This window comes from Microcebus murinus, chromosome 1, assembly GCF_040939455.1.
Source record: "Microcebus murinus isolate Inina chromosome 1, M.murinus_Inina_mat1.0, whole genome shotgun sequence".
NCBI classification, from domain to species: Eukaryota; Metazoa; Chordata; class Mammalia; order Primates; family Cheirogaleidae; genus Microcebus; species Microcebus murinus.
The window spans coordinates 111,207,750-111,268,697 of NC_134104.1; the positions used below are offsets into that span (position 1 = coordinate 111,207,750).

The 60,948-nt window shown below is 33.6% G+C and overlaps 1 protein-coding gene across 2 annotated transcripts; it reads left to right on the forward strand.

Annotated features, from left to right (window-relative positions):
• Window positions 1-30,910: 30,910 nt before the first annotated feature.
• PLSCR5 (phospholipid scramblase family member 5) lies at window positions 30,911-56,922 on the forward strand. Of its 2 annotated transcripts, none has more exons than XM_012762419.2 (8): window positions 30,911-31,066; window positions 35,555-35,697; window positions 39,989-40,031; window positions 41,295-41,515; window positions 43,498-43,659; window positions 45,541-45,702; window positions 48,532-48,614; window positions 56,761-56,922. In XM_012762419.2, the coding sequence occupies exons 1-7, from the start codon at window positions 31,054-31,056 to the stop codon at window positions 48,568-48,570; spliced, it is 783 nt and encodes a 260-aa protein (XP_012617873.1). In that variant the 5' UTR covers window positions 30,911-31,053; the 3' UTR covers window positions 48,571-48,614; window positions 56,761-56,922. The 2 variants fall into 2 exon arrangements, with proteins under 2 accessions (XP_012617873.1, XP_075866532.1); XM_076010417.1 differs by lacking the exon at window positions 56,761-56,922 and adding an exon at window positions 48,702-48,806 and having other exon boundaries at window positions 35,555-35,733.
• Window positions 56,923-60,948: the final 4,026 nt, after the last annotated feature.

Genomic DNA, 60,948 nt, shown 5'->3' on the forward strand with positions numbered 1-60,948 from the left:
TTTAGCACTTTACAAAAGGAAAAAAACTGTTCAAATTATTTAAAAGAATACAAAAAATCTATCCTACAATTTACTTGCTTTTTTCACTGTATTATCAAAGAATTTCCATTTTCTAATTCCCAGTGAGAATCATCTTTAATTTTTACCTCTTTTTTTATAATTTATTTTGAGCTTTAATTTATACGCTTTTTTACATCCACTTCTTGACTTTGTTTTAAGTTATAGACATTTATTTTCCACAATAGTGAAATTAAGAACCAGGCATTTTCTATCTCTTACTATTCTCTTGACTCCAGGATGTGTGCTTCACATGCAGTAGGAAAGTCCTCATGTCACTCTGCTCAAATATATGTTCACTTTTCATTGGTACTTCACAAAGAGAATATATGGCGTTATCCCCATTCAGCATGAAGTACTCTTTTGGATGCTTATTTTTAAAAGTGGCTGGGTTGCCTAATATTGGCAGTCCAGTAGTTTGCAAAAAAGTCTGTGTTTTTGCTGGGTTTTTTTGCCACTGCTGCCTGTCCTGCTTAGCAGCTGACTCATCCCGGGCCCACAGTGTGCCTGTGTGGAATGTGCGCTGCACTCTCCAACGGCCCTCCAACGGTCTAAGGGACAGTGAACTGGCCCCTTGTTTAAAAACTTTGAGGACCCCTGGTCCAGGACCATTAAACCATTAGGTCTATAGTTTTGGGACTTTTACTTTTAGTTGAAGCTCAAAACCAGAGAACAAAAGAGGATAATTCTTCTTATCTTTAAAAGAGAGATCAGAGAATCTACACTGATCGTATTGAGTGATGACTCAAAAATAGATGTCTTAGCCCATTACGCACTACAAGGGTATATGAGAGGAAGTGGGGAGAGTGATTCAAGGATGACTTTGAGAGAACAGTTTGGGGAGAGAATTGTCACAGGGCCACATTATCCTCCAGCTCTGTGGGGAGGGAAAAATTGTGCTTTCCACTCATCTCAAAACAAGTGGGAGGGCTTCAACCCAACCACTTGGAAAATTTGATCTGGGATTTCTGGAGTACATGAGTTGCTAGAGTTGGTGCCAGATTCTAATTGGAGATGTGTGAAACTTAAAAATGAAGCAGGAGGCATCATTACATATGAAAGATGGGTGAGGGCAAGCATGTGTGTGATCCCTGTAGGCTACATTGACCCAGGGAAGTCCCCAAGTGGCAGAACATGAACTGTTTGCAAGACGAATCTGGGAAAAAGCAGAATAAAGAAGTTTTAATTATTCTAATGTATACAAGCTCAAGGGGAGTCTAAATTATTAGGAATAAAATAATCTTTCCACCTACTGTGTGGTTAGTCCACCAATAAATACCCAGTTGGATTTATTGGATTTTGAGTTTGGCTTTCTGGGATTGAATTTTTCAAATTTAAATATGTAGGTAGTTGAAAAGTTAAATCTACAAAACAAAGTGAAGTCTAGCTGCCATTCTAATCTTTCTGCCCTGCCCGTCCTCTTGCTCCTACTTCTGTAATAAGTAACTATTATTCTTGTGGTTGCATTTGAACACACACACACACACACATATATATATTTTTTTCAATCATATGTAACATAGATACATGTGATATATATGACATATACATAATACACACATATATGTATATATGTATACAGAGAAAGCTGTGCAGTACTCCATAGTGCCCCATTGGGACGGCATGCTATGGTTTATGCAACCAACAGCTTTATGACAGATATTTGGTTATTTCTGGGGTTTTTTGCGATTATAAATAGTGGCTGGATTTTATAGAGAGAGGTTCAGAGCAGGGAGGAAGATGTCTGGGAGGTAGGCAGGTAACAGAATTTGTAAGGTTTTAAAGGCCATAGTAAGAAGTATTTTCTAAGGGTACCCATAAGTCACTGAAGAATTTCAGGCACAAGAATGACATAACATAATTTTGGTATTGTCTAGGTCTGTGCAAATTGAAGAAGAAAGGCTCAGGAAGGTGGCTATTGCATGAATTGCAAAAGTAGTTCTCTGTTAGGAAGATAATTTTATTTATGATATATGCCCTGTGCTTACCCTAAAGCCTACAATTTGAAATAATTTCCTAGGAGAGCAGATCAATATACCCAACTAGAGTTTGCATGATACTTCAAAATAGGTTTCTAAGAATAAAAGCTCAAAATGGATTCTAATATTATATTGCCTGGTCTAAGTGCATATTTTTATTCAACTTATTTAGAGTATATCAAAATTTTATAAGTTATAAGTTATTTAAGAAAAATGCACAGTAATTTCTATATGTGTACAAAGGTAGAAATCTGTAGTTTTGTGGTCAATGAGAACACTGAAAATTAGTTAGTTTTTCAGAATCCGCAAAGCCTTTTCAAAACCATGTCATTAGTTCATCTGAGGTTTAAATCTACTACACATTAGAGTTAAAAATTCAATCATGGCTTATGTAGTTAAACAGCGATATTTTTAGGTTTCCTTTTTAGATTTAAGAAGTCGTCCTCATTGTGCAATTGTACTGATTTACTTTTCAATATCCAAAGTAAAAGTATGAATAAATACAAGTCCTCTGTCATTAGTAAATGCCAGGTTTATTATCAATTAGCCAAATTCTAAATTTCACAAAAGCTCTTAAGTCATTTAAAAAAAAAATGTGGTGTTTCCAAGCAAAGATTCAGGTTCTTCATTATTATTAAAGAAGATTTTGCATGTATTTATTTTTATTCTTTTCTTGTTTGTTTTGCCTATTTTTGCCCTGGGAAAAATGTATAAATTCTCTTTCTGCAAAACCTGAAACAGTTACATTTTACTTATCTTTCTATAAATAATAAATCTTACTGGGATTCTTGGTACCTGACATAAAAATTGATACTATCACTACTATCTATTATTTTGAGGCCTTACCACACACCAGGTACAGTGTCAAGTCATTGTACTAAGAGCTTTTCATGATCAGATTTTATCCTTAAAACAACTCTGTGAAGGATCTATAATTACTACCATTTTAAAGGCATGGGAATAAAGGTGTTAACAGGTTAAAGACTTGCCCAAGAATCACATAGGTGCATATCAATCAAGATTGAATTAAGATTTGACTAATTCTAAAGGGGAAGCTAAAACTAGCAGCCTATGGGAGTATGTAGTACACAGGTGTAATTTCTTTTGTTGCAAACCATATAAATAAAATTAAATTACTTTCCACTATTTAAAAATTGGGATTATTATTTTTAAAATATATTTCTACCTTCTCTTAAAGATCAGAAGATTGGCAACTTTGGGCTGTGTTCCCCCATTGACAATTTTGGGCTGTGTTCCTACAAATGGTTGGAATGACACCCCTCGACATAGAGAATGTGCTCCTTACTGCTCCTACTGTTCTCTGTGACATGGAAGCTGAGGGTCCATTGCTTTTGCTCATCCGATAGCACTATTGTTTATTTTCCCTGCCATGTCGCTGAATATATTATTATATGTGGCTCTTGCTTTAATGTTTGTGTTCCCAGCCAATTCATTATGCTGCCAATGCTTTCATCCATTCCTCCTTCTTTAAAGATGATAACACAATAATGCCAATATCCGGATGTACATATGGATCTGGAAAAAAAATACAATGTTAAGGCAAGCTGTTCTTTATGTTACACATACTTATGAATGGTATATACAACATATGGCTAGACTTAACAATTCCTTTTTATCCTTTAGCTTCACTTCTCTGAGTTACTACAACATGTACTTCTCTGAGTACTGCAGTATCTGTCATTTGACAGATTGCAAGGGTTCAATTCACAAAGTACATCAGGGCCAAAGGACACAAGCCTTGGCTGTTTTTTCTTTCTTTTTTTTTAAATTGAATTCTGAAGGAGAAAGCACTATGTTGGAGCACATGGGAAGACAGACAGGCCTGAGATAATCTATGTCTTGTCCTACTTGCTGAATGTCCAAGTTGCCTTCTTATCTTCTAAGACTCAATTAAGGCTTTATTTCCAGTAGCCACTGTGGCTAGTTTCATTGTCCACAACACCCACATTTACCTTCATAAGTGTGCTATAGCTATATAGAGGGGCCCCATGTGGCCAGCTGAAGGAGGAGGAAAAATCCAGACCTTGGTTTATTAATGGATTAGCTCAGTATGTCAGCTGAAAATGGACAGTGACTACATTACAGCCATATTCTTGGGTGGCCTTGAAAGATATTACAGAAAGAAAATATTCCCAGTGAGGTGAGTTGCAAAGCTGTGAACCTGTTTATCTACTTGGTGAGAGAGAAGTGGCCTAAGCTATAATTATGCAAAAAGGTTTTGGCAGTAGCCAATCACGTTATCTTCTGTTCAAGGGACTAGAAGGGAAAGTATTGAAAGATCAGAGATAAAAAGATATGGGGTAAAGTCACATGTCTGGATATATGGAGTAAACAGAAAGTGTGTATATTTTTGTATCCTCTTTAATGCCCACCAGAAAGTATGCACCATGGAAAAGAGACTAGACAAATAAGTAGACAAAATTATTTGGTTAACTGACATTACAAATGTCATCATCAACAACTCCAGACCTGACAGAGAGGGTACATTAAAGAAATAGTCACAGCAGTAGAGACAGAGATTGCATAAGGACCAATAAGCATGGGCTCCCACTTACCAAGTTCTGTATAGCTACTCTTGCTTCTGAATGTTTAAAGTGTTCAACAACAGAGACCAACTGTGCACTTGATATGTCTGCATGTTTTATTAGTGGAGGTACTGGCTACTCTTTCTCAGAACTATTTTCTCAAGAGTGTTTTTACAACAAACATCCTTGAAAGATAGATCATGTCTTTCATTGAGGGAAAGGGCAGATTTATTCACTATCCAGTATAATAACAGCAATTCCTCCCTCTGGGGAAAAGATACATGTTATTTCCCATTATAAAATATCTGGGTTCTCTAAGCTTGTCCTGTAGTTCAACTTACTGCATGTATATTCTTCTTTACAAACCTCTTTGGGGATTGGAGCTGTGGAAACCAGAACAAAAACAATGATATTTTTAGAAGTAGAGACTAAAATGAATGCCATCAGAGGCTGGGGGTCAGGAGGTAAGGGAATAGGGAGCTGCTGGTCAAAGGATACAAAGTTTCTGCTACACTGGAGGAATAAGTTTTAATATCTGTTGCACAGCAGGGCAACTATAGTCAGTAATAATGTGTTGTATATTCCAAAATAACTAAGAGTAAATTTCAAATATTTCACCACAAAAAAATTTTAAGTGAGGTGATGAATATGTTAATCAGCTTGATTTAATCATTCTACATAGTATACATATATGAAAATATCACACTGTACTCCATAAGGGGAATATAATTATGATTTGTCAATCATAAATAATATTAATTTAAAAACATGATACTCTACTGCTATTGCATTAAGTAATAAACTGCCCATTGTCTCTGATTCAAGTCTCATTTTCTCCAAAATCTGTGAAATTATGGCAAGCAAATTTATTAGCTTAAAAATAGGATAAAATGTCAGTTCCTTCACAGTTCTTGACATCAATATGGCACTATTATTTGGGAAGATCAACTGACCACTTAGCCTCATTCCATACTGGTAAGGCCATAAGTACATCTGTCTTAGGATAGATGCTTATTCTGAATATGAGTTTGCCATTCTTACCTGCACCATTGCAGTTTATAAGCTTTTATGGAATTCTTGGTTCAAAGGCAAGATGTCACATGGCATAGCATCTAAACAAGGGTTCTACTTTGCAGTGAAGGAGATAAGAGAATGGGTCTATGACCATCGAATCTACTGGTTAAGTGTATACCAACCATGTAGAAGCAGCTGGCTTTATGGAATGCTGGAACAGCTTTTTAAAGGCACAGCTTCAGCACCAGCAGAAAGGCAATTCTCTGAAAGGATGGGGTGCCATCCTTTGGTATGTTTTAATTGGACTAAATCAGAGGCTTCAGTAGGGTATTGTGTACCAATAATAAAAATACGTGGATTCAAGAATCAAAGGGTAGAAATAAGAGTGACTCTACTTAACATCACTGCCAATGGTCCACAGGAGACTTTTGTGCTTCTCACCTCTACAACTCTAAGCTGTGCAGGAATGGAGGTCCTGACATCTAAAAAGGCTATATTCTTACGAATTATAAGCTACAGTTGTCACCAGAGCACAATGTCCTCCAGTCCTCCTTGTGTCCAGGGACCAGTCAACAAGAATAGGTATCACCATACTAATAAGAGTAATTGACCCAACAAGAGAAGGTAGGGCTGCTTTTACACAGGGAGTGTAGGAAGCAACACACGGAACTCAAATTATCCACTTGGGCACCTTTTGGTACCCCCTTGCCCCATTGAAAAGTTTCATGCAGCAACTCAGGCCTGAATGGGGTATGATCATCACGCATTCAGATGCTCAGGAATGAAGATTTGTGTCACACAAACAGGGAGGCAGTCAAGATTTGCAAAAGTGACAGCTGAACACAGGAGGATTTAGAGTGGCTTGTGTAGAAAGAAAAGGATGAGTACCAGTTGCAGCCTGAGATCACCTGCAGTGCCTGGGGCTATAGTTCATCCCACAAATTTCTCTCTTTTGAGTTTCCCCACAGTAAGAGAGCCCCATGGGAATTGTGGCAGCCATGAAAATGCACCATTCAGATGTCTTGACGGAATTATAATTTATTGATGGCCATAGTTGCTGCACTCAAATTTACAAACATGATTATACTGAGGCCATACTTGAGCACAACAGAGACAACTCGGGCAGGTGACTTTGAGTTAAGGACTCCTCATTGGCTTGACCAAAACTTTCTTCAAACTGCATTGCAAAAACTTCCTTCCTTCTCTCTTTCACATAGGTCAGAACTGCATTCTCACCTCCTCCAGCTCCTTCTCATCTATCCCTTGCAAATGTTTTCTCCAATACATCTTTTTGCATGTCTAATTCCATCTTGGTGTGTGCCTCTTATAGGACCTGAACTAACTCAGTGAATTATTGTCAATAAATGCAACAAGAATAAAATAGTTTATGTTAAGTAAGCCACTACCAATAGTGTCAACAGTGATCTTCATTGGCTCTGTGGATGCAGTCAGCATCAATTTTGTGAATTTGTATCAGAAATAGAAGCTGAATACCCTGATAGAAACTTGATATCTTAGCAGTGACAATGATGCATAACGATTTTTTTGAAGTCAGGGCCAAGATTGAAATTTTGTGATTAAGATGATTACATTTTGAACCCTGTTTTGAATGCCAAATAGCTTTGGAAATTACCTTTTGCTGTAGACTTGGTGATGTTTCTTAATTAATTTAACCTAAAATTATGAGAGAAAACATCATTTATATACAAAACTTATACTGCAGGAAATAATTTTGATGACAACTAACATTGTTTGAATTACAAGTAATGTCAAGCTGCTTTTTACACTTCCTAGGCTGTGAAAATTTAAGAAAAAAAGGAATACCTCTATTCCCACACAATTTTTCAGGAGATATACTTTTCTAGCTCAAAATATTGTTCTAGTACTTCCAAGTTCAAAGGAAATTTCCATATTTTAAAATCTATTCAACTGTGTAAGTGAAAAGCTTCCACTTCACCTTCAATTGGAAGTGAATAATCTGAAATGTAATGACATGCTAATAGGTAAATACGTAAAGAAGAATTTAACAAAATTCTACAAGTGACTTATATATGCTCATGAGTTAATATCAGTATTTGGTAGTACCTACGTGTGTGAAAGGCATTTTCAAAGACAAAATATATAAAATCTCTTATCAGATAAGCATTGACAGATGAACAATTATAATTGATTTTGATCATATGAAACACTAACTTTGAACCCAAATTAAGCAAAATATTGTTTCTAAAAGAGAACTCCATTATCCTCTTTCATAGACCTGTATTACCAAAATTATCTTCAATTTTTATGCTTTTGAATTTCGTAAATAAGATTCATAGAAATCTGTTTCCTCATTTGTTATATAATCAACTTCATAATAATCTCAATTTTGCCTTTTGGCCCACAACCTAAAATACTTGCTATCTGACTCTTTATGATAACATACAATATAGGTTGTCAGTGTGACAGGTGCAAAAACAGAAACTATATACAAAATCTTGATTTTTATTGTGTTGTATATTATTTAATTTTCAGAATTTTATTTCAGAACAATTCTGTGATGCCTTTAGATAAAAACACGCTGGCAAAAAAGCAGATATATAACTAGAAATGTTCTATGAGGAGTTTTAGAATGATGCCATTTAGGTTTTCATATCCGGTTTCTCTAATATTATACCTCCTGAAGCCATTATTTGTGGCTTAATGTAAGACAAAATTATTTGAAATTGTTCAACACTTTTTATTATATTGGAACTTTCGGTATGATACAAGATGCACTATTAATCTGTTAATTATTCTATTGTCTAAAATGTTGTAGCTTTAAGATAAGCTTCAAAATACAAGGGTTTACCAAAAATAGCAATCTAGGTTAAAATATATGACTATGCAAAAATTGTATGTTTGGGTGAAATAGGGAGCTGTTTACTGATTCTTCCAACTTGTTTCCTGTCATGCTCAGCAGCACATCAAAAACAAACAAACTGGGAGTGAAATAAATATGTAGTTTATACCTAAGAGAAAATGTAACAATATAACATATTAAATGAACTTGTGCTCACATTAATAAACTTTAAAAGATACAATGTTAAAACTATTGTGCCACTGATAATGAGGCTTTGGAAAGATATGCACACTGAAAATAAAGCTTCAAATAAAAATAATGAATATTAATTATATTATTCTTCTGGATGGAATTCAGGACTGTTATTAAAAGAATAAAACAAATTAGATTGAGATTGTTAATGTTCTTTTTATTATTATAGAAGATAAATACTTTGTTAGAATTAAATTCATCTCAAACTTATTATTTGAAATGCTAATTAACAGAATAGTATCATGGATTTGTTAATTAAAATAAGATACCTGAGGGAATTGAAATTAATTTTGATGTCCTAATAGATACCCTTATATCAATAAATCTCCCAGGTGTTTTGTCAGCATTATATAAAAGTGGCTAAAAGCGTTTTTAGCTCGACTTTGGCTAAAGTGAGAAGAAATTATCCATTTTAGGCTAATCACAATGCATGAAGTAGATTAATGTAGTTTTTCATTAAGACTAATCTCCACGGATATGTTAGAAAATTTAGAGTAAGCTCTTAAACACTATATATCTAAGTCATTTGTTCAAATGTGATCCAGTTTTATAGTTACTGAAAACTATAACCATCTGGCAGATGTTTTCTGGCCTATGCAAAATGAGTTGAGAGGCTCATTTCTGTTTCTATTGAACACATGCCCAGGTCACCAGATATATACCACCACAATTTGTACCCTAATTAGCAATCGCAAGCATTATGTGGGCTGCATGGTAATGGAACATGGGCTATTTTCCAAATCTAGAAATAAATCTATTCAGATACAAATAGAAATGCCCTTGTAGGGTCAGCATCAAGAGAGCTTGCATTTCTGTGTAGAAAAAAAAAAATTGGCCTCAGGTATTCACTTTGCATTTACTCTGAATATTCTTCTTTCTCAATAATAATTGTAAAATATAACACAAATTAAAGAATATTATCACTATGGTTCTTAACATTTGGGGAAAAACAGATCCTCCCGAGAATTTGAGAAAAGCAACAGAGCTTCTTTTATAAAATAAACTTTTATACAGACAACAATAGTTGTATATAATCTCAGGGACTTCACAGAATACGCTTATCTCTCACACAAGTAAAAATCTTGGAAATATGATCAATATTTTTACTGTGAGGCACAGGCTAATATCAATATGAAAGGTTTTTGCCCAACAAAAATATATAAGAACATTTAAATGGGAAGATTCAACAAAATCTCTAACATTTTTTCATATCTTAGCTATAATGTCACATGCACACACAATTCCACATGCTTTTATAAGTTGGTAGTTCTTTAATGTCTGAGGTTGTATTTATACATGTTTGGCCAAATAAGCCATAGGTTTACCAAAAGTTACCTGCATTTTATATGATTCCTTCTATTTAGTTCATAAATTTCTAAAACATACTGCGAATGGCTAAATAGAATGTTCTTGACCTGCTGGGAGATTAATTACAGAAGTATGAAAATGAAACTCAGGGGAGAAAATAATAATTTTCTTTTTATACCAAATTTATATAGTATTTAGGTGGGAGCTGTGGTCTAAATGTTTGTGTTCCTCTCCAAATTCATATGTTGAAATCTTAACCCTGAAGGTCATGATATTAGGAGGCAGGGCCTTTGGGAACTGATTAGGTCATGAGGATGGAGCTCTCATGAATGGGATTAGTGCCCTTATAAGAAAGGCCCAAAAGAGTCCCCTTGTTTCTTCCACCATGTGAGGACAAGCACTGTCTATGAACCAGAATAGGGACCTCACCAAAAATTCAATCTCTTCCAATGCCTTGATCTTGGATTTCTCAGCCTTCAGAACTGTGAGAAATAAATTCTGTTGTTTAAAAGCTACCCAGTTTATGGTATTTTGTTATGGCAACCCAAAACAGACTGACAGTGTACTCACTGTGGCACTTGGGAAAAATCCATTCAAGTCAACAAATCTATATTGAGTTAGAATGAGACATAAATAAGCTAGAGGAAGTTCCTGCCCTTTTGACACTATGTGGGAGAGATGTACATAAGAAAATGGGCAGTTATGGCACAGAATAGTGTTGGTCCTATGATCGAGAACGACAAGATGGTATGGTAGTCCCTAATATGTAGATCTAAGAGAAAGAACAGTGTCTCTGGACCCACAGATCTCAGAAGGTCATGTGTGTATTTCATTTGATTCTAAGTCCTACATCAGCACCATAACTGGTCCATAGAAAGGCATACAACAGAGATTTGTGCTGTTAAAAATCCGATATATCATAGAGTTGTTGATGGTGATGGTCATGGTCATGGTGGGGGAGATGTGTGTGTGTATACATAAGAGCTTTTTGAGTAATCAGTATGGATAATTATTTATACATTTTCATAACAATGTGTATAGAAATCTGAAGACCAGAAGAGCAGTATGAACTATTATGGATTTTGAAATTCATAGGGATTAGAGCCAGCATGTAGATAAGATTGCTCAGGGAGAGAGTACACAATGAGAATGTAAAAGAGTATCAGGGATGCAGCATAGGTAATACCAGAAATAAAAGTTGGGTAAACATAAGAAAGTCCTCAGAGTCATAAAAGCAAAACCCAGAGGAAATACTATCAAATAAGCCAAAGAAGGAAAGTGTTTTGAAACAAGAGAGTTATCAACAGTTAAGTGCCAAGAAAGGTCAGGTGAACAAAGATTTCAAAGCTTATTTATGTTTGGCAACCAGAGGGCCACATGTTACCTTGGAAACAATAGTTTCAGACAACAGATAGGCCTTTGAGTTAGGGAGCAGATTTTAGTTAGAAGCAGATTGCACTTGTCTAAGTATACTAGCAAATGGTGGGTGAGTATAGGAAGTTGAGAAGGCAAATATTGACACATATTTTAAGAAGCTTCTATTCAAATAAAAGAGACAAAGGATCTGACATTGCAAGTGGCAGAGATGCAAACGAGAAAAACGTTGCTTCTTTTTTTTTCACATGATTCATTCCTGCACAAAGCATTTCACACAGATTTCAGTACTTTCTGCCAGTAAGGGGAGGTCAAAAAATCATTACAATGAATTACTAGAAATGGTTCGTGGAATCACCTTTCCTCTAGGTTAATCTGTCCAAATTACTTGTAAAATGTGCCTGAGGGTAAGGAGATGAAGTAGGTAAACCCTGGAGCTCACTTACAACTCTGCAGCACTGTTCTTTGATCCTTTACTTCTACTTTAATTAGCCTTCTGAGGAGCACCTTACAAAGGCTAATGTAACATTTCTCAGATTCTTCCTGCTAATAAGAAGATAAAATATGAGTGGAAAGATTAAACACAGATGACATGGCCCCTACCTCAATTTCCTTATGTACAAAAATACTTGAAGCCAAAGTCAACTACAATTTTCACATTCTTTCCTTGCCAGTGTTTTATTTGTTTCTACCTGAGTAAACAATTGGTTTTCTTCTGTGAATTCTCTTGCACACTAATATGCACAAATATAAAGTCAAAAATGAATTAGATGAAAAGTCATGTTTCCTTTTCTTTTTTTTTTTTTTTGGCTGTATATAACAATTTTTAAGACAGAAAACTCTCAGATATCGTTGTTTTTTATCTTTGTCTAATTTAACCTGTAAACTATTTAATTTTTCCCTTTCCTCTAGCACACTAACAATAGAAAGGGATATAGTGAGCTTCTGTGTGATCCCTAGAGTCTCCTACTTTGATAATCTCATTTCATTTATAAACAAAAGATAAAAGTTTTGCATTATTTTACCTTCACTTTTTTCAAGATATCTTGGTGGCAGAGTCACTTAAGACCTTCTATGTAGCTTGACAGGCAGGTTTCACACCTTCACTTTCCTGCACAAAACTACAGATCACTTCAAGACTCAGCATTGGCACCAAAATGCAATATTCATAGTAAATAGATTGTTTATTAATTCAATAAATTATTTAAAGTTAGTCTCTTGATAAATGTAAGAGAATAATCAAAAAGAGAGTGCCCTTCTGCCTCCCTACCCACCCCCTAAAATAAATGCCAGATCTTAAGAAGTAACATGAAAGTTATCTTTTGCCTGGGAGGTCACATTCTACTGTTTTAGCTTTCTGGAAAAAAAACTTCTTGTATGGGGTCACATGTTTGTTTAATGAGCTATCTGGCCTTAAATGAGTTAAGGCCATTTTTTTTGTGGAACAAAATAGGCAAATTGTGTTTTATGTGAATACCAAGCTGATTATTGCTTAATTTCTACTTAACTGTAATGTTTGAAAGCGTTATGCCACTGATACATTAGAGGTAATTTTGAATGACTATGAAGCAAGTGATCATAAAACTTTTAGACTTTCTAGGCCATTTGTTTTTAAGAAAATCTTGAAATAAAACCAAAGCTTCTCTGCTTAAAAAAAGGAAAGTGGGGGTCCACATTCTCACCTGCTCAACCTGTCTGGGGCCCCCAGTCTTGCCCTCATACAGAAGTTCCAGAGGTCTCCTCTGGGAACATGAGGTTTTCCCAAGACACATTTTGAAATTCATTGATCTAGTCTATTACTTTCTCACATTTCTTTCCTCTCCATATTTGGGGTTTTATGGCTCATAATCACCTTCAACTGAAGAACAATCAACGAACATGGTTGGAACCAAATTTTGTAGAAAACATGCACAGTGTTTGTGGGGACAGAAATTTACTCACCTTATCAATTTGTTGTAATTAAATTAATTTAATTAAGTTAAATGTATTAAATGTAATTAAATTAAATGTATACATATTACATTTAATCCCCTAGTGCAGCATCTGATACAAAAGATGTTAAGTGCATGCTTTCTTCTTTCCCTTTTTCTTCCTTCAACCCCTCCCTTTCTCAAGTCCCCTTGAGAGATGCCATCTCCCTTTTGAGATGCCCTCAAGCTTTTAATAAGGAAAAAAATATTTAAAGTTATTGTTCCTCTAGTAAGAATCATTTTGTTGTGTTTCCCGAAATGTGGGTGTATATGTTTTAATTAGGGCTATAGAAAATAGAATTCAAAGGAATTCTCCAATGGTGGAGTTTTAGGATCTGCAGCATCTTAATGGGATTAGTTCCCCCAACTTCTGAATTCCATCAGTGTGATCCTGGTGATGCAATGAAATTTAAATTCATAGTAGCTCCACTTTACTTGTTAGCGGGGCATTTTAAATAAAAACACCATGAACGGAATCAGGCTAGGTTTCTCATTCTAAATTTTTGCTCACCCATCAGGCATGGCTTTGCAAGTTGTACAAGGACACAATGTTGTTCTATGTATGAGGAGGCCACTCACATGGTAGACATGGAAAATTTGTATATTAATTACAACAATTTTTCCGACAGATAAAAGTAAAATTTCAAAAAAAAAAAAAAAAAAAGTAAAATTTCAGTTCTAACAATATCAGAAATGAGTCTCAATGTAGAGGTTCCATGACAGACATTCTTTCTTTTGCCCCTAGACATCCATTCTCTGCCCATCTCCACCTACCTCTACCCTGCTGTCTCCCTGGAGAAGCTGAATTTGACCTTCTACAAAATAGAGCCTTCACGTCTTCAGGCTTCTTATTGGAATTTAGTCAATGAGGAGCTAGGAGATAGGAATGTGAGAGGAGAGTGAGAACAGAGAATCTACTTCCCTGTCTCAATCTCTTCATGACTCCCTCTCTCCATCTGGGTTACTGACGCAAATCACACACTTGTCCCTTGGGGACTAACTAATAGCCTGAGGGATATTCATTCTGGGTCCTACACTCACAAATGTGTAAATAATCCCTTTGTAAATAAACACACCTGATCTTCTTCTATTTTGAAGGTGTTATTGGGTTCCTGTTGGTACTCTGACTCCTGCAATTCCCTTCCTCATCACACTCAGGCACTGCATAAGCTAGCCTTTCCTTTTGCTCTTGCTCCACATTTGGGCCCTCAGTGGCACTGATACATGCCTCTGTATCTCTCTAACAGAAAAAAAAAAAAAATGAAACAAAAGGACAATTTGAAAAGAAGTATTTATGGAGAATAAGATCTTCCTAGAAAAGCACATGTACTATGGGTCATTTTCAATTAGGAAAGCAATGAAATGTCTTAGATATTCTTATTTACTGTGAAAAACACCACTCCACACTGCAAAACAATAAAAACCTTGATCTGAACCCAACATCTAACCCCTGGTTCCACTGTCTTTTAAAAATTTTATTAGAAGATAGTCTTAAAATAGTCTGAAAATATTCAACTATCTAAATATCATAAATATCAGAAAATACTTATAATATTATCCTAAAATATGCTTAAGATTCTGGATTTATCAATTTAAACAATACCTATTGATTCTCAACAATATTAGCCATTTAATAACATTACTCTTCCTTTCACCTCACTTCAATATATGCAAAAATATACAATTGTTTTTCATATATTTTCAAGGTTTGTATAATTTATCTTCTATTGTTTATCTATAACAAGGATCTCTATGTTTTATTCATAGGTTTACTACAAAAATTAAAGACTAATAATAGCACTTATAATATGGCATACAATATTACAGAATGAAGTTGGGTGAAAGAAAAAAGAAAATGACAAATAACTTTAAGATACTAAAAATGTGCCACTAAAGGGAAAATATTCTCGGCCTCAAGGTCAAATTAATTCTTTTTAGACATTCAATTGCTCAAAATATTGCCAAGTGAGTGTGCTTGTTCCTCTATTTTAAACTATAAATCTAATCGTGTATAATTTTAAATTGGTAAGAATTAAAAATAAACATATAATAACCTATAAATTATACACAAATATAGCATTATTTGTGTTAAACTTTCAATGCATTCATTAATCCTAGGAAAAACTGACAATTAGAATAAAATCATGGATTCAGGAAGGTAACCTTGGTAACAGTTTGGCTTGGTTTCCATGGTTACAAAGAGTACAGCTGAGAGGCTCAAAGAATCACAATTTCCTTTGATTGGTAGATTCTCAAAAATGATGATTTGGAAGGTGACAGGGGATTTAAAAATAGAAAAAGATTTTCTTCATGAGGAACAAGACATTAGTGTAATAATAGCACATTGATGGTCAGACACAAGATAGGCCTTTGAAATTTAATGAAGCCTCCCTTTGCTCCTTCATAAAAAATTGGGTAGAATATCTCAATGCATAACAGCATGAATCTGCAAACTAAAATCCCTGCTCATGATTAACTACCCAAAGTATATTAGATTGTTTATAATATACTTTAAAAAATTACTAATAGTTAGAAGTCTGTTAGTTGACTTAAATTATGAATGAACCCAAAGACTGTACAAAATATTTTTGATGCTCCTGTATTGTTTTATGGAGTTCAGTAACCAAAAGAGCAAAAAACAAACAAACAGTGTAATAGAAACTACAGTGAGAAAGGCATTAAGAAATCTAGAATTAGGAGATATCTACATGGCTAGTTGCATCAATTAGTTGCACACCATCTTATTTGAAACTGGCTTTTCATCTCTCTGAATAATGTTCAGTACTTACTATCAGAAATATTAATACAACAGAAACTGAATAACTACTTAAGCTACTTATTAGGAAACATTATAATGCATCATTTTAAGAATCATTTTTATGCCATGACTCCTATGCTTTTAAAATATTTCTTTTCAATTTGAAAAGTAAACTTGAAGAGATGTGTAGACAGGCTAGGAAAAATGAGCTCTAAATACTTAACCGTTCCCTATATCAGAGACTCAGAAGATGTAGGAAAAACATCCAAGGTTCTTCATTTAGATTTTTCCAGAAGTAAGGATGCTTAAAGGAAAGAAAGCTTGAATAATCTTTCCCAGAGTTAGCTGGGAAAGGGAAAACAGAAAGGCAAAATAGTTGAAGGCGAAAGTTTGAGAAAACAACATAAATCCTCTGAGAGAAGGGAAGGACATGAAATGAGTACACTAAAGTCCATGGGTCTAGTAGCCACCTTAATAGCAGTCTCAGTCCCTTTTACCATACAGTGTCCCAAACCCTTAAATTCTAACCCCCACAGTTTAATAGACTAGTCATTCTAGAAAGCAGCAGTTTCCACTTGTATTTTTGTTCCAGTGCTTGGGGAGAGTGTGGAAATGGCTACTGGAAGAAGTGACAAGAGAATTACTTAGGCTAACCACCATAGAAGCAAAGGAGGCTCTAGAAGCCCACTTTATTTGGATGCAAGGATACTCACCACAGAACAGAAGCAGGTCACACAGCCAACACAGAATATTGAAACCTGATTCAAAATATTTTACAAAAAACAAAAAAGGAGGAGCACAGAGACCAAATTCACTAAATAAGATATCACAGAGCCTGGATTGAATTATTCTCTTGACCTTCATGGTCTCAGGCTACATAAAAGTAGTAGATTGTGAAATACTAAAATCTTAAACTGAAGCTCTTTGAATTTTAAGTTAAGTTGGACAATGTACCCATACCGCATCAGAAGAATTAAAATAGAGATGGATTAATCTCGATAGAGATGGATTAAAGAAAGGAGGAGGGGATGGGCAAACCTACCAATTGGGTACAATGAACACTATTCAGGTGATTGGCACACTTACAGCTGTGACTCAAAGCACTGCAAAAGCAATCCATGTAACCAAAAACATTTGTACCCCCTTAATATTTTGAATTAAAAAAAATTAAAAAGAAAGCAGCATGTTAACACTACAAAAAATACTATTGAAAGAAGAAGGATTGAATGAAAAAGATAAAAGGAAGAGTATAAAGAAAGAAGATAGCTGAGAGGAAGATAAGAAGGAATGCTAGCATATGAAAGTGATATAAAAAATCAGCTCTGAAAGAAAAAAATTGCCTAAGAAAATAAAGAAAAAAATTTACTGTTTCTTGCCAAAGAAAAATTAAAGAAAACACAAATCCAAGGTGCCAATATACTAAGTTTACAATAATAATATAACAGAATAAAATTCAAATACAGGGCTAAGAACACAACTGAAGGGGCAAAAAGAGTATTAAAGAACTAAGAAATAATTTGAAAATAACAAGCAAAGTAAGTAATCAAGGTTATATTAAATAACATAAGTAGAAACAAGCTAGATAATATAGAGACCCTTGAGATAAAAATGTGAATGCAGAAAAATAAGACAAAGTTATTAAAGCAACAAAAAAAACCATAGAGAACAAGTAAGAAAAGTAAAACCTAGGATAACTCTTGTATCTGATGTAAAGAACACAATTAATGGAATAGAAAAATTTTAAGAAAAATATTTTATGTAAAAGAATAAATGGATGCATGGATCAAAAGGTTATATGCTTTAAAAAGAAGTGCTGTAAAACAACTGTCTCACATGTAGTAGTGAATGTCTTAAGAGTCAAGAATAAAGAAAAACTTCAGTTATCTAGGCAAGAAAAACAAGACATTTCTGAGGTGAAGAATGTCTATTGTCTTCAGACGTCCACATAAATATTCAAAGGCAATAGGAGCAGAGTGTACAATGATCTAAAAAGAAATGAAGTGTAAACTAGGAATGTTATACTCAGCCAATCTGTCAAGTTAAGTATAAAAACAACAGGAATTTTCAGATATGCCTGAATTAAGGAAACATGGACCAATGAGCCCTTCTTGAAAACATAGCACTATGACAAATCTAACCACCCATGATATGGTGATGTTATGATTAAATGGCTAATGGTAAGCATTGAAATTCTATATATAAGACTTAGACCACATATTGTTAAGATATATGATTATAGAAAATAACTTCTGACTCTATTAACTATACATGCCTAATTGGTAAGCTAAGTCTCTAAAAGAATAGAAATAAAACTGATAACTTCCAAGCTGAGAGAAGAAAAAAAAATGAGGAAGCATCAAGAAAATTTTATGAATCAAAATGGAGACAAAAATAACTTTTAAAAAAGAAGCAGGAAAATTGCACATAATACATGGAATAAGATGATAGAAATAAGCCCAAATAACTCAGAAATTGAAATGAATATAAAAAATATAAACTTACTTAGTGAAATATAGATATTATCAGATTGGATGGTTTTTAAAAATCAGCTATATTCATTTTGCTCTTTAAATTTTTTGAAACCTATGCTCTTGAAATTGAATTAATCACAAATTTGTTTAATTCAATACTATCAAAACCATCTCTTTTTTTTTGGTGAATGTCTTTGAATTTGTTTGTACATCGAAAAATCTCTAGGGTTGTTTTGTGTTATGTGTTTTAAGTTAAGATTTTTGCCGTCACCTTGGCAATTAACTATAGGGGGTAGAGTTGGAAACAAGGAGTCCATTTAAGAGACTACTGCCTGAGAGTGTCATGAATGGACTAGGAAAGAAGCAGGCGAGCAGTGAGAACTGGTTCGATTCTTGATATATTTTGAAGGGAGAGACAAAGGGTTTCCTCTGTGAAATACAAGGCATGAGAGAAAGAGAGGAGACAAGAATGATTACAAGATTTGGCCTAACTAGAGAGATGGTGTTGGCATGGACAAAGTGGATAAAGCACATTAGGAGTTCAGTTTTGAGCCTGTTGAGTTTGAAATGTTATTATACAAATAGAGAATATAAAACAGAAGCCTGTGGTAGAGATGTATGTTGCAGCAGTCGACACATACAGAGTGATTTATCCTGTATAGACCGTTGGACTAAGTGACGTATCACAAAAACGGAAAAACAAGTAACACATGTACTCACCATCAAGTTGGTATTAACTGATCAACACTTAAGTGCACATATAGTAGTAACAACCATCAGGTGATAGGAAGGTGGAAGGAGGGAGGAGGGCATGGGAATATTCACACCTAATGGGTGTGGTGAACATGCTTGAAGCTCTGACTCAGGTGGGGCAAAGGCAATATATGTAACCTAAATATTTGTACCTTGTAATATGCTGGAAAAATAAACCCCACATATAAAGAGTGAGGCTCTACAAGATTACTCAGGAAGTGAATGTATAGATAAAGGGATTAAGGAGTGAGACATGGGCACCACAAAATATACATCTGAAAGATGAGATGTTACCAGTAAAACAGATCTACAAAGAATGATCAGTAAAAACCAACAAAATGTGGTATGCTAAAAGCCTATCAAGGAAACTGACAGGAGGAAGACAAGATCAACTGTGTCAAGTGTGTCAGTAGGTCAAATGAGGGAATCACCAAGAATTGACCATTGGATTTAAGAAGAGGGAGATTATGGGTAACATTTAAGAAAAGTAGTTTTTGTGAATGGTGAAGGCAAAAGCTCAAGTGGAGTTGGTTGAGAGAACATGAGTAGAAAAACAATCAGAAGTTGGAAGTACAAAAATATACTTTGAGGAATTTTGCTACAAAGAAGAGCAAAGAAAAGGGGCAACAGATAGGGGGAGTCAGTCAAAAAACGTGTAACAGAGAAGCTGTAAAAGCAGTGTGTGTGCTGATGGACATGATCCTGTGGAGGATGAAAACTTGAAGCAGGAGAGAAGAGAGAAATGCTGGTGCCATGTCCTTGTGTGTGCAAGAGAGGGTGAGCTCCAGAGCACACATGAAGGGAGCACCTGGCTGTATCACCTGGAGAGGTGAAAGGGAAGGCAGATTAGGTGCAGATGTACTTGGGGAAGGTGGCAAGATGTGGTAGTGGGGAGAGTTTTTAAAAGTCATCTTCTGATTGCTTCCATCTTCTCAATGCAATAGGATACAAAGTCATAAGCTGAGAATGAGGATAGAATAGGAGGTGTTGGTGCTTGTTTAGAGAGAAGGTGTCATCTAGGAGAGTGGGTGAAATGGAGACCTCCAGCAGTGAAGGCCCATTTGATTTTCAGGTCATGAATATACAAGTGAGACCTATAAGCATGATTTTGTGTTTTTCATACGTGTTTAGGCTCAGGCTTGGAATAAGATAAAAGTCAGAATTAACCATGGTTTTTTGTTTTGTTTTGTTTTTTGGCCAAGTAAGTACTTTGTAACAGGATATGCTTATACGCAAGAGTACAATTATGAAAATGTTCCATGGCATTTAGGCTGGATAAAAAAGAGAATGAAGACATGAAGGGGTAAAGGATAGGTAGTATAGGAGGCCTTTGTGCATCAGAAGCTTGTTTCAGTGGAGTTACCAGATGGAGTAAGCCAGAAATAGAGGAAGGAAATAGGGGAATAGGATACATGAATTTGATATTATGGAAGGACTGCATTTACTAGTCAAAACAATATCTAAGATATTGCTTTAAAAGTTATATCTTTTTTAAAGCAGGCTGAGGTAGAATAAGAGACAAGATGGTTGGAAAGAGTGAGAGGATATGGAAATTCTGGGATTATTTTTGTGTACATTGGGTTTTCCAACAGTTAAGAAAAGGGTAGTGCAGGCCTACTTTGGAGATATCACAGGTTCAGTTCCAGACCACTACAGTAAAGTGAGTATCACAATAAAGCAAGTCATACAAATGTTGTGGTTACTTTGTGCATATATTTTACATTTTATTGTAATCTATTAAGTGTGCAATAAATAGCACTATGTCTAAAATAAAAACAATGTACAAACCTTAATTTTTAAATACTTTTTTTTGCTAATAAATGCTAACAATCATCTGAGCATTCAGCAAGTCCCAAGCTTTTTGCTGGTGGAGGGTCTTACCTTGATGTTGATAGCTACCAGTGCTGGTGTCTGTGGCAGTTTTTAAAAATAAGACAACAATGAAGTTTGCCACATTGATTGACTCTTCCCTTTTTGAAAGATTTCTCTGTAGTATGGGATGCTGTTTGATACCATTTTATCCACATTAAAAATTGGAGTCAGTCTTCTCAAACCCTGCTATTGTTTTATCAGCTGAATTTATGTAATATTCTAAACTTTTTGATGTCATTTCAATAATGTTCACAGAATCCTCACCAGGAGTAGGTTCCAACTCAAGAAACTACTTTCTTTGCCCTTCTGTAAGGAGCAACTCTTCATTCATTAAAGTTTTATGAGATTGTAGCGATTCAGTCATATCTTCAGGCTCCACATCTACTACTAATTCTCTTACTATTTGTACCACATCTGCAATTATTTCCTCCACTGAAGTCTTGAAACCCTTAAAATCATCCATGAGGGTTGGAGTCAACTTCTTCCAAACTCCTGTTAACGTCAATATTTTGACCTCCTCCCATGAATAAGGATGTTCTTAATGGCATCTAGAATGGTGAATCATTTCTGAAAAATTTTCGATTTACTTCTCCCAGATCAGAAACAAGATATTGACTTCATTAGTTATGAAAATTCTAGATGGCATTTTCTTCCAATAGAAGACTGCTTTGTTTATATTAAAAATCTGTTTTGTGTAGCTACGTTCATCAATTATTTTAGTTAAGTTGTCTAGATAACTTGCTGCAGCTTCTATGTCAGCACTTGCTGCTTCCCCTTGCACTGCTATGTTATGAAAATGGCTTCTTTCTTTAAACCTGATGAACCAGCCTCCGATAGCTTCGAACATTTTCTTCTACAGCTTCCCCCCCTCTCAGACTTCATAGACTTAAGAATTAAAGACTTGCTCTGGATTAGGCTTGGGTTTAAGGGAATGTTGTGACTGGTTTGGTCTTCTAAAGTTTCAGACCACTGAAATTTTTCCATTTCAGCAATACGGCTGTTTTGCCTTTTAATCATTCATGTGCTCACTGGAGTAGCACTTTTAATTTCCTTCAAGAACTTTTCCTTCACATTCACAACTTGGTTAACTGTTTGGTGCAAGAGGCCTACCTTTCAGCCTATGTTGGCTTTTGACATGCCTTCCTCACTAACCTTAATCATTTCTGGCTTTTGATCTGAAGTGTGAGACATGATAGTCTTGCTTGTACTTCAAAACCTAAAGGTAGTGTTATTAATTAGCCTAATTTCAGTATTGTGTCTCAGGGAATAGGGATGCTGGAGAAAAGAGAGAGAGAGAGAGAGAGAGAGAGATTGGAATGGTCTATCAGCAGAACAGCAGAACACACATTTATTAATTAAATTTGCTATCTTACATATTCATGATCTGTGGCACCCCAAGAGAATTACAATAGTAACATCAAAGACCACTGATCACATATCACCATAACAGATAGAATAATAATTAAAAATCTCACAATATTGGGAGAATTTCAAAAATGTGAAACAGAGACATGAATGAGCACATGCTGTTGGAAAAAGGGCACTATGGACTTGCTTGATGCAGAGTTGCCCAAACCTTCAATTTTTAAAAAGCACGGTGTCTGCAAAGCACAATAAAGCAAAGCTCAATAAAATGAAGGTGCTGCATTGAAAAAGGTTACAGAAAGCCAGGGTCCAAAATTATTAAGAAGTAAAAAGGAATTTCAGTAGATACCTCCAACTGCATAAACTTTGTTTTGTTCTTACTTTCTTAGTAAATATTTGTGCCACTATCTATCCAGGTTATTGTGTGTGCATCTAGTTCATTACTTCAAATATTTGTATGCTACTCTAGAGTGAGTATCTACCACATTTTACTCTTATCCATTTTCTTAGTTATTAGCACCTAAGTTGCCCACAACTTCGTACTATGTCTATTGTTAGTCTTATCTACAAATCCATGGAAGAATTTCATTGAGTTTTCTAACCTTAGTATGTACTCAAATATTGCCAGATTACCCTCAAGCATGGCAGCACCAATCTACAAACTATGCCAGTTAAGAATTATAATATTGCCATGAACTAAGAATCTAATTGTAGGTACCTATCCATTCACATATATTTCTCTCCCCACTAAAGGTAACTAAATAGCAATCTGACAGTTGTAATAATATATGCTTGCTTTATTTTAAAAAATGTATTTTTAGTGTCCAGATATGCCATTGATTTAGCCCATTTCAATGGAACCATGTGTTTTCTGTGAATTGTTTCTTTCACTCACCATCATGACTATAAGAAATGCCTATATTGCATGCATGTAGCTGTAGTCCATTTATTTTTATTTATGTGTAGGATATCATTATATAGGCATGCAATTATTCATCAAATTTTTTGCAAATGGATAGTTTGGCTGTTCCCTGATTGAGGTTATAATGATCAATCTTCTATAAATACTCTTACATAGTGTTCATGGTAGAAATTTGCAAGTATTTTTTAGGTTATATACCCAGATGTGGAATTTCTGGGGCAAAGAGTATGTGTCTGTGTCTCTTCAAATATATTAAATAATGTCAAACTGTTTTCAACAGTATTGTAGAAATACACACACCTACAAGCAGTGTATAAAAGCTAATACTGTTCCATGTTCTGTCAACACTTGGTATTATCAGTCCTTTAAATTTTTGCCATTCCAGTAGCATTTAATGCTATCTCATTGCATTTATCTCTGTTTTCTGTTGAAGCTGAATACTGTATACATCAGTTTGTGTGAGACTTCATATAGATAGAAATTTTAACATATATATAGATATTCCATATATAATTATAAGCATATTTTTGACCCCAAAATAAATATATATACATATATATACAGTAACTATTTGGGGGAAAAACTGGTATGGGGAAAAGGTAATCTTTTAATTTTCATTTCTTATTTTGCAATATAATTAAAATTAATGTTTCATATATCATTGGGTTAATTTTATTTTTAAAATATAAATTTAAAATTGAAGTTAAAAATTATTTTCAAATATCTATATTTAAACAAACACATATGGTTATCAAATAACTTTTTATTTGTCACAGCCAAGTAATTTGCTAGATCAACACACTAATATTTTCATGTCCAGTATGGTAGCCAATAGTCACATGTGGCTATTGAGGACTTCAAATGTGCCTCATGACACATGTAGAAATTATAATATTTTTTAATTTGTTGGTTAAATAAAATATATTATTTAAACAATTTTACCTGTTTCTTTTTATTTTTAATGTGGTTTCTAGAAAATTTTAAATTACCTATGTAATATATTTCTACTGACAGTATTGCACTAGAATCTATTTAGTAAATTGAGAAAAACATGACTAAGACAGTTTCACAAGAAAAAAAAATACACAAAACATAAACATATTTCACTAGAACCAAAACAGAATTTGAACACAGAGTTCACAGAAACTAGAAATTTATGAATCATTTTTTTAAAGCAGGCAATAGTGATTTGTTTGAGTAATTAGCACATTTTAAATTGATTTTCATGCATCTTTTTATGAATTCACTTGTTTCATACAAAAGCAGACTGTAGTTTCATGTCTATGTTTCTCAGCAATGCCATTCATTCAGCCGAAAGTGTTGTTCGTTTTTCACCCTACTTTGCAAACACACTGTTATTATTCAGAAACAAGGTAAGACATCTCATTCTTTAAGGAGTCTGCCCCAACACCAGAGAGAGTTATTAATGTCCTCTTTTTTATATTATACATACTTTAATTATAGGACTTTTTACATGCTATGTTTTGCATCATAATTATGTGTTTACATAGCTATTTCTCAACTGGACTGCTCTTTGCATTTCTTATTTATCTTCTTAGCCCCAGAACATAGTATAGTACTTGGTACTTCCAAAAGACTTAATGAATGTTTTTGAATTGATATTTCATGGATACCTCTTAAGTGCTATGTGTCAATGTGACATGTTAGAAAATTCACCTGAGTTGTATTGATAAGGTGCAATAGAAATATGAGTCTGAGGTTAGCTGAAAATCTCAGAGACTAATTTTTTTCATAACCATTTGATCATTTTTTTAATTTTGCAAAGAACATCTTAATAATATGTTTTCCAAAAATTGTAGCAGTCTATATTTCTAAGCATGTCAAAAATGCAGTAGCTTGCTTGTATATATCTTGTTTGAATCGTGACTGACTATAATTTGAAGTCAGGTGCGAGACCAATGTTCTTATCCATTTTTCATAGTTCACACATTTGCTTGTAGCAAAATATCAAGGGAAGAAGACCCAAAGTAGAAACAATGCTTGGGGTGACATCTATTACATCATTTTTTCAGTGAACATTTCAGGAAAGCAGATAATGGGTCAGGACCTGCATTAGCAGCTTCTCTACATTAGGCAACAGCAACAAGGAAAAAATGCACAGATAACACAGACTTTGCTTTTTCACCAAAATCAACCTTCCATTCAGTGAAGCAACATTCCACATGGCATACAGGGCACATCCCACTCTTAGCCACTGCTCAGCAAAGCATGCCTTCAAATTCAATAATATTTTCTCAATGATATAGCCTATAAATAGCACTAGAAGTAAACATGAAATATGCACTATTAAGCATAGATTAACTCTAAAATGTGTTTTGCCTATATATTTAATGTATATTTATTATAATAATTATCTTAATTTCTTGGGAACTTTGCTCTTGGGGGAATCCATGCTCAGGGAAAATTATTTTCATTGCTGGAAATGGAAAGAAAATGAGCTGCAGAAAACAATTGGTGTACTCTGGCTGGTACCGAATTGCAGCTGCACTGGCCGTGCATGACATGGCTGCTGTCAATGAAGGCAGTTGTATGCAGAGCACTGCTGGGCTGTCGGCTGCAGATACCGAAGGGCTTATTGCAGTATTTCAGTGATATCTGAAAATACAGAGAGATGTTGGGAAAACAAAGTAACTACACTGAGCAAGGCACAAGAACAAAGGCACAAGGTAAATATGATTTAAATACTGGTAGAAATAAAGAGAAATACTGTTTGTAAAATAGTAAAACAGTTTTGGGTGGGGAGTATTAGGGTCTCTGATTGTTTATGTCTTCTTAATTCTTCCCTCTCCATCTACTTAGTAGCTCCAGATTCTTCTCTCTCCTCCATCTTTTACTCCTTTCCTCCCTCCCTTCATCCCTCTCTCAGACACATGTATAACATACACTCGGAAGGAGAGCTAAATAAATAGTTGTTGATATGTCATATGTCTGTAGAGTACAGTTTTCTGCTTGTAATTTCCATCTCTTTTTCTTGTGATACAGCCTGGAATATTTACATGAGCCAGAACCTCTCTGAATATTTGTTCAGCTTTTAGACTCTTTACAGGAAAATACCATTATGGACTATTAAAATTTGTATTGTGCATAACAAATCAGGCAAATGCCAAAAGACTAAGGTACTTAGTCTTACCCCAAGAAAATGTATAAAACTGAAAATTTAAAAAGAACTTCTACACACAAATTAAACGTTGCTTCTGTCTTGGACTTCATAATTTACTGATAATGGAGTGTCATTTGTCCCATGATGTGTCTGTGACAGAACTCCAAATTAGGAGTCTTTTCCATGCCATCTTGTTGAATGGGGACCCTTCTAGATATATTTGTTCCAGAACCATCTTTCTCTTAGTTTCAGACAGATTCTACCATGTATCCAGGATTCTTTTTCTTTCGTCCTAGTCCTTTGGATCAATATCACTATAAGTGATCCTCTAAAGAAAGGATAAAAAATCTATCTGATATTATCAGTCAAAAAAGGATGATCTAATTTACTATCCTCATTACTTAAGAAAGAATATCTTAATACTGACTACTTTCCTGTTTTAAAGTAACAGTGGAAGGGAAAATTTAACAGGAATGTACGAACCAGTAAGTTGCTCATTTGAAGGATGCATTACTGATTCTAATTACTTTTTCTTTTCAAAGAGGATGAGTTATATAATTTTGTTTTCTGGATGTAGTAACTGACTCACAATTTTTAAAATAGAAAGAATATTGTATCCCTGTATTGAGATACTCCACTAGAGTACACTTTTCCCTCATAGTGGAGTTCACATCATTATGTCTCAGTATGTTCCACAATGTTATGCACATAGTAAAAAGTTAATAAGTGTTTATTAAATGAATAAATGAATGAATCACTGTTTCAAAAAGTCATGTTTGAATGAGATAATAAAGAAATGCATTTTTATAGGAAGTTTGCCAAGAGTGAATAAATGGCTAATGGAATAGCATGGTCCCAGAGAAGAAATATCCTAGTTTACATTAAGGTATTAGATGTTTCATATTTAATATGGTAATTATGAGTCATTATTCTGAAAAAAATATTATAATGATATTTCTACCCATATTTGTTTTATTTCCTTTATTTACTTATTTACCAATACCCTGTCTAGTTCCACAACATATTAAAATTTTAATATGGCAAATCATAAATCCAGGGATGAGACTTATGCATAGAAATGCATGCCTTAGGTATGGTGCATGGTTGAATCCTTATGTGGATTCATATTTTAACACATCATGCCGTGAGCATCACTGCATGAAAGGAGCTATTTTATCACTGAAGTATAGTCCCTTTACACATCATTCCCCACCTCTAGCAATCACGTTTATAACCAGCTATTCACAAAATGTGCTATTAATTTTACATGACATAGTATGATTGGAAAAGATGAAAAAACAAAAATATACACACATGTGTTTATATTACTCATATTCTAGTGCAATCAAGACCTCTGGATGCTGCCTTCTCATAAATTAATACTTGGAACTCCCCTAATTAATTCTCCACTATACTGACCGGGCCAGTATTGGAAAGGATATGTGGAAGTGGGCACTCTTACCCACTACTATCGGCAATGTGAATTAGCACAAGTACACTGGAGATTGATTCAGTGTTATCTTGTAAAATTGAAGATCTTCATACTCCATAAACCAACAATTTCATTTCTGAATATATACCTTCAAAGGACTGCTACACGTGTGCATAAGAACCATTGCTTTACATAATGGAAACAATTTAAATGCTCAGTAAAAGGGCAATGATCAAAAAAAATGTGTTCATTATATTCACAAAATGAAATAACATGCAGTGGTTGGAAAGAATGTAATTTTATGCATTATTACGAATTTTTAAAAAACATAGTTTTAAGTGAGTAAAATATGCTTTGGAATTATACCTAAAATAATACTTATATAAATCAAAAGAGAAGCAATTCTCTCTCACTTCATATATACTTTCATATATATGTATGTATATGTTTTTATGTGTATGTAAGTATATAATTTTTACAGGCACATACTTTTTATAGTAAAACCAGAGGCAGTATATTCATAAGCCTAATGGAGTATTCTCAAAGCCTTTTCAACCCAGTTTTTGGTTCTGCCCCAGACCTGTAGGATAACATCTTATTTCATTCCCCATTCTGCAGCATATTACAGTTTTTGTTTTGTTTTGCTTTATAACATGGGCATTTCTTTTCTGTCACCATATAAATTTAAATAAATTGACAGTCTCTCCCCTTGTACTAGAGAAACTATTTTGAGGAGCCTTTCAGTCATGAAAATGTAAGTCAAATACTAATCATTCAATGCTGGGTAAAGTTCTGAACATTGATGCAATATTGAATGGCCAGTACTTCAGAAACAGCTATGATATGTCCTGTAAATAGGCCATGAGCAGAGGGCAATTGTATAGAGTATGGTGCAATGTTTTTATTTTTTTTTTCATTTTCTTTTGGCTGGAACTAAAGAAAAGGGGGTATAAAGACAAGGAGGGACAGGACTGGCAAGGTAGAACATTCTGAGTGGATGAGCAAGCCCATGCAGCAGAGCAGCAGACAAGAGGCTCAGGAGACAGAGATGTTCCCTTCCCAAGAGTATTCTGGGGGGAATCAAGGACCATTGGTCCTATGTCTTGTGATGTTCATGTTCAAGTTTCTTATTTTGTACACCAATCCGTTTATATGAGCTGATGTCTTGGATTCTGTTACACATGCACACTTGTCTTGGCTCTATGTCATGAAATCAAGTGAGGGGACCACAAAAATTGCAGCCTGATGGCAAAGTGAAACTGATGCTTCTTGAAAAAGTCAAGGCCTTCCTAGCACAAAGCTGAATGGATGTGATCCTGAGTGATAAAAGTGGTCCTGGTTCTTCTGTGAAGGCAGCAGGTATTACGAGACATGCTCTTAGTACAGTGATGGTGAAGTTGAATGACAGCAGCATTAGCAGCAAGAGAGAAGATGGAGCTAGCTTGTGGAAAAGCATCTCCTAGTTGCATGAACACACAGTATTAGGACACTTGAAATATGAGAATTCCATTAAGAAGGGTTTGTGAACCTCTTCTTGTAAAAGGCTGAGAAACAGAATGATGGGAAGGGAGGCCTCAGGTTGGTAAATGCTGGACCTTTAAAAAGAGATACAACGTTGGTGCTGTTTTGGGAAGGACAGAGAGAATGCCCAAGGGAAGAAATAAAATGACTACACCTCACCAATAGCCTTACCAGGCTGGATGGCCTGGAAAGTCTGCATTGCAGATTAGATATTTAAAGGTCCTATCAGTCACTTATATATATGGTCATGTCCAATTACATAGATGGTTGGCTTTGTGTAGGTCAAATATGTTTAATTCATTTAGATTTTTATTGTTATACCAAAATTGGTACTCTGTCGAATAGTCATAATTATCAATTATGACAACAATTTAAGGTATCTTTTTTGATAGTGTTAATAATTTATTTGGAGTACAGTTTTTCCAAATGCATGTGACAAACATCAAGAAATTTAGAAAACAAGTAATTTAAGTAAAAAATACTAATCATATTCATACATCTTTTCTGTAAAATGACAACTTAAATAGTGGCAGATTTTTTTCAACTCCAAACATTAAAAAAAAACTCTCCTCTTTATCAAATAAGAAAAATGTAAACTTTTGGCAATCTATAGTCTTTGAGGTTGACTTTATAATTTTTCACCTTCTGAAGCCACTTTACTACTTTTAAAAATAGACAATTTTGCTGATAATGCAATAAATCCTGCACGTTCGACCTTTGCAAATCATACCATCTATAGCAATTGAGCTCTCTAGGCAAGGTTACCGCATCTTTACTTTTCCTTTGTATGCAATGTGGTTAAATATCATCTGTAAGTTTTGATTAGCTTTGCAAAGTTATTGAGGATGTGTATTTTCCAATGCCTTTGATTAATTGAATTCAATTAAAAATAAAAATATTTATTTATATTACAGTAGGGAATGTGTCCTCTTACTGTTTGTTTGTTTGGGGGTGAGGAAGTGGAGAGAAATCCTGAGAGAAAAATCAGAATAATGATGTTCAAATATTTTTAACAAGTAAAGAAATACATTTAGAACTGTTAAAAAACTTACATATGATAGGATGCTTTCTCAAAGACTCCGGCAAGTATAGTTCTAAAAATTAGAAATATAGACTATTTCTCATATAAGAGTGAATGCAAAAGTGTATATTCTAAAGTAATAAAACAACTAAGTGGAAATAAGACTCTTAAAATGAATGTTGTATGTTTTCCTTTCTGGTTTTTATTATTTTTTTAAATTGTTCCTTCAACCAGCAAAGTTATATGATGGTTTCTAAGTAGTGTTTTCCTTTGTGATAGTTTCATCTCCCTCTGTTGTCCAAACTGATAAAATCCAGCACTCTAGAAACTGCAAGGCACTCTCTTCCTCTGTTATTTGTAAGCTGACATGAGGTACACAGACACCTTCTGAAGTTTTACACATACTGTGTTTTCTCTCCTTGCTGCAACAAGAAAAGCCTTTTTTGTTTGTTTGTTTTAACCTGGCTGCCTTTGAGGAAGTGACTCAGACATCTTCATGGCCTCTAAAGGTAAGAGTAAATATAACCAGCTAATAAAATTTTCCTTATATTATAACTAAAAATATACAGTTGTAGAGGTGTTACAAGCAGTAAGCTTGGTACTTTAAAAGCTTTCATTTCCCTCTTTTGAACACGGAAATTTTAAAAATTTAAGAAGATTTTAAAAATCCAAGAAGCATGTTGCATTTAACTAAAAGAAATAAACCACTCTATCTGATGGAATGTAAAAGTTCAGGTGTAAACAGTGTTTTAATTATCATGAACATAAACGCAGTGAATTAATAAGAAAAGTTGCATAGCAAAATTTAGAACGGGACTATTTAATGTCAAACACAAGGACAGGTTGACATCCTCGGTTTAAAGAGATTTGAAGAAAACTTTTCATACATAATTTAGAAAGCTTTAAAGTACAATTGGGAAGAGGGAGCTGGTAAGTTTTTCCTTAAATCCCTAAAACTGTAGAAATTCCATTGCTGATGTCTTTAAAGATGTCCTCAAAAGACAAGAGATGTGGTTATTTTTTAAGGTGATAAGTTACAATATCACTAAAAACACTTGTGCAACTTGTATAAAAAATAAAATTATAATGTGCTTTCCTTTCATTTTTAGGATGAACCATTAAACTCTAGGCTATAATGAAAGTTTTAGCATGAAGAATTATGATTAGTATAATTGGTGGAAACCTTTTAACTTAATTATAATAGGATAATATAGTTAATCAATTTAGAATATTTTAAATTAAATTAATGATCCATTCAAAGAAATGTGTATGCTTACTTCCTTTATCAAAAGACACTTTGGGGCACTATTTAATATGAAACAAATGAAGTAATCTTTTCATTTTTCATCAACATTTAATATAAACCAGTCCCCTAATAATCACTGGGAAAGCTCAAACTGTAAAATATGTACATGAACCAGCAAAATCATGAATTTTAATATATGTGTGCTTCATTCTCTATATTTAAAGACAAATAAACAAAAAACCTGGACAAGTATTTTCTTTCATTTAAGACTGATACTAACACTTAGTCCAAAACACTTCATCACTTTATAAAATAAGAGTTAACAGTAACACTGAAGCCTGTAAGGTAAAGAGTTGCAGACTGTGTGAAATATTTATAAGGTGGTTATACATTTTTAAAAGAGTAGATAGAAATTCAAAGCCAGATAGAAATTCAAAGGAGTTCCTTCTTCATCTGGTGGTCTGAGTCTTTGAAGAAACTTGTGACTAGAAAGCAATATTATGATCAAAATATGATTAATCTACCAAAAAGTAGTGATGTTCAGTGATGATAAGTACTTAAGACTAAACTTAGAGGCAAAACTTCAGATGGAAAACTGACACTTCTGCAACCTACTCAAAATATTTAATACATGGAGTGGGTAAAACATCTATTAGAGAGCCTATACTACTTAAGAGAATTTAAATAACAATGAAGCTTTCTTTTGTATTAGAAATCTCATTTGAGAGGGCATGTCAGGTTATCATCATTTGCCTAAAACATTTTTGTGGACTGTTTTCGTCAAATATATGTAAAGACATTATTTATAACATTGTGTTTTCTGGCCCATGAAACTGTATTGGCAATCAACATTTTCCCAGGGAATAAAGCTGATTGACATTTCGCACATTTCTTAGGCAAATCAATCAGCGCTACTAAACCAAAGGACAGTCTAAATACTGGATACCATTAGAACTGAAGAAACATTTGTGTGATCTGGAGTCTCCTGGTTTAGTATTTAAAAAATGCAATTTAAGAACAGATTGGTCTCAAACTTCAAGTTTAAGGGAAAAAGTTTTCAGGATGATTTAAACTGAACAAGAGTTATCTTTAAAAGCTACTAAAATCCCAGGAAAGGAAGTAAGTGATCTCCAAATAGTGTTCTCTCTCAATGGTCTCAGACAGAGACTCCCCATACTCTATTTCTAAATAAAGAGTTTGGACATGATATCCTCTGGGCTTCAAGTGCATTAATGCCTCTGGACCTGCTGCAAGGTCCAAGGACCTAAAGATCTGGGTTAGGAATGTGTAGTTACTTGCCAGCCACTCAATAACCCACTGCACTTTGTTACAACAGACACAGTTTATAAGGTAAAATTGTGGTAATTTGCCATTCCACTTAACAATAAAATTGACGAGAGAATTTAATAATTTACTATCAGCTAGTGTTAAAAATTGATCCCTACATTGTTTTTTTATTAATTGAGGGTCAACACATGTAAAGTACATAAAGAGTGTGAAACTTAGGCTACATGGTTTTTAAAATAAAGGTACACTAATGCAACCACCACCAAGATCAAGACAGACATTTCTAGCTTACATGAAGTTCTCTTTCTGGCCAATAAGCCAAGCATCTTCATTTTCAAGGTGAACCACTATTCTGAATTTTATCACTGCCTCTATGTTTTTCCAAAAGTTAATGACAAAAGTGCATTTGGCACTAATGCTGAAGAAGGAATATTTATTACCTTTCAGTATTTTCTAGTTCTTATTGCTATATTGGCCATTAGCTCCTCTCCAAATCTAACATAGTGTAACATAGTCTTCTTCTAGGTTTACTGCTTGGGATTCCATTTGGGGACCCTTCTCAAGAGCAAAGGGAGTTCTTAGCCTATTTCCTTTGTATCTGCTCCAGATCTAAGAAAAGAAGAGTTCAGGTTGGGGTTCTTGTGGAAAGCAAACTGCTATAATATTATCAATATGGTGCTCTCTTTTAGTGGAGCCATATGAGAACTTTTTCCATGTGGTGCTAACAAAAAAAGCATATCTGAATTCTAAATGTCAAATATCAGTACAAACTTCATGATCCTACACTAATAATGATAAACATAGTCCATTCCTAGAACCTTAAGGTAAAGTAAATATATGAATAAATATATTTCATGAATAAATGAATGAATGAGTTGAGGACATGCTTGATTTTTCTTAATGATGGGGAATTTACTATCTTCAAAGAAAACTGATTTTATTTTTTTTAATTTAGTTTTTAGAGATTTAAAAGATACAGAAAAGTACCCCTCACATGCACATATAAACTCTCATAAATATAGTTGTCATTGCTGAAGTGAAGTCATTGTAATCTAGTGTAAATGATGTAGATGCTACAATTTTAGCATATGTGTAATGGGAGTCCTTATTCAAATCTTTGTACAGATATTATAAATTTCCTTCTTGTATGAATCCAGAACCACTTTTCTTGCTCTTCTTATTAATATAATATCTTTAAAATGATCTGAATTACGTGTCTTCATAATGGTCCCTCTCATATTTAAAAATACCTATCACTTCCACACCTACACTCAATCTAAAACAGCATCAAATTCATAAAATAACTAAATGCACTCATGAAAACTCTAATACTTTATTGATTACTAAAGATGAGAAGTGAAAACACTGATATTCTTTGAAAAAAATGATTTCTAGTAAGGAAATGCCTACATGGTAGTCATGTGAGAAGAAAAAAAATAATAGTAGAAAAGCTATCATTTATATTTTTAAACCTAAAAGATTTTCGCATGTACCACTTATTAGGGCTCATGCATAATATTATAAGGAATAATACAAGGTAATTAGCAAACCTCCAAATTTCAAACTGAGAGATGATTTAAATAATAACAGATTGACCTGGGAATAATATAGAAAACAGATGATATCACTAAAAAAATTAAATTCAAACTTTATGGAATTCTTTTATTACTTTATCTTTTGTAATATTGGATAAGCTACAAAGGGATTCATACTCTCAAAATATCATTGGGTGCTTTTATTCTTATAGTATGTGAAATTAAACCATTAGTTGTCAAAGTATACCCTCAGACCATTTTGATTAGCTTCATCTGGGAACTTTATTAGAAATGCAAATTCTCCAGTCCTCTCTTCCTCCTCCACTCCTGAATCAGAAACTCTAGAGTGAGGCCCAGCAATCTGTGTTTTAATAAATCCTCTAGGTGATTCTGTTAAAGCTAAAATATAAAAAACATGGAGTTAAAGTAAGTCATAACAGTATGATTGATGAAGTGAGACAAAATATCCTCAGAAATCACAAGGCACCCCCATAATATTTGGGAAGGGGAGAAATATGCCTTGAAAGATAGTCATAACTATGATTAAAACACAAGTCTAAGATTAGCCTTTTGTGAATACAGAGTATCTAGTGCCATTTACCTTTTTTTCTTTTGTGTTCATAATTCTTCATATTTCTAAACAGATGTTACTTGCCTAAATATATTTATATTTATTTAATCATTTATTTGGTCAAATTATCCAACTTTTTCTCACAACTACCACCAGTAGTCTTTCACATTTCTTTTTTTCTGACTCAGGGGTCAAGCAGTGGTGGCAGATGAATAGAGAAAATGAAGGAAAGGGCACTAAAATAAGAGGCAACAGGAGATAATCTATCCCTTGAATTGAGAAGTAACAAATATTTTAAGAAGGACTAAATGAAATGGCCTAAATTTAAATATAGATTAGAATTTTCATTCTCTTGCAGATACCCAGAACCAAAGAAGTAGAGGTCTACTTGGTTTCCTCCCTAGGACTCCAGACCCAGACCAAAGCCTTCGTTCCGCGTCTTCCAATCCAGAAAACCAGGCATGGCAGCCGCGTCTTCCTCCGCCAAGTTTCCTGCCAACAGTCAGTCTCCCTCCTGGTCTAGAATATTTAAGCCAGGTGTTTTTATCTTTCTATTCCTATAAATATTTTCTCCTTAAAATTAATACAAATTTGCTTTCTTGCTTTTCAACCAAAATTGTAAGTCTTCAACCAATCATTTACCGAAGTGACAAAGGCATTATAAATCACAAAATAATGATTTCATTTATTTCTATTATTTAGGAAAAATTTGTTTTCTTTCATTGCTACTTTTATTTTCCTATGCATTTGACAGAGTGACAAGACTAAATATTTTTGATAGAGCTCTTTAGCACATTTATCCACCTTCTGTTCATTGCTCAAGGTGTCAGTAAATTTACCCCTGAAGAATTGTCTAATATATCTAGTCACCTACAGCTATTTAATTAAAGAATATTTATTGAGTACTTGCTATACTCCAGACACATAAAAAACATAAAACCCAGCTCCTCTCACCCAAACATTTTGCAACCTAATTGGGAAGACAAAAAAAAAAAAAAAATGTTTAAAAAAAGTGCAAGAATGTGTACAAATGCCAGCTAAACACACGATTGTAATTTGTGCAGGTATATAGAGGAGAGAAAGGTTGTTAAGGCTCAAAGTACTTGGGAGAGACTTCTGCAATAAGCTGAGAGTCCAACGTCTTCAACTGAATCTTAAAAGGAGGATGGAAACCCAAGAGAAAGCAAGTTATCAAGTGAACATTATTGTCTTCTGATTGCTGCATCTCCAGGCCAATTTGTTTGAAAGATCATATTACGATTAGGTATAGTCGCTGTTTTAGTCATTATAAGGTAGGTAGGGGTTCAAGCCTCATAACAAATCAATCAAAAATATCAACATCTAAACTATATGCCACATAAATAGCTATTGCTATTCATATATGAATATTATTGTTGCTTTTGTATTTTATCCTACAAATGATTAGAAATACACTTACACTAATATTGAGATGTCAGCACATCTGCTGCAATTTTCAGCTTGTTTGGCATCCTTTCAATCTATAAAGTCTATCTCCTTTATCAAAATCAAATCTCTGTGTTAATTCCCTTAAGGTACAAGAGATTTCTGTTATGCCTGGTAGGGTTTAAGCTGCATGCAGCATATGTTCCTGGGAAAATGTTTATAATTGCAGATGCCTTCTCCAGAAACCCACTGGCAGACAAATGTACTTTAGAGACTGGAGAGCTCAGGGAGATATGTAAAAGAGCTGGAAAGGCGAACCTACCATCTTCCATCTGCAGAAAGGATCAGCTGTAATAGCTGACTAGAGTTGATTAACTGCTGCAAGCTGTTTGGGAATGTTGTCAGACAAGCTTTTGCCAAGTATAAAAGTGATATACCAGTGCCAGAGGGCTGAGGTTTGATGATCACATATGGTCATCACATATTCTTCTTCCATCCATGAATGATGACACACCCGGAGCCAGATGCTTGACATGAATACATTTTTTTAACATTCAATAAATAGAGATATGAACACCTTGGCTTAAATTCTAAAAGAGAGAAAAATCTCCAAAATTACGCCTTTGCTAATCTTTCACACAAAACAAAAATATGCCACCAATTGTTGAATATTTTGCTACTAAAAGGAAAGATAATTTACTAACTTTATACTAAAAAAACACATTTACTTTAAAGCAATGAACACCATAAAAGGAAAAGTAAACATCTCAAAAGCGTTATACAATAAGTCTATAAGAGATACAATATAAAGTGAATTTTCAGGTGCTAACTTTTATCTGAAAGCTATAAGATTAAATAAAATCATGAACATTGGATTTATCAATAAACAGGAAAATATACAGTAAAATCCTTCTAAATTATTAATTAAGAAATGAAGTAAAATTTTTAAAAACTATTCTCTTTTAATTAAGTCCATCCAATGACTATTGAGAATCTTGTTTCCATAAACAATTTGAAAATAAACACATATATATATGCTTAGCTGTATATATGCATATATATATCATATAGGTTAAATCTAAGAATAAAATCAATACATACTTGCCATAGGGATTTACATGTTCATAACAGTCAATGCCATTTTACCCTATAATGCCCAAGGATAATTAATTAATTATTATAATTTAGTCACCTATGAGTAACAGTAGTAAAAATCTACAAAAACATGTAAATATCCAACTTATTTTTAAATACATATGTTAAATGGAATCACTGATACCTATAAATCTGATTTTTAAAAGCATTAATTCCTAAGCTGCATCCAAGGTTGCCATTGTATTTTCTGCTACTTTCATACATTAAGAGCACTTTACTTGCCCTAACACCCAAATTCATAATTCAATCTGTTTAAATTTTCCAACAGTTCCTAGTCCATTAATCAACAGAAAGGGATTGAAAAAGGACATTTGGACCATACTTCATAAGTAGCCTAGGGCTACTTTAAGAAAACTACAAAAACAACCAAAAATAAGACCCTCATGTTCAGGAGGTTTGGCCTCAGAGATCAAATCCAATGTTAGTACAGAGGATGAAGGGAGTAAAAGAGTACAGAAAACAGAGAAGAAAGGCATTTGAGTTCTACACTGTCACAAGGTTGATTTCCTCGAGTTCCAAAGTTTATTTAAATGATGTCAGTAAAGTACCAGAATTGAAAGCATGTCAGAATTGGTGGCCTATTTATTACAAGCTCTGTGATTTGGGGTAAATTACTTAACCTGGGATTGTTCTTTCACATTTAAAATTAATGACATTTATCGGTCTGAATTTTGGTGAGGATTAAATAATATACTATGTCAAAATGTCTAGTCCAATGACTATCTCGTGGTAGTTATTCAATAAACAACTGCTATTACTGAGTATTAGAGAGGTACTACTTCCCTTTTCTAAGTAGGTCTCAATTGATAAGTTTCTAAAGTTCAGGACTAAAGCTTGTTCCATGACACCAATACTCAAAGTTCCTTAACTCAGACTTCATCTTGGTCCCATAGATCTCCATCTCTAAGTTAATTCTATGTAGATCCATTGTGAATTAACCAAGTATATGCTTCTTAAGGATATATCCTTCTATTCCCACTACCTTCCATTTTCCTGAAAATAGAACAGAACTAATGAAATACACTATAAAAGATTCATTCTCATTTTTAAAAAATCATTTGTCATAATATAGCTTTTAGACTATCTCAGACCATAAAATATTTTTGGAAAAATATTTGTGTGAATCTTTAAAAAAAGAGGCCACGTGTACTTTGTTTTTTTATAAATAATAAGATTAAATACAGAAAATAGTATTAGTTTTATCTCCACCTCAGGATTATACAAGGAGAATGAAGGAAATAATGTAGCTTCAAGTTTTTTGTGGTTGGCTCAATTTAACAGTTACCGGTGAGTCTAGTAATATGAAGGGAGAATAAAGTGAAGAAAAATTAAGGGGAAATTCAAAATGAAGTATTAGAAAACACAATGGTCGGCAGTATATTCAGTGTTCATGATTTTGCCTTAGTGGATCTTCAAGTACTGAATATCAAATTTAACATATGCACAAATAAATTTTATTTTAGAATGCATTCTTCCTATTTCCTTTAAAATGGCAATTTGAATTGTATATTTTTAATATAGTCATTTCTCAACATCTGTAGATACTTTATTTGCGTAAATTAACTTTAATTTTAATTACATAAGGAAAATTATATATCATGTATTTAGTGCCATAACTGTCATTCTGCTTAAATTTGTATTTTGTTGACACTGAGAGGGTTTCTGTTTTTTCTAGTCCAAAAGAAAATGTGAATGAGAAAAATTTATAGATTAATCTTTCAGCCTTAACAAAGACATTTCATTACTGAAAGGAATGATTTGCAACCTGTCAGAGTAAGAATAGAATTTGGCAGGGGTGAAGAGGAGAGGCCAGGAATTCAAATCATTACTGTGTTGTTTCATTTCTTTAAAAATAAAATATTGGAAGTTTTAAAACATCTTGGGCATTATTATTCAAAGTTTGTTTAAAAATCTTCTCAAACTCTTGTTTTCAAGACCTACTCTTATTTTCCACTATCACAGAAAAAGTTAGCACAGAATTAAACACTGTTCCTATTCTTATTTTGGGCAATTCTGCCTTGGAATTTTCAGAGGTCTTATAAATTTTTACTTGAATAAAAGTCATTTTTGTTGCATTATAAAATGTGAGCTGTTTTCAATCTTTTCCTAATAAAGAACATGAAAATCATCTAATTTTATGTAGTATAGTAAATATGTTAATAGTAATATCTCCAAAGGTTTTTGAAGTTTGTGATGTAATACTTTGTATTTCCTTTATGTCTCCTTTTAACAGTTAGACCTGATAATTATACACCAGCAGGTGGAGCTTCTTGGAAGTGAGTACATTATAGTCTTCATTTATTAACACTGTTGAAAATATTTTCCTTTTCAGAAGTTTCTTTACATAAAAATATGTTTAAGGCCGGGCGCTGTGGCTCACGCCTGTAATCCTAGCTCTTGGGAGGCCGAGGCGGGCGGATTGCTCAAGGTCAGGAGTTCAAAATCAGCCTGAGCAAGAGCGAGACCCCGTCTCTACTATAAATAGAAAGAAATTAATTGGCCAACTGATATATATATATATAAAAAAATTAGCCGGGCATGGTGGCGCATGCCTGTAGTCCCAGCTACTCGGGAGGCTGAGGCAGAAGGATCGCTCGAGCCCAGGAGTTTGAGGTTGCTGTGAGCTAGGCTGACGCCATGGCACTCACTCTAGCCTGGGCAACAAAGCGAGACTCTGTCTCAAAAAAAAAAAAAAAAAAAAAAAAAAAAATGTTTAAAGCAATAAAGTTAAATATATGGAATAGAATTAGATCAAAAAGGACACTGTTTTTTAAATAAAAGCTAAAAGTAAAATTATTAATCTAAAACTCTGAGTTGATATTACCATTAAAATTCTAACATTATATTTAATCTAAAAACAATAAAAACTATTTGATCATTTCCATGAATGTTAATCATTTAAATTTCTTAATACTTTCAAAAATGGAAGTCAGGGTTGAGACATAAAAAATGTCAAAACAAAATGTCACTGTTTTATCATTTTGTCAGTTACTCACCAAATAGACAAATTATTTAACAAGACACGAATTTACAAGAATGACTGACTGGATCCAAATTACTTGAATATTTTATATTTGTAATTGTTCTACATTATTCCTAAAATTAGTCAAACTTAAATAGCAGGATAGCATGAAGCTGTAGATGTATTACAAGATAGAGATCTTAGAAAAAATCATTACTATCACTGTAAGTTGTCCCAATAATTTCCATAGCAATGATAGATTTATTATTTGAGTAATAGATTCTTTTTCTCAGCATTGGATCTTTAGTTGAAAAGTGATACTACATGTTTTCAAGTAGATCATATATCTGGAATCAAAATTAATTAATTACATAGCTTTGTTCTCAGCGTTTCCTTTGATTTCTATGGCTAAGTTCTAAAAATTTAGAGCATGGAAATAGATTTGTGTAACGAAGATACCATATAGTTAATAATTAATCAACTACTCAGTTTTAGTTAACACTCCTCCTTCACTTAATTAAAGATTTTGATACTAAGCAAAACATTATTTTATGACATTTCTTTTTTGCTCCATTAGTGATACTTGGCACTGAGACCTCCAACAAATATGAGATTAAAAACAGCTTGGGACAAAGAATTTATTTTGCAGTGGAGGAAAGCATCTGTTTCAATCGTACTTTCTGCTCCACGCTGCGGTCTTGCACCCTGAGGATCACAGATAACTCAGGTCGAGAAGTGATTACCGTAAACAGGCCTTTGAGGTGTAACAGCTGCTGGTGCCCTTGCTACCTACAAGAGGTTAGTCACTGGCTTTGAATGTCTCTTTTGTTTTAATTAGCAATTATTTCTTTAAATGGAATTCATCTGGAGCTATGGGCCTATTAACATTTCAATTGTTTGAATTAGCATGATGCTTCTTTCTGATCAGAATAGTTTGAGGATTTGGTGATTCACTAAACTTTTTTCCTTTCCAATCAAAAACTATGGTGGATTCCCTGATGTTAATTGGTGGAGACAGCTCATGTATCATGAAAATGAGACACATCCTCCTGAATCTCTATATTAGCCACATAATTGTAATGTCTACAAGTTCCGCCATTGGGCAACTAGGCCCTTTATATTCTCTAACTGTAGCAAAGTCCAGTAAGTGCTGAGTGATATTAAACCCCTCAAAGGTGTTCTCTTGTTCAGATATTATTAGTTAGTACAGAATTTCACATTATATTTACCCATTTATGACAAACCCCAAGGTTTGGCAAAGATAATATTACTGTTTTAGAGAGAATAATTCAATTATTTTATTTTAATATACAATAGATTATCATTTAATAGACTTGTAATAATAACTTTCGTTGACAGAATTCAGTTAAATTGACAGAACTTTTACTTCCTTTACTGACTTTCATATTATGACATCTGTATGAACTAGAAAGAGTAGGTTTTACTCTCCACGTTTTGCAGTCAAGGAAATAGAGTGGAGGTGAGTTTCGCAGGATCACACATTAGGGAAATATCGCAAATAGGCCTTGATCCGGGTATCCTAATCCAAGCCCAAGCTTCTCTATCGAGTACCTGTGTATAAGCACTGTCCTTAGAACAATGGAAAATAAATATTAACATAGAAGGGACATTTCTAACAATATATATTGAAGCTAATTATCCAAGTATTAATATTTATAGCACCTGGCTACAAGTGATAAGATGGCTCAAGTACTCATACATGGAACCCAAGAATTTCCATCCACCTACTGAAGATTTAATATGAGTGTGCCCCAAGGTGGTATAGTCAATATAATTGAAGAATATATGCCCATTTGAAAACTTCTGATAATCAATATTTTATTTAATAGTAACCCAGTGTCACAAATTAAACATACGATATATCATGATACCCATTAGTAATTTTTTAAAGTTTGGTTAAAATCAAATCACTTACTTTTAAAATTATATAGAACAAATCTATATAATTCTAGGCAGTCTAGTTAAAATGACCTTTGTCTGCCTTAGAACACTACAGACATACACAGAAGACTTTGAACTTAATACGAAAAGTCAAAATCAGATAATAGAATGATGGCTTTGTTTAAATGCAAACATTTTATTTTTATTTGCACCTGCTCCCAACGTATCTTAGAAAAGTAATTGGTTTGGCTTACATATGTATGTGGGTAATGGGGTCAAATACTAACGTCATGCCGAGAACGCAAAATGCAACTGCTAGTCTGTAATACTTTGGAAAACATGAAACAGCAATCAAACTGGTGTTTAATAACTGTAGCTGCAAAAAGAATTTGTTTCTAATAACACAGAGAGAAACTGGAAGTTGACAATATGCAGAGAAAAAAAAAACATGAACACTCAATAATTGGTAAAGAAGACTTAGATATATGTTGTGGCTACAACTGAGAAGAAGTAGATATGAGTTAGTGCATGGGGAACTGCTTCGATGGTTGACCAACTGTTGCACTGAGAATAAAATGACAAGGAACCCAGTGTCCCAGAGTCAGAAGATAGTCCTGGGGCAGATTGTCCTTAGGGACAATAAGACATGGACTTTCAGTGCACAGTACCAAACATTTATCTATACAGTGAATTTCTTTGTTTTTATCAAATAGAAATAAAAAACCCACTGCTTTGTATTCTTAGAAGCAGATATTTAGATTGATTTATAGAATATTAAAGCAATTTCATAACTATACTGTTTAGAGGTAATTGATATTATAGTAACATTAAAATATAGTAATGAGGAACTCTTATTTTATTATTATCTCTTCTTACAGTTAGAAATTCAAGCCCCTCCTGGTACTATAGTTGGTTACGTTGCACAGAAATGGGACCCCTTTCTGCCTAAATTCACAATCCAAAATGCAAACAAAGAAGATATTTTGAAAATTGTTGGTCCTTGTGCAACATGCGGCTGTTTTGGTGATGTGGATTTTGAGGTATGATTGAAAAATGAAGGAAATTTTCACTTAGGTCCTGATATTTGGCAACATAATTCAATCCTTAAAATGTTCAAATCAATTTAATCTCAAATAAATTCAGAAAATAACATGTTTTGAAGTAATGTAATAAGCTGTTTTTGTATATGCAATAAGAATTTATAATTCCAGAGGTACTAAGTCCAAGAATTTTTAAAAAATAATATTATAAAATGTACCACCTTGATCATGATAGTTGTCATAGGCCAGTATAAGTACTATTTAAAGTAATTTTAACAAATAGAATGTAATTATGGCTATCAAATAAAACTTTTCTTGAAAGTATATTTAGCTATATATAATTTTGTATGTTTTATGGACAAAACAGTACACCTCTTATTATTTTAAATGTATCCAAGTGTTTGAACATCAAGATTTTTATGTACATATATTTTTGTCTTTTTTAGATAATCAGCATTTTCTGATTTTGAAAAATAGCAGTGCATTCAATTTTAGGTGTGTCTTATTTATGTGGAATTTATGAATACATGGTATATAGTTTAGAATCACCTAAATTATATAACTTCTTTTCTATAGTCTAGTGGCTACATTTCCCAGTTCAGATCTCATTTCAGAAGTATACTCCATTAAAATATCACTAATTTAGAAAGCTATATTCATACAACTTTTAAAATTTGTTTTATAAAGCAAATTTATAAATTTGTTTTATAAAACATACTTTTATAAAGTATACTCTCATATTTGTGTAAATTGAATGCTAAAAGCAATAGGTAGTTGCAAATCTAATCTGTAGCAATATAAACTATCTAAACAGATTCTCCTAGTTAACATCTTAGGCAGAGAAGATGACCTAAATTAAAGTGAATATTTATTTTCCATTCATTCATTCATATATATCTTACTTAGGATATCAGTTTTCAGGATTTAAAGGAACATTAATCTCATACAACACAACGTAAATTTTACAAAGTGAGCTGTTCTAACTTCATCCCATTCCAAAGAATTTGTCATGGCTTTTGTAAGAGTAATATGATTGAGGAGAACTTAAAACGTAAGAGTGGTAGTATTCAGAGTATAGATATGTCCTAAGTAAATGTCTTTATTTTCTATCTTTTCCCACCATATGGAAAGTGAAAGTGAATATTGAATCACTTTCAGCATCAGAAGGGGAAACAGGGTATGCAAATGAATGGTTTATAAAGTTGAACTATAGACTCCTTCTAGCTGAGAAAGACTGATAGACTTTGATGTCAAATTGGTCTGAACTTCTTGTGTGGTACATTAGCCCAGAGGGTTTTTTGATGTAAAAATAGTACTTAGGATTAGTTAGAAAGGACTGACCTAACAAATGTCTGAGTATAATATTAAAATGTGATTTAATAATTACTGGTAATATTTAAATGTTTTAATAATTATAAAATCTTAGCAATAAAAGTTTGAAAATTTACAAATTGTACCTAGAAATTAATTTAATTCCCAATATCCTCTTTCGTATTTTTTTAAAATGGAGAATTTAGGTTCTAGACCTCAGGTAAAGGAATTACCTTAACGGTTAAAGCATGTAATTGATCTATGTACCTGCTGCCATCTTGTGGTAGCCTGGCCTTAATAATTTATTGCTATTATATTCTCTATCTGCATACAAAAAGAAAATAAAAAGAATTATGATGAATTAGAAAACTGTCAGAAAAGCAAAATGTCTGAAGAGTGAACTGGAAAGTTAAATCTATAAACCTACTCTTATATAAAGAAATAAATAACATAAAATTGTCATTTGGAAATGATGAATAGTTGAAAGCTCCCGTGAAGTAATACCCCTCAGAAATGTAAAACCATCTTTTTTCATCTTCAAATTTAATACTTCTTATTTGCTTTTTGAAGGTGAAAACCATTAATGAAAAACTAACAATTGGGAAGATTTCTAAGTACTGGTCAGGATTTGTAAATGACGTCTTCACAAATGCTGACAACTTTGGAATTCACGTGCCAGCAGATCTGGATGTGACAGTCAAAGCAGCAATGATTGGTGCTTGCTTTCTCTTTGTAAGTACGGATAAGGGTGACTCATTTTTCTCTTCCTTGTTAATTACTATACAGCCAGTCCAAGTTTCCACAGTTTTCACTCCCAAATGTAAGTTTTATGCATAGAAGGCTAGTTTGGGATGAACTTTCTTCAAAAATCAGAATTTAGAAGCCTGCATTTCTATTCGGCAGCCACCCTCCTGTGGTCTCATACTCTCTCTTCCTTAAAGATTGATGCCCCATCACCTCCTACCCATCATTTCCTCAAAAACTGAGTTTTCCTCCACTTTCAACTTCAATTTAGATTTTTGGCTTATTTTCACTTTAACTGAAAAATATGCAAGCATAAATATCACAAGATTTATCCTGGGTAAAGTTGAGGACCCTGCCTAACAACAAGCTAGGTGATATTCAGAATGTGGAAAGTGCAGTTTTCTTGCCTTTCCAATATGAACATAGATTCATGAGATGACACCAATGAATTAATAGGTAGCAGTTTCCATCGCTACAAAGGTATTATGTCCTTGTCCTTACTTTCAACTTACCATTTTATTGAAAACGTTTTCTTCTTTGATATATGCAGATTGGTGATACAAGAACAGAAATCAATTAGTACCTGTGCCAAAATGCTTGGCTAGCCCCATTCCTAATTTCCCCTCTAGTATCTACTTCATTTCCCACCATTTTCAACGCACCCACAAAAACTCATGGGATTTTTAAATAAACTTAAATTCTTCCTCATATTTTATTGTTCTCTGGAGCTTTTAGCATCCTAAATCTTACCGTTGTATTAATATGTGTGCTTCTGTAGAATAAAATAAGCCCTATTTACTGAGTTTCTCCTAAAGACACTTGGAAAATAAATGTACAAACTGAAAATTATTCCTTGGTGACTTTGCTGAAGGAAACTTAAGAGTTTAGTATAGACATGCTTATGTGTATGATTAGGGTTGTTTCTCTAGTACTTTTGAGGAATTATTTTAACTTACTGGTCCTCTATCATTGATAGAAAGTAGAATTAATACTTGTAGAGAGCTGGATTTGTATACTTACTAAGTCTTCATTTACCCTCAATTCCCATTTTCATCTACAAATCTAACAAATTCAGTCAACCTTGCTTGTCACCTAATATTTCTTCTATTCCCTTTTCTCAAAATCACTTGACAGTGATTTTGACTTGTCATCTTTCCTGTGCTCACCCTTCCCATTTTTGATCATTCTCCACTTCAACACCTACCCCTCCAAACACACATAACCCCTTCTTCAAGACCTTAATTAGGCCTTTCTGTTTAAGCTCCACACTTGATGTTTATATTACAAATCAGATCATCTTTAACCTGCCCTACCTATTTTATGTAACAGGCCGATGGCAAAAAAAAAAAAAGAAAGAAAGAAAAATACTGTTAAAAATAGAACTATAATTTACGTATCTTAGCCCTTACTTGTTTTTCTTACTAATTGTTTTCAGAAAGTGTCTAAATATGTTCTTTGGCTTTCTTTTTCTTTTTCTTTTCTTTTCTTTTTTTTTTTTTTTTTTTAGTAGCTGGGACTACAGACACACACCAACAGTGCCCTGCTAATTTTTTCTATTTTTAGTTGTTTGGCTAATTTATTTCTATTTATTGTAGAGACGGGGGGGGGGTGCTCACTCTTGCTTAGGCTGGCCTCGAACTCCTGAGCTCAAGCAATCCTCCCATCTCAGTCTCCCAGAGTGCTAGTATTACAGGCATGAGTCACTGCACCTGGCCTAAATATGTTCTTATTGAAAAGAAAGAGCCCTATTCTTAGCCCATATTCTTTGAGGGATTGAGAGGATGTCGCTTTAATAAAAGTTTATCTAGGACCTAGTCAAAGTGTGGTGCAAAGTGCAGCATCGGCACCACCTGGAAGCTTGTTCAAAGTGAAGAATCTCAGATCCTATCCTAGACAAACAATATCCCCAGGTGATTTCTCTATGCCCTATAAATTTAAGAAGCACTACTATAGATAGCACATCAATCATCTGGAAGGATAACTTTTAAACTCCAGCATCTGAGAGAGATATATATTTATTCAGAATGGTTAATGGTTCCCAATCATTTCTTTTTTTTTTTTCTTTTTACCATCATAATATAAAACACTTGCAGTTTTTGGCCAATATAGCTTTTAAAACAATTTCTCCTGTGTATTACCAAGATAACTTATTTTTTTTCTATGTGTAATTTGATAAGAAGAATCATGTTTTTAATTTTTAAATGCTGTCTCAATTTTATTATCTTATGGTGAGATGGCTTTAGAAAGCTGTTGGTGTGAAGATACTCCCTGATCTAAAGAAAAAAAATTCACAAATATAAACTAATTTTTGGTCTCTTCTGGTTCTAGGTGACCATTCCCAACTCACAACTCTTCCTACTTACACTCTCCTCTCTGAGTTCTCTCTGGTATAGTTTTCAGCACTTCCTCAGATGACTACCTAATTGCTGAACATATTGTCTGTGATGATATATCTAACTTTTATTCAAAAGTCAATGTCTATCACAACTTCCTACACTGACCCCGAATGCCCCACAATCTAATTCTGTAAGAATTAGAATTCTTGGGTGTTGATCACCCAAAATTTTGGCTGATAATACCATGCTGATTCAGATAAGGTTATTCATGCTCTGAAAGTTATTCGTGCTCTGAAAATTCAACATGTAAGTGGCATGAAGCTTAAAACTTTTCCATTTTTCTCCTACTGATAAATCATATGATGCTGGAACACCACAGGAAACATAATTGCTTTTCATAATCAAAGTTTCCATGTCAGGCTCTTGATCTTAATTGTTGCCTTTTTGTAAATTCACTCATATTCAGTTTATTTATTTGTAGGATTTTATGTTCTTTGAACATTCACTGGCTGGATTATAACAAGCACAATAATGAAAACAATAAAATATGCAGAACATATTTCAGTAAGTAAAAAGCAAGTTTAAATGATCTCTTTCCCTTTGAAGATGTCTATATTTGACGCTATCTAATTCTTTTTCATTTTCTTCTAGAAATCCCTTGGGCTCTGGATTTCATTTCTGAATGGTTTGAGTATTTGCTTTTTGGTAACAAAATGTTAATTATTATATTTATTAAAACATAATTTAATGAGGCAATTATCTAGTTGTGAATACATGATAGCTAAATACACGATTAGTTGGCCTGAGCACAAGGTTGTTTTGAGAGATTACAATTCTTTCTTTTTATGCTTTTGAAGTTATTGCAATGGTAAGCATGAAAGATGAGAACTAAGGCTTACAGCATCACTGATGAAAATTCAATGTTTAGAGAACACTTTGAAGTTTTTCTGGTACTGAGGCTGGTTACTAATCAAAAGAACTGAATTTCTGAAATATTTTTTCAAAAGTAGTCCCTTTTTACTTTGTTTATTAATTTTCTTATTGTAGTGAGATATTTTTATATTGGAAAAGTTAAAAGTTAGGTGAGTAATGTGTAAAGATGAGAAAGTTAGTTATTGTCAATTCATTTCAATGGCAAGAGGCACATTTCATAAGGAAACTAATATTTATAAACCAGAGCATGCTTTAAATACCTATTCATGCCAGATAATTAAATAAACACAAAAATAAACATCTAAGTTAGTAAAAACAGTGTTATCTGGGAGGAATTTTATCTATTTGCACTGAAGTTTCAATCAATAAGAGATCTAAGCCTCTAGAAAAAGGACAACTCCAAGACTTAAAAACAATCAAACAAAATCAAACAAATAAAACTTTAACCCATGAGGTAAATGCAGAAGGAAGGGAGCATAGTAAATTCAATTAATTAATACCTTCCACTTTAACGTTTTTGAAGTCCTCTCCGTTACTGTACCCTAGTTAGCAACATATTTCCAAAGCCCACATGAGAGGAAAATTTGTTGTGAATGGCAATAGTCCTTCTCCCCTATTCCAAATGAAATAAATTTCTTTTAAGCAAAGTATCATGTAGTCATTTGGGCTCTACTTCAGAATTGCACATATACTGCCCAAATTAACATGTACATGTAATGGTGTTTGGATAAAGTCCAGGCAATCTCTCACTTAGAAAAAGGAATGTATTCTAAGCATCTGTTACTAAGTTAGTCAAATTAGTTGTTTGAAATTAGGAACCAATCATCTCTTAGAAATAACATTATAGGTATAGTTAAGTTCACAAAATAGCCCAAAAGTATCAATTTAGTTCTGGTCTCTAGGGTAAGAACTTAATATTGTGTAGTGTGGAAAAGAAAATAATCCTTAACCCCTATTCTGGTTGTTTCCTTCAGTTTCTTTGTCTTTCATTACACCTTAACCTTTTCTAAAAGCACCCTCCTTTGGCATACAAAAAGTAGACATTGCCTCAATCAAGCATAAAAGATTTTCTACTTGAGGCAAAATAGTTTACTAGCCACCAAAAAATAACTATATTTCAAAATCACATACAACCTCCATTCACTCATACCATCCATGTCTTCAGCATAACTGGTACCACCTGCATGCTGGAAGCAATGCAGTCATAAAAGGGAACAAAAGTCCTGTTTGCAATAGACATCACCTTGAGTCTAGTTTGCTGATTGCTAGCCATGCAATCTTAAACCTGCAGTCTTTTCGAATCTCCTTGTATTTCCCATGGTACCTTGTAGAGCCATGTTGATGGTGAAAGGTAACTCAGCATTGCCTCCTTTCCCCCTTAATCTATGTCAATTCAAGTGTGTGTGAATGATGGTCCTTTATAACCAGCTAAAGGAAATGACATTTTAAAAGCTGGTGGTTATTAACTAACCAAATGGAGAACAATAGCTAACACTTTCTGAGAACTTATTAGATGCCAGGCACCATGCTTCAAATGAATTCCTGAGGAGGTAATAAAATGAGTTGTTAACAAAGGAAAATCAGGCAGTATGTGGATGACTGCCAAGGAACCTGTTTTGCCCCTTTCCCACCCTGCACCCCTGCTTCATGTCCTAAGTTCTCTTCCTAGAGACAATATCTGCTTTCATATCTTCTCTTGTCCTTTACTATTGATTTCTAAAATGAGGTTTTTGAAACCAACATTACAACAGCAGCAGTTGAGGCTTTCATTATGGGGCAAGAATGGGAAAAAGAAAACACCATTTGTAAATGTTGCATTTTAGTATGACAAACAGCAAGTTTTAAAAAATATTTAAATAGACCCTCAAACTGTTGGAAAGAGCTATTCAACACCCACTTGAAATGCAGACTCACTAACAATAAAAATCCTTCTTAGAATATAGAACTCATGTTAAATTTGGCTGCATTCAAATAAAAACTTTCTGTCGGCCTATTCCAATGAAATGAGGTCCATCCTATCTCTCTTTTCTCATTAAAGTTAAAATTGATCTTTCTATCTCTTCTATGCTCTACTTTTTCCTTTTCCACCAAACATAAGTCCATGAGAGACTACCAAGACCCTTTGATTTTCAGTGAAAAGCATGCAGCTCCAGAAAAAGGCGGGCCCTTATGTATCACTGTTTCCTGATTTGCTACCTTCCCTTGGACCCACAACACATCTCAGAACACAGCCTCTGACTTTGTTTACTCTGAGACGTTCTGGGAAGGACTTGACCAGATTCATATACCTCTTGTTCATGCATTCATTCATTCATTTAATAAATACTTATTGATTTCCTCTTATATGCCAACAATATAGTCCATTCTCGTGTGACACTAACAGTTTAGTTGAAGAGATAGTTTTTAATTCAAAAATGACACAAAAAGAAATCAGATCTCAACTATGAGAATTGTTTCAATGAGATAGACAAGGTGCTAAGCTAGAGATATGTGACTTGTTCAGGGAGTGAGAGAGTGATGTTGTTAGGGTGAGATACTAGCGTCTGTAAAATTTTTATAATGAGGGAAGAGGAGAACCTGACAATTTCAAGTGACTTGAAGAAGGCCAGTGAATAAAGTTCAGGAAATGAGGTGAAATATTCTACAAGATGAGGATAAATAGGGCCTGTAGTCCATGTTAAAGATTTCAGATGCTGTCCTATTAGCAATGCATCCAGTAAAAATTTACGAGAGAAGTGACTGGTTAAAGATTAGATTGGTTAGAGGGCTGGAGAAGATGTTCATGGACCAGTTAGTAGTTTGCTGTGGAAGTGTAGCTAATGGTAGCTTAGATTAATAGGGCAGTCATGGAAAGAGAGAGAAGTGAGCAGATTCAAGGTATGTTTAGGAGGTAAAATCAACAATACTTGAGGCTGAGTTGAAAACGGAGACACAAGAGATAAAGAGGATTTCTGACTTGTGTCATTTACTGATGGAGAGAACATTATAGCATTATAAGAGGATCTGGTTTAGGGGGAAAAGAACATAGGTTCAGCTTTTGACATTGAATTTTTAAGGCCTTTAAGTCTTTCAAGAGGAGATGTCAAATGGGCAAGTGAGTATCATTTCACCTAGTATATTTCTAAAGAGAGATGACTATATGAGAACTATGACTTTATGAGAACCATAGAGATCCAAATAATTTCTGGTTTACTTCAAGAATATTCCTAAAAAATGTTCCTTTAGAAATACATGGACAATGAATCTATTCATTCTTATTTATTTATTTTCTTTAATTGGCAAATTAAAATTATATACTTATCATGTACAACATGATGTTTTTAAATTTGTATGCATGTGGAATGGCTACATTGAGCTAATTACCATATACATTAATCTCACGTATCTCACATTTTTGTGGTGAGAACACTTAAAATCTACTCTCAGCAAGTTTCAAGAATACACAACATTGTTATTAACTATAGTCACCATGCTGCACAATAGATCTCTGGAACTTATTCTTATTAATTTATTTAGTTAATTATTTCATGGACCTACTTCTATGAACTATGCACCTTATTAGGCATGTGAGCATTAGGTTCAATGGCACATTGTCCCTACTCTAAACATCTTTTCAAAAAATATTTTTGGAGTTCATACAGGGTGCTAGGCATCAATGTCAGCATGAATTTATAGCAGTAAACAAAAGCAACAAGGCACCTGCCCTAATATAGCGTACATCTATTAGAGTTGATAATAATCCTGCCCATAACAACAATTTAATATAATCATAGGTGATTGTGAATAATGACAATGAATCTACCACTCAAGATTTAAAACAATAAGCTGAATTTATTGCTTATTCAGTCAAGGGAGAGACACAGTTTATAAGCAAAAAAGAGAAATTGTATAATATACGGTTTGGGGAAATCGTGGAGTTTAGAAACTGGAGTGTTGAGCTATGGAAATGTTGACAGAATAAGACTGGCTAACTCAGAAATCTGTTCACTGGACTGAAGCTATTGCTGATTATATGATTTTCAGAGATTATGTAAAGAGGATTATTACTGATTGTCTTTTAGAAGCGTGTACACATCGTAACCAATCATTGATTTATTAAGCAAGTTTAATACTGATTTTGATTGTTACTTTCATTTGATTGTTGTTACAATGAGCGAACAAGTAACCAGTTGTTTCCTAGGTTGGGTGAGAACATTATATTCCCAAGCCTATTAAGAAGAATAATTCAAGATAAAGAAATAGAGAGAAATAGAGCTTCTGTTAAATTTGAGCATAAACCAAAGAAAAGGAATTAAGACAAGAATATTTGGGAAGACTGAGCTCCAGGCAAATGACAAAGCAAATGCAAAGGCCCTCATCAAGAGCATGCTGGGCAAGTTTGAGAAGTACAGGAAGCCTGAGTGACTGAAGTATAGCAAACAGTGAAGTAGGAAATACAGCCAGGGGCTAGATCATATACAGTCTTACTGGGCAAGGTAAGGAAGAGGAATTGACAAAACCTGGCATTTAATTAGATGTGACATGTCAGGGATATTAAGAACTCAAGGGGAAAGCCCCAGTTTCTGTTGTGAGAAACTGAAGCTATGGCTATGCCACTCACCAAAACAGGTGCGATTCAGTGTTACAGGCACTACAATAAAAAGAATGTATCACAAATGCAAAGAAGAAGATGCATTCAACACCATTTACGGTGGGAATTTAGAATTCCTAGATATTAGGTTACAAACAACATATGAGTTGGATATACATCCTCCAGCCTAGGTGGGGTCAAAGCCTGAAAGTGTATGGCTGGGAGAATATGTGAAGTCAAGAGCACAGAACAAACAAAGGCATAGAAATAAGAAACATATTAACAGTAGCTAGCACCAAGATGAAGAGTCCCTATGAGATCATAACGTGTCTAACGAGGTCGAATCTCTTCTTGTGCAAGGAGGCCACACCTTCCCATTCAACTGTGCCCCAGATATCCTCCAAGTAATGGTGCTAGATAGGATTCAAATGATATTTTCTTCTCCTGGCTTTATATACTTTGTGCTTGGCCAAAACATCCTCTGGAGACTTTGAAAATTATTTACAATCTGAATTGAAACTCAGAAACTTCATCTGAGAGAACCAATATATATTGAGGTGGGGAAAAAACAGAGTATTTTTCCCAATCCATAATATCCTAAAGAATGGAAACTAAAACTCATAAGATAAACCACTTAGATTTTCCTACAAAAGAGAGCTTTTGATAGATGATCTGAAAAGTCAGGTTACAGTCCAGGTGGCATTTATAGCAGCTTACTAAAATTCTGATTCATTAGAGCCTTAATTAGAGGTTTACAGACATATGTTTTTAGATTTGTTATATTTTATTATCAAAATGAGAATAAATGGAGGAAATGATATAAAATTGTACTACTTCACAAATTACTCTTATTTCTATTTTTCAATTCTGTGTCGTAGTTTCTTTAATTGTTAAAAATAGGGGGAAACAAAATTACTATTTATAATATTTTGACTTCACAAGTTAAGCAATTTTTCTCTTCTATAAACTTTTACTTTTATCCTTTCTTCTTATATTTTGTTTTGGAATCTGTGGCTTATATTAGAAGAAAAAAGTCCTTTTAATAAAAATTTTCTAAACAAATACTAACGAATTTTTTCTATTTCTTATGCCATAACTTTCTTATGACATTATAACACATGGGAATTGTACTTAGTGACATGTATTGTGATTCATCTTAACTGTCCAGATGTTAAATTTAGGCATCACAGATTTTTAAAACTAAAATTAAATAATTCAAGGAATCTATATTTTAAAAAGAAAAAAACAAATTGTTTAAAATCTTTTCAAAGGAGAAAACCATAGTAGGTTTTGCTGATTGAGTCACTCTTTTATGACTGTCTGCCGAGTATTATTATCAAAATGATTAAAAATGAAATTTCTAGACATTTCCCTATAATTATAAATATCTGGTTTTCAAAGATCAATTATAATAAAACTATAAGAGATTTCAAATATTAAAAGTTTGATATTTTGTTTGAACCAAAACTAAAATGTGATGAGACTATTATTTTTGTATCATGAATACAAAAAACCTAGCATTGATGAGCATCTTAAGACACTGGGCTAGATTTCTTATCTATATTTCTCTCAAATTTCAATGCTACACACAAAATGATTATTTTATGCCCAAAGGTACAGATGAAGAAATCAATGCTCAGAAAAGTTAACTTGCCAAATGAACTTTGAAAATAACACAGAACAAGAATCAGAAACCTAGATGAGAGGTGGTTTTGTTCCTTTAAGACCTGAATACATGATATTTTCGTCAATATTATGTGCTATCTATTTGGAAAAGCAACATATAAACAATATTTAAAATACCCACTGACAGAAATTATTTTTGGCACAAACAATAATAAATATGTCAGTATTTACTTTGGTACCTGCATTTTCAAGCATACTGAATATTTTAAAACATATCATATTTGTACGTATGTTAGAGGCTTGCCATAGAAAATACATAGATTACTAGAGAAATTATACAGTGCTTACCTTTTCACATAAGCAAGGTGTTTGAAATCCAGTTATATATGTATAGGTAATATAAACTTTTAATAAGTCTTTCATGCTGCAGATGGCAGCAACACATCACATTAGGATGGCACTGCTTAGCTATACCAGCAGAATCATGGACATGCAAACTTCTCTTGAATATTCACTTTGTTCTTTCTGTAATCTGGGAAAGAAAATACATTGATTTTGTATGTGAAATTTGATGTGTTTTTATCAACTGAGAAACAGACTATTTTTATTGATGTACACCCACAAAAGTTTAGAAATTACTATTTTTAGCAAGCTGATTGAATAAAATTTCCATCAATTTGGTGAATGCATATAACTTTTCTTAAGGAATCTGAGTAACACAGCCTTATCAAATAGTTAAATAAAAGCAGCCATAAAGAATATAATTGAAAGTAGATTCCCAAGTTTGATTTTTGTCTTTATCACTTAATAGATAAGTAATTGTTAAATGAAATTTAAAATCATTTAAAATGATGCAGAAAAATCTCCTCACTTTGATCATTTGTAAGTGGCATCTTGATCACCTTCAAAGGAAACCTATAAGCAAAGCTGAGACACATGGAGTCAAATCTTTCTGGTTTGGTAATTCAAGTTCATCAAGCAAGGATGAGTAGGTGTGACCATGGATATAAATGCCCTCACCATTTTTAAATAGGCTTTTAAGATAATAAAGTGATAAGAATAAACCATAATAAACACTCTATGCAGAACTGGGGTCAGGGGTCAGAAGTAGGAAATGTAGAGAAATTGACCTCATCCCATATGGGGGAGTTTCAACTCAGGCTGAATGTTTGAATCAAAAAGTAGATATTTTATGAAATACCAATACAGAGGTCTCATTCCAAAACTATTAAATCAAAATCTCTTAGAGCATCTCCTGGGCCACTTTATTCTTTTTGTAAAATCTTCTCAGTAATTCTAACATACAACTAGTGTCATAAAAAACTTCCTATTTAATGATGACGAAATGGTTTAAATCTTATTTTTAAGTCCAAATCCCAAATTTGGCATTGAAAACCTTCAGTAATCAGTTTCTGGTTTACTTATATACATTTTCTGTTAGGTTGAGCTCTTTATAGTACAATAATGCCCCGCTGGGATCCCTGTGCAAATCCCTAGTCTGTTCTCTTTAACCTATGTTTCAACTGTACTGAATGACTGTAAAATAACTGTAATAATAGTGGTATAATCTCATACTTTTAGAATTCTTTAGGGTATTTCAAAGCACTTGCACACATACGAATGCCCTGAGTTGGACCTCACAAGAAGGCAGAGAGAGGGTTTCAATTGTACATAACGTTGGAGACGACCAGGTACAACCTCCATGTACTGAAGACTTAGAAAATGAGAAGTAGAAAAATAAATGACTTCCTGCTACTTTGTGTCCACAGGTTCTTTTACGATACCAGAGTATATTTTAAAAGACTGTACATAATATATAAAATGTTCAAAAATGGTCAATTGATTAATAAATTATGGTTCACACATAAAATTGAATTCTTTCTTTTTAAAATGTGACTGTTAATAAAATATAAATGATAGAATACATAGATAGGATGGAAAATATCTATAAAATAGCAGGTAAATGAAAAGCAAATTACTTTGCATATGTATGCAGAACTATGATTTACTTCTCATAAGATCAAAAACAATTACATATGGGATGTGTGTATGTGTATGTGAATGTGTGTGTCTGTACATGTGTAAGACAGAAAAAGGAGAGAGATAGGGAAGAGAGAGAAGTGAAAAAGTTTAAATTTCAAATTAGCTATAGCAGAAGCACAGGTATGCAAATCATCTAAAAGTCATAATAATCTTTTTAGAGAAACGTGTAATAGAATTACAGCCAGGATATACATCTACTCTAAGATATTATAAATTTATACTTTACACTTTTAAAAGCATGTGCTAACTTTTCTGTATGACAGCAGAACTGTGAAGATTTACAAGAAGTGTTAAGCTCCTCAATTTAACTCTGAGGAAATCATGTAATTGTGAACAGTATTAACTATTTCTTGTGGAAAAATTCTTCCTTAGGGCCTTTCCTGAATTTAAGTTAGTCAGATGGCCTTAATGAGTGGGATTATTCCAGTCTAGCTAGGGAAAGACTGGTGTGCAAAACACATTTGAAAGAAATAGACATGCAACCATAAATAGAAATGTGTACCTTAGTGATTCTCAGCAACCAAATCCCAGAGCCACAGGTGCACTATTGACTCTCATAACTTCTCAGAATATGTATAGAAGAACAAAAGGAACTAAGACCCCTTGGTTCTTAATAGAAATTAAAAAGAAAAACACCAAACCTCTGGCATGCAGAGTCCAGAAATAAAACGATGCTTACTCTATATGGAAAGTTAATTTATGATAAGAGGATGTATTCAAAGAAAGAAAATAATAAATAAGCAATTATTCATTGAATAGTTATTCAATAAACTCTGCTGAGGGAAATACTGGCCAATATGGAGCCACTGGTGTTTAGCTAATGTGTTTCCAAACTACCTTTTGCCACTGTCAACTACAGAAGCTAAATGTGTAGTCTGTGTGTGTATGTAATAGAGAAAGAGAGAAACGGATATGAAAAAGTTAAATTTCTTATTTGTTATAGCAGAAGCACAAGTATGCAATCATCTGAAAGCCATATAAAATGTTTTTAAATGTATGTTTAAAAGGATGACAGCCAGAATAGGTCTACTCCATAGGTCTAGATCTATTGCTTTCTCAGCTTCATTGTATCCAATAGGGGCCTTTGTAAGTCAGATCTTGACAATGAACATAACCTAAGTCTTTTGGACATAACCCTAAGTCTTTTAGGGCTTCCAGGAAACTATTTATTTTTCTGTAAAGAAGGGAAGATGTGACCAGATGTATTTTTCTGCCCACTTTTTCTTTCTGGGAACATAATCTGATATATCTGATTCCTGAAAATATAGCACTGATCTTGTGACAATGAGTAAACAAGCCAATAACTCTAAGGATTAAAACTCAAAAACATGGAAGGAACATGGGTGTTTGATTGTATGATGAAGTTATTTCACCTGCCCTGGACCACCTCTTTCCAAAATTCTTTGAGATCATTAGTGATTTTATTGCTTAAGCCACTAGTATTCAGGTAAAGTGTAATATGAAGCTGGGAATTTTAACTAATACAACCTTTTAGAAAAATTAGGATAATGATTTCAGGCCAAACATAAACGTAAACCTAGCTATAAAAAAAGAAACACAAAATTCAAGATTAACATTTTTCTTATGCAAAACACAATAAGTCAATTTCTTTCTTTCTTTTCTCTTTTTTTTTTTTTTTTTTTTGAGACAGGGTCTTGCTCTATTTCTGGGGCTAGAGTGTAGTGGCATCATCAGAGCTCACTACAATCTCAAGCTCCTGGGCTCAGGCAATCCTCCTGATTCAGCCTGTCAAATAGCTGGGACTACAGGCACTTGCCACCATGCCTGGCTAATTTAAAAAGTTACAACATAAAGGAAAATACAGTGCTTATCCATAATGAGGAAAGAGCTCCTACAAATATAAAAAGACAAATATTTTAACAGAAAATAGGCAAAGCACACAAACATAAAATTCACTAAAAAGGAAACATTAATGGCCAGTAAAACTAAATTATGTTCAAATTATCTAATAAGCTGGGCACGGTGGCTCATGCCTATAATCCTAGCACTCTGGGAGGCTAAGATGGGTGGATTGCTTGAGCTCTGAAATTCGAGACCAGCCTGAACAAGAGCAAGATCCTGTCTCTACTAAAAAAAAAAAATTAGAAAAAAAATAGTCGGACAACTAAACATAGAAACAAAAAATTAGTTGGGTATGGTGGCTTGTACCTGTAGTCCCAGCTACTAGTGAGGCTGAGGCAGGAGGATCACTTGAGCAACAAAGGGAGACTGTCTCAAAAAAAAAATAAAAATGTATCAGAATAAAAATATTCAGAATTTTGAACTAGCCATTGTTATCAAAGCTTCAAGAAAGTCGTACTTTTTATGCACTCTTGGCAGAAGGGTAAATTGGTATAATTAATCAAGAAAGAAATTGGCTTAAACTGTAAAATATTAAATGTACATATTAGTTGAGCAAAAAATTTTGTTTTCCTAAATTTCATCCTATAGATATGCTAAATAATTTCAAAAGCTTTCAAAGACATATGTAACAGGGTATTTGTTCCAACATTGTTTTAATATTATCAGTAAAATAAGTTCTTAACATTCTTAACATTCACCAGAGGCAACTTAGTTAATAAATGATTTTTCAAACATGGAATGGAATTCTCTCTCCTTAAAATGAGATAGCTTGATAGCCAGGTAGATGGAGGGCAGGAGGGAAGAAAATAGGGACAGAAATTATATGTAATACTGTAGGTCAAAGGAAAAAAGGTACTTTTCAGAAAATACAAACTATGGATCATTACTTTAAAAAACAAAAATAATTACATATACACTAAATAGGGTATTCTTAAATTTAAAAATTTGGAAGAATGCATACCAAAATTTTGATAGTAGTTATTTCAAAATAGAGCCAGGTATGATGAAGGGATTAAATACTACTTTATGTAAGTCTGTATTTTAAAATATTTGAACAATAAACCCATTTGTTTGACATACAAATACAAATAGATATAGATACACACACACATACACACACAATGACTAAAGTACAACTATCTTTAAAAACCATTTTTCAAATTTGTCTCATAAGGGGAAAGTTGTGACATTCCTTGAATGCATCAAAAAAAATTAAGGATAAAATTTTAAGATATAATGTCTTTCTATTATCTTTATCACTACTGTCAACTTTTCTCTTCAATTGTTTTCTAAATGAGTCTCTCTCTGATGCATATTTATTTCTATTTTTCATTGATTTATTTTTCATAATGTTCAACTTACACAGATGTGCAAGTTTTCCTGGGATTTATAATATTACCTAACATATTTGAATCCCAGCCTATTTTCTTTCATGTAATTCAGTAGTGATTTGATATCGTATCAGTTGAACAAAAGTAGGAAAAGGTAGGAAAGAATATACATCCTTTTGTCAAAATACTAACAGGACAAAATTTATACTCTGAAATTATGTGCTGTCTAATTTACCATTAATGCATATAATAATACTTTTATTACTCCTTTTTTCCCACCCACATAAGAAGGGCAGTAAGAAGAGAGTTTGGGAGGGGCGAGTTCATTTCTTAAAGTATTCGTCTTAAGGTGCTTATGGAACATCAAAGTAAATAAAATTGGCAAGTACTTGTCAGAAAATGCTCTAAATTAAAGTTTTAAACTTCGGAATTGAAGCCATGAGTGCATGACATAACCCATTGAAACTATAGCAGGAAAAGAGAAGAAGAGTATCAAAAATGAAAGGAAGCCTTGGGACACCATTCCTTAACA

Coding starts and splice junctions, on each gene's coding strand:
- PLSCR5 (XM_076010417.1), top strand. Junction 35,734..39,988: donor GTCTAGAATATTTAAGCCAG/GTGTTTTTATCT, acceptor TCCTTTTAACAG/TTAGACCTGATAATTATACA. Junction 43,660..45,540: donor TTGGTGATGTGGATTTTGAG/GTATGATTGAAA, acceptor TGCTTTTTGAAG/GTGAAAACCATTAATGAAAA.